The sequence below is a fragment of the Leucoraja erinacea genome, chromosome 12, assembly GCF_028641065.1.
Source record: "Leucoraja erinacea ecotype New England chromosome 12, Leri_hhj_1, whole genome shotgun sequence".
Taxonomy (NCBI): Eukaryota; Metazoa; Chordata; class Chondrichthyes; order Rajiformes; family Rajidae; genus Leucoraja; species Leucoraja erinaceus.
Window position 1 is genome coordinate 46,289,684 of NC_073388.1, and position 63,308 is coordinate 46,352,991.

At 45.8% G+C, this 63,308-nt stretch overlaps 2 protein-coding genes and 1 long non-coding RNA gene across 3 annotated transcripts in view; all 3 read left to right on the forward strand.

Moving 5' to 3' along the window:
• The first annotated feature begins 7,407 nt into the window (after window positions 1-7,407).
• On the forward strand, window positions 7,408-28,758 carry slc25a43 (solute carrier family 25 member 43). Its single transcript, XM_055644046.1, has 5 exons — window positions 7,408-8,515; window positions 17,002-17,243; window positions 21,184-21,356; window positions 22,137-22,271; window positions 27,827-28,758. Exons 1-5 carry the CDS (start codon window positions 8,244-8,246, stop codon window positions 28,043-28,045), a joined length of 1,041 nt encoding a protein of 346 aa, XP_055500021.1. The 5' UTR covers window positions 7,408-8,243; the 3' UTR covers window positions 28,046-28,758.
• Window positions 28,759-49,076: 20,318 nt separating this feature from the next.
• Window positions 49,077-52,636, forward strand: slc25a5 (solute carrier family 25 member 5). Its single transcript, XM_055644047.1, has 4 exons — window positions 49,077-49,338; window positions 50,701-51,184; window positions 51,274-51,414; window positions 52,214-52,636. The coding sequence occupies exons 1-4, from the start codon at window positions 49,225-49,227 to the stop codon at window positions 52,369-52,371; spliced, it is 897 nt and encodes a 298-aa protein (XP_055500022.1). The 5' UTR covers window positions 49,077-49,224; the 3' UTR covers window positions 52,372-52,636.
• Window positions 52,637-59,931: 7,295 nt separating this feature from the next.
• The window catches only part of LOC129702318 (uncharacterized), a 4,628-nt gene continuing 1,251 nt past the window's right edge, over window positions 59,932-63,308 (forward strand). Inside the window, exons 1-2 of the long non-coding RNA XR_008724365.1 lie at window positions 59,932-60,505; window positions 62,599-63,308. The exon at window positions 62,599-63,308 is cut by the window's right edge and continues 1,251 nt beyond it. This is a non-coding gene — a long non-coding RNA (uncharacterized LOC129702318). The remainder of the gene's footprint in view (window positions 60,506-62,598) is intronic.

Sequence of the window (63,308 nt, forward strand, 5' to 3'; positions counted from 1 at the left end):
CGTCACCACCGCCCCATTAAACTTTAAAACCTCTCCCTCAGACCTTAAATCTAGGGCCTATCTCCCTTCTCAAATGGGTGCAAGGAGGTGTTTGGACACAGGGCAGGGTGTTAGCACCTGGTGGCCATTCTATGCATCCCTCGTGCAACAGTTACCAAAACAAAAACAGGTGATCTGCTGGTTACGACATCGCTGTTTGGCGGATATTGTAGTCGCTGTTACTGTTGTTAAACTGAGTTCTTTTGCCAGTCTAATTCAAGAAAACTTGATTCAAACCATTGCTGCTGTTGAAATCGATTCTTTATTCTGATAGCGCTGGATAATTCTTTAAACCTTCCAACACAGCTGGAAGCTCTAGGGCAGGTCTAAAGAGCTAGTAATTTTGGTACAAACTTAACGCATTATATAGGTATTAGACAATTATGGTACAGAAGGTGTGGCAAACTATTAGCCAATCATTATGGTTTACCATACATTGGTTTATTTGCATTAACCAATCAACTAAATCCTTTCCAGTGATTGACAACACGTGTAGTCACATGATTTTCCCCTTTCTGGCCTCTTTATAACCCTTGCTTCCTCTGTGGTTTTCTTTACCCTCTTTGCTCAAAATCATTTAACTTTAATGAAGTAAAACCACAGAAATTTAAAATCAATTCTCAGAGACCACTTCTCAGAATATAAAATATACATCATACAGCAATCACACAATACATACACACAAATCATATATTTTCACTTTTGGAAAATAAAGTTATTTCTAAAACTTCAGATTTAAACAAAGTCTAATACTTACAATCCTAATTAAAACACAATATACTTCACAAATAATTTCCCTGCAACTACATAGTTAAAATACAGTCACAAAGATTAAATATGAGTTTTGCCCCATTCTTACAAAGTGATAAAGACTTAAGTTATTTCTAATCACACAATTCCCAACTGCAAGCACACAAAGGCCACATACTTATCGCACTTGATCAATTATAATTGCTTCTTACCAAGCTTGGGTTGAGTTTTATTCTGAATTACAACCTCCCCCTTCTATCTCTGGACGAAAGGAATGTAAGGCCTCTTTACGACCCTCGCTAATAACATTCCACACAGCAAATAGAAGATTACTATATGCAGACCCCAAGTTTGGCTTAGATCAAAACAGAGTTACTTTCTCAATTTTCTATAAACATAAGAAATCACCCTCATACAAAGGTCACTCAACCATCACCTATGCCTTATCTCTTATCTCAACATAAGTACATTTAAACAGCACAAACCATATCACAGCCTATTATCTAGCCTTGCTGCCTAATGCCCATCAGAAACAACCATAAACCCTCTTTATGACACACCCGAGCTCAAAGATGTGTCACAAAGAAAGAACAAATGGTGCCCATGTCCTGGGAAGAGACGCCATTAACACCATATACCCTAAACACCAAACTAAACCAAATACAACTTCTGACAGCGTTATAGCTGCTACAAAGCAAACAAAGCTATGCCTATTCAGATCAATATTTCCATGTTATGATAAGCCATCTGTTCTGTATGTGTGTCCTTTCTACTTTATTTCTTTGTGGGGACATGTATTTCTGAAAATTTAAGCTTTTCTTACAACTTAACATAGGGTCTTCGCACGAAAGTTGTTATCTGAACAATTCTATTATATAATATTTCCTCACTGTGACAGTGACACTAGTTCAAAGCAAAGATCTTAGAGCGGAGCAAGATGGTTCACTCCACGAAAAGGCCGTAGTAGCTGATGGGTAATCTTCAGCGACATTCCCGTAAGCGGCTTCTGTCATGGCGGCGTCATCTACAAGCGGAGTGTACTGCTCTGCTATAATCGCAGGGTTCTTCGTAAATGCAGCAGCTCCACACTTTAATTCTTTTTAAAAAATGTATAAGCGCTCTAACGATAGTAAGAAAGACTGCGGTAAATACAACAATCGGAATTGCTTTGGTAGCACCTCTGCGATTCATCTCCTGTACATTACACCACCCTGCCCTGAACATTTTATCTGGGGTTTTAGACGGAGCTAATCTTGCAGAAGGTTGACGGATTTTCCTTGCTAAAGGATTACCTGTAACCCAAACAAAATCTCAAACCCTCTGTACGCTGGATCAGACATAATTCAGGGCAGTTCTTCGATCTTCACGATTAATGTCAAGGATAGACATGAAAAGCTGGAGTAACTCAGCCGATCAGAAGAAGGCTCTCGACCCGAAACGTCACCTATTCCTTTTCTCCAGAGATGCTGTCTGACCCGCTGAGTTGCTCCAGCTTTTTGTGTTTATCTTCGGTTTAAACCAGCATCTGCAGTTCCTTCCTTCACCTTAATGCAAATACGTTTCCGAATTTATTGAGTGCAATGCTATCTATTCCCATTTTTTTGTATCAAAGCTTCTCAGCGTGTGATTACCAAATTGCAGACAATTTTGCCAAATTTCAGGCTACCATCGTGTTGTGAACTTATGACTGTACTCTATACCTGTCCGATCCATGTACCTGTCTAAATGTTTCTTAAACATTATGATAGTTACGATATGCAAAAAAGGTTGCTGACCCCTGGACTAAACCAAACCCTTGATCCTGTCCCACCAGCCTTTGTGTTAATTGATATTTTATTCACAATATTAGGATTTTGTAGAAGGAGAGAGATAGGTTGAATGAATGAATGAAATTCATGAATGAATGATTTGCCTCCGGTTTCCTCCCGCGTTCCAAAGACGTCCAGGTTTGTAAATTGTCCCTATTGTGTAGGATAGTGCTGGTGTGCAGAGTGGACCCAGTGGGGCAAAGATCCTTACTGTATCTCTAAAGTCTAACATAAAGATTGACAAATACTCTCTTGAAGTAAAGGTGTGTGGTAGAAAAAGTATTATCTGTTGCATCACGGACTGGTTCAGCAATTCCAGCACCCAGGAATGAAGATTACAAAAAGTGGTTAACATTGCCCAGTCCATCACGGGTACTCAATTCAAGTCAAGTTTTATAAAGTGCAGAGAAATGAATTTGCCAGCAGCGGAACAATAAAAGAAGAACACATATCTATATCTATCTATCTATCTATCTATATCTATCTATCTATCTATCTATCTATCTATCTATCTTATCTTTATCTATCTATATATATATAAAACTCAAATTAGTCCGCCTGCCGCCGTACGGCGGCATCCTTTGACCCTCCGCAACTCCGAAACCGGACGCAGAATCTACGAGATATTTTCCATTTCGGTAGAGATTTCGCTTTTCTTTCTAAGTATCCGCTCCTCATTTCATTTCGTCGTGTTGAAGTACATGTTTTTAATCAAATCCTTCTCCCCCCCCCCCCCCCCTATTTCAAAAATAAACAGGCTTCTCCATTTACATCAGCTTCCAACACACTTCGAAACAAAGTTGTAAGAGAGGAACACTGAACTTTTCACTGCTGCAGCAGGCAGGGGAGGGCTGCAATTGAGGGAGGCAGGGGAGTGCTGGAAACTTACATTTGGCAACGGGCTCAGTTCCAATGGAGGAGACGGGTGCAATATTGGTGGAATATTGGGTTGGGGGATCACACCATTGGGGGAGCAGACCCAACGGGTCTGCACTTGGTCTAGTATATTACTAAAACTCTGATCTTGACCGCTTTTGGCCCACTGTGCTGCAATTTCCGACAGAACGCCTCCACCTATGGCCGTCATTTTTGGCCACCTCGCTGAGAGCCCCCCTCCGCCATCCGGGTGTAAAGGATTTTTCCCATCGATGACAAATCAGAGAGATATTAATGTTTTAAAAAAATTCACCACTCTCTCTGCTGCCCCTGCTATAAAACCAGGAAGTGGTGTGCCTCACTCAATCTCTGCAAGATGGATGAAGCCAAGGGTGACGTCTCTCTGAGCTCTGAATAACACTGAACAAATATCTGCACAACTGTGAGTCCCCTTAATGTGGTTTGAAAATAAAAATATGGTTTGTTTGAAGTAAAAAGGCACAGCCTACAAATGGTTGTTTGGGTGCTTTGGCTTGAAGTTGAAAGGCACTACTTACTGCAAATAGTGGCTTGGGTGCTTTGGCTTGAAGTTGAAAGGCACTACTTGGTGGCATGAAGTATCAAAGGTATCAGAGGTATTTTATTAGTCACATTCACATACACCTAGGTGTAGTGAAGTGAAATGCTTTTTGCCATTTTGCAGCACACAAATAAAGAATACAGACATAACACCAATGAGAGTCTTAAACACATAGAACATCCCCCACAATGGCTCCCACCATAAGGGAAGGCACAAAGTCCAGTCCCCAACCCCAGTTCACCCATAGTCGGGCCTATTGAGGCCTCCACAGTTGCCTCTACGGAGGCCCGATGTTCCAGGCCGTTCTCGCCGGGTGATGTTGCTCCGTCGTCCGGAGAGTCCTCCCAGTGGCTTGGGAACCCTGGAACGGCCGCTTCCGTACTGGAGACCGCGGCTTCCGAAGCCAACAAGGCCGCGCCGGTTGGAGCTCCACCACTGGTGATCTCATCTAGAGATCCCAGGCTCCCGATGTTAAGTTCAGCGCCGCCGCCCGCAGCTGGCCGCTCCTCAGCCCGCAGCTCCGCGATGTTGTTCCCGGCGGTCTCAGCTAACTGGAGCTCCAGCACGGCGACCCAGGCAAGGCATCGCCTGTTCCGCGATAGCGCTCCAGCGCTATGCCGCCGCCGAAAGCCGTGGTTCTGGGCGGTCCCCGACAGGAAACGCCGCTCCAGGCCCGCTGGTAGGCCGCGAGGACGGGTCGAAGCTGCAGCCTGGAGAAAAGCTGCCTCTCCGACCAAGTAGGGACCCTGAAAGGTAGTTTCTCCCTTCCCCCCCCCCACACAATAAAGTCTAGACCTCCAACAAAACACTTTAACTAACTTAAAATAAAAATAAAAAGATAAAGAGACAGACAGCTGCTGGCTGGGCAGCCGTGCACAGGACAGCGCCCCCACATGTTGAAAGGCACCACTTACTGCAAATGGTGGCTTGGGTGCTTTGGCTTGAAGTTGAAAGGCACTACTTACTGCAAATGGTGGCTTGGGTGCTTTGGCTTGAAGTTGAAAAGCACTACTTACTGCAAATGGTGGCTTGGGTGCTTTGGCTTGAAGTTGAAAGGCACTACTTACTGCAAATGGTGGCTTGGGTGCTTTGGCTTGAAGTTGAAAAGCACTACTTACTGCAAATGTTGGCATGAGTTGAAAGGCACTACTTACTGCAAATGGTGGCTTGGGTGCTTTGGCTTAAAGTTGAAAGGCACTACTTATTGCAAATGGTGGCTTGGGTGCCTTGGCTTGAAGTTGAAAGGCATTACTTACTGAAAATGGTGGCTTGGGTACTTTGGCTTGAAGTTGAAAGGCACTACTTACTGCAAATGGTGGCTTGAAGTTGAAAGGCACTACATTCTGCAAATGGTGGCTTGGGTGATTTGGCTTGAAGTTGAAAGGCACTACTTACTGCAAATGGTGGCTTGAAAGGCACTACTTACTGCAAATGGTGGCTTGGGTGCCTTGGCTTGAAGTTGAAAGGCATTACTTACTGAAAATGGTGGCTTGGGTACTTTGGCTTGAAGTTGAAAGGCACTACTAACTGCAAATGGTGGCTTGGGAGCTTTGAAAGGAACTATTTACTGCAAATGGTGGCTTGCGTGCTTTGGCTTGAAGTTGAAAGGCACTACTGCAAATGCACTTACTTCCTGTTTGCACTGTATATTGATTTTCGATAAAACACTACCAATTACGGCTGTGATTTTTGGCCATCTTACTCAGTCCTGCTGAACAGGTGCAGAGAATTCTTTCCATCAATGAAAAATAAAAGTGTTATTAGTGTTTAAAAAATGGTGAGAATCTCTCTCCTGTCAATCACGCCATGAAAGCCACACCTTTTCCGGTGGGAGGGGCAGGGGTTATAAAACCCGGAAGTGTGGGTGTGGCTCAGTCTCTGCATGATGGGGGAGGGAGAGGTTACGACTCAGATAGAGTTGTGAATCAACTGAACACACTGAATGTCTACTGAATTGTGAGTTTGGTGTTTTGTTTGATTTTATGGTGGTTTCACCCTGCATGAAATGGTATGAAGCTGCATTTGAATTTGGTGGCCTTGCACCCTGCTTGAAGTGCAATGAAACTGCACTTGAATTTGGTGGCCTTGCACCCTGCTTGAAGTGCAATGAAACTGCACTTGAATTTGGTGGCCTTGCACCCTGCTTGAAGTGGTATGAAACTGCACTGAATTTGGTGGCCTTGGATCCAGCTTGAAGTGGTATGAAACTGCACTTGAATTCAGTGGCCTTACACCCTGCTTGAAGTGGTAGGAAACTGCACTTGAATTTGATGGCCTTGCACCCTGCTTGAAGTGGTAGGAACATGGATTTGAATTTGGTGGACTTGCACCCTGCTTGAAAGGGAATTTCAAGGAATAGTCATGAGTCAACTGCCAGCCCACCAGCTGTGAGTGAGCTGCCAGCAGATCAGGCTTGAGGGACTGAGCTGCCACCCCAAGAACCCATACCAGCACTCCAGAAATCCCCCCCCCCCCCCCCCCCCCCACTGGCCACCAATATTGGAATTGGTGGAGAGGTGGAGTATTGCGTCGGGGGACCAGCCCTCCCATGTGAACATGGGACCCAACGGGTCCCACTTAGTCTAGTTACACAATAAAATTTTAACACAAACATCCATTCATCACTGTGGTGGAAGGCACAAAGTTTGGTCAGTCCTCCTCCATTTTCCCCTGTGGTCGGGACCACAACCCTCTGCAGTCGCCGCTGCGGGTGTCCAGATATGCAGACAAGGTAAGTCCAGGTAAGTCCTGAATCTGTGCTTCCCCACCAGGGACCGCGGCTTCAAGATGGTGTAGACCGCAGGCCGGCGGTCAAAAATCTAAAGTCTCCGCCGCACCGCAGCCAGAAGTACCGCAGCCAGCAGGGCCAGCGGTCGGAGCTCCTCTCCAGGGGTCCCCGGCGAGGGATCCCACTACGGATGGTAAGTCCCCGCCGCGCCCACGGTTGGTAGTAGGCCGCGGGTCGGCGGTTAATTCAGATGTTTAATCGATAATGTTTTATTATTAATGTTTAATGTTTTATGTGTCATTCCTAACTGTCGCTGTATGTCATTCTGTCACTTGCGGGCAGAGCACTAAGGCAAATTCCTAGTATGTGAATATACTTGGCCAATAAATTGATTCATTCATTCAATGTGGAACTGGTGCACGGGTGATCAATAGCAGTGGGAAAGCTCCGTGGGCCAAATAGCCCGTTTCCACTGTATTTCTAAACACTAACAACTTGGACTTTTTTTTGTACTAATATTGTTTTTTTTTTAAAATAATTATTGATTTTTGTTTTAGTTTATTACATGATCTATGAGTACTTTGTTTACGGACTTGTTACGATGTTGCAATAAAGAATTCCATTGTTCGTTTCAGTACTTATGACAATAAAACAGTCTTGACTGTGGGGGTCAGTGATGGCATATTGCAGGGACAAAATGAGACAAAGTGGTGGAATAACTCAGCAGGTCAGGCAACATCTCTTGACAATGTGTAGGGTTGGGACCCTTCTTCAGGTTGTGTAGGAAGGAACTTGGTTTATACCGAAGATAGACACAAAATTCTGGAGTAACTCGGCGGGTCGGGCAGCATCTCTGGAGAAAAAGGAATAGATGAGGTTTGGGATCGGACCCCTTCTTCAAGTAACCCTTGCTTCCCCTCTCTCTCCATCCCTCCCTCATCCCACTTCTCCAACCAGTCTGACTGTCCCGTTTACATTTTGCATTGTACGCCTCGTTGTCAACTTTCCCTAGCTAACAATTATCTTTTCTACATTTTCGTTAAACCTCGTCCCCTTTGATCTGTCGTTTTCACACCTAACCCTTCCACATCTCTCGTTTCCCTCTCCCCTGACTCTCAGTCTGAAGAAGGGTGTCGAACCGAAACGTCACCTATTCCAGTCAGAGGTGCTGCCTGTCCCACTGAGTTACTCCAGCATTTTGTGTCTGTGAATCTTCAGAGTGATTGGAGTAGGGAAGAGAAAACAGGGACAGATTGTCCTGCTACGTGCGGTGATAAACTAGTCGCCGTTCTACAGCCGAGGTCAGATCGGAATCATCGCTCTGACACGCACAAATGATGTAATGTTCAGCCCTGGAGTTTAACATCTGTACAGCACGACTAGTCCGGCCCCCACTGCTCTCTCGTCAGAGCCTGCACTCCCCGGCAAGACAGTCCAAGCCAGGCCGGGCCGGGCCGGGAGGATGTCGGCGATCAAACGCGACCCCAGGATCACCTACAGTCAAAGCCTAGGGTGCGGGGCAGCGGCCGGGGTCCTGAGCCGCTCGCTAACTTGCCCGCTCGATGTGGTGAAGGTACTGAGCCAAGTGGGCACCTTCCACGCCAAGAAAGGCTTCATCAGGACTTTCCAGCTACTGTGCGAGGCCGAAGGGCCGCGGGCTCTGTGGAAGGGGAACTGTATCGCCTGCCTGCGCCTGTTCCCGTACAACGCCACTCAGCTGTCAGCTTTCCACAAGTAAGTAACGCCCGCCTGCGTGTGAATTTCACCTGGAAATATGTATCGATACAACTGTAGCAAAGGTTCCTCAACGCGGGACCCCCGCTTCATCAAAGGACCTGTTAGTATCCAATTATCACAATTGCAATTGGATACATTTGTGCCACTTTTGGCAACAATTTATATTTATATATATTTTTTAAATTAGCCTTTTTTTAAAGTAACTGGGAGGTTAAGACTACAGGATATGGTGGTTGGTTTTTTTTTAATTTGAGCGGGTTTCAGGTTGCAACTGCGGGTTACAAGCGGTCATGGATTTAATGACTCGGGCACCGGGTGATCACGCCTTCGCTTGTAGCCAATCCTCAACCGACCGCTGGTCAGCCGACACTGACAAGGTGTAATCCGAGAGCTTCCGGGTGCCACCATTTATCCAGCAAAACAACAGTGCAAAAATGGTTGCGATGTGGACTAGATTATAAAGTCAGAGCCCTACAGCACGGAAACAGGCCCTTGACCGGCCGATCAAGTTGGCATGTTTAAGAAGGAACGTTAGTTGCTGGAAAAATAGAAAGTAGACAAAAAAAATGCTGGAGAGAAGGAATAGGCGACGTTTCCGGTCGAAATCCTTCTTCAGACAAGTATATTGGGCTAGTCCCATTTGTCTGCATTGCCCCACATGCCTCTAAGCCCTTACTTTCCATATTTCTCGCTAAATATCTTTTCAAAGTGGTACTGCATTCTATAACTTCCTCTGGCAACTCATTCTAGATGCAGATTGCCCTCTTGAGTGGAAAGGTTCCCCTTAAGCTCCCGCTTTAAATCTCTGCCTCTAAGCCCTTACTTCACCTTAAGCCTGTGTCCTCTAGTTTTGGAATCCTCTATGAAAAAGATCTTGCGCATGCACTTAATCCACGCACCCCCCCATGATCTTTTACACCTCAATAAGATCACCCTTAGCCTCCAATGCTCCACAGACAAAAACGTCCCAGCCTGTCCCACCTCTCCCTATAGAGGGGGTTGCACGTAAGGTCACTGGGTCATAGGGCTTGACGCACGGAGCCGCTCAATCCATCTGGAGGACATAGCAGCTTCCGTTATATGTTGTTGATACACGAAACGTGTACTTTCCTACCTGTTAAAAAACATCAAGATGTTGAATTTTTGCGCTGTAAAAAATTGTGGAAAATTGTGGTAAGCGTGAGAGACATGTACCCAACTTCAGAATTCCAAAAGTGAAGCGAAATGAAGGTAAAGAGAAGCAAGAGCTGAAGGGACAACAACAGCTAAAGTGCTTGGCGAACATTGGCCGTGCAGATATCGAAAATTGAAAATATTGGGAATTATCGCATTTGCTCACTGCATTTCATCAACAGTAAGGCATTATTTGTGTTTTTTCTTGATTCCTTTGGTATCTAAAAAGTTTCAGGTGATAAATCTGGCTGTAAATTTTGCTTCAGAGGCATTTTCCTTTTGTATGTAAAAACCCACTTGAGAACCATGGGCGATTTTCAAATTTTACAGCCGGATTTATCACTTCTGAAGCTTTTTAGATGCCAAAGGAATCAAGAAAAAACACAAATAATGCCTTACTGTTGATGACATGCAGTGAGCAAGAGGCCAAATGCACTCTGGCTGTTGTTGTCCCTTAAGCTCTCGCTTCTATCGACCGTCATTTCTCCTCACTTTTGGAATTCTGAAGTAGGCTAAATGTCTCTCACGCTTATCCCGATTTCCATAACTATTTACAGCGCAAAAATTGACAATTTCAGCGGGTTTTAACGGGCCCGCTACGCTGGAAACAATGCTCAGTGCTTACCTGCAGTTCATCGCGTGTACTCCACTTGGCGTAGCGTAGCAACAGTACGGGTCATGGGTCGTGACCCGACTGCCGTGAAACCTCCCTATAACTCAAGCATGTAAGGCCAGTTTACATTCTCTACTGCACCCCTTACCAACCCAATAACATCCTTCCTGGAGCTGGGCCACCATAAATACACACAGTGTTCCGTGTTGTCTCATCAAAGATTTGTACAGCTACACCATGATGTCTCAATTGTTGTACTCCACACCCTTCCCAATCCCTTCTTCAACCCCCTTTCCACTGACTCACCACGTTCAAGGAACCATGCACTTGTACTTCTAGATTTCTCAGTGCACAACAGTCCTCGGGGCTTTACCATTTACGGTGCAAGTCCTGCCCTAGTTTGACACCCCACCATGCACCACCTCACACTTGTCAGACTTAAATTCCATTTGCCATTTCTTGTTCCACCTTCCCAACCGATTTAGATCTTGTAAAATTGGATATAGTTCCTTAGGCGGCACAGTGGAGCAGCAGTAGAGTTGCTGCCTTACGGCGCCAGAAACCCGGGTTCCACCATGACAACGGGTGCTGTCAGTACGGAGTTTGCACGTTCTCCCTGTGGCAACATGGGTTTTCTCTGGATGCTTTGGTTTCCTCCCACATTCCAAAGAGGTGCAGATTTGTGGGTTAATCGGCTTCGGTAAATTGTCCCTAATGTTGATAAGGTTCACTACTTTAAAAACAGACAACTCGCAAAAACGTTAGGTAAACCAACTCAAGCTTTACTGATCATCAGCTGGGGGAAGTGACAGGGATACACCAGTCAAGTAAGCAAAAGACACTTGACTTCCCCGTGCCACCACTTCAATGGACAAAGAATTGCACGGTGTTTTATACTGCGTGTCACTCAATCACATTCCAAAGATGTTGGTCATGGTCACAAGATGCAGCCAATATACATCACTACAGGACGAGTATGAGCTTGTCTCTCTTCTCAATTGGTAGACACATTTCAATGGCACTGGTCATTGTCTCAATATACATCAACCTGAGACAAACCTGGGCCTGTCTCTCTCTCCCACCAACTGGTACTCTTCCATTGGAGAAAGCCTGCTTGAGAAGGAATAAAAGCCACAGCCTAGTCAAGCATTCCACCATGTATCCTTCGTACATTTAAAAGCATTTAACCTTTTCATTGTGTTAAACACGTATCAGGTTTGTAGGTTCATTGGCTAATCGGTAAAAATGGTGAATGATCCCTAGTGTGTGTGATAGTGCTGGTGTATGGGGTAGTCGCTGGTCTGCAGGGACTCAGTGGGCCAAAGGGCCTGTTTCTGCCCTGTATCTCTAAAGTCCAAAGGAAATGTTTGGGATTCCCCAATCAAGACCTTAGAAACATAGAAAATTGGTGCAGGAGTAGGCCATTCAGCCCTTCGAGCACCACCATTCAATATGCCCTGCACCACCATTCAATATGATCATATTAAATGGTGGTGCAGGCTCGAAGGGCCGAATGGCCTACTCCTGCACCACCATTCAAGATGATCATGGCTGATCATCCAACTCAGTATCCTGTACCTACCTTCTCTCCATACCCCCGTTCCCATTAGCCACAAGGGCCACATCTAACTCACTCTTAAATATAGCCAATGAACTGGCTTGCTTGTGGTTGAAGGAGAGACTTTGAACCTTGTGCTAAGGCCAGCAGGCGGGAAGGGAGTGGACCCACGCAGCGAGATGGGATGGGGAAACGAGGAGAAGGGAGCAAGACTCGGCCTAACTGGAGGAAAACTGAGGAGTGGCATGATGGCCAAGGATCGACATAGGGAGGGGGGGGGGGGGGGGGGGGGGAAGGATGATTGGGCCACTTACCGAGCACGATTTGATGCAGTGTTGCTTGGCAAAGAGGTGGGTTTGGTCACGTGGGGTGGGGTCAGAGGATCAGGTGGGGTCACAACCTGGGTGTCAGGGTACTGGCAAGGGAATCATGGTACGGGAAGGATGAAAAGCAACTGGGGAATTACCCTTTAGTGAAGCAGCACAATTTTAAATTCTGTTAATGCTGAAATGAAACGACACTGGTGCAGTTGAATCTCCAAGTACACATGGTAATCTCACACAGGAGGCAGGTCGCATAAATTGCCATCACCAAGGGCCCCGAACAGCGGCACAGTGGTGCAATGGTAGCGTTGCAGCCTCACTGCGCCAGAGACCCGGGTTCGATCCTGACTATGGGTGCAGTCTGTACGGCATTTGTACGTTCTTCCTGTGACCGCCTGGGTTTTCTCCGGGTGCTCCAGCTTCCTCCCACATTCCAAAAGACGTGCGGGTTTGTAGGTTAATTGGCTTCTGTAAATTGTCCCATTGTATAGGGTAGAACTGGTGTCTGGGAATTGCTGGTGGACTGAAGGGCCTGTTTGGATGCTGTATCTCTAAACTAAAGTAAACTAAAGAGAGGATTTGCAGCAAATCCAGATGGCATTTAGGAAAGGAATGAATAACTGAATTGACCAAATACATCCAACCATTTGATAATCCGACATAGTTTGATTAGATTATATACAGTCAGTTTTGACTCTATTTTGTTACTAATTGGCACGAGGCATGTTTGCTACAATGTTTTCTTTGCTGAAGCAATATTTTGTGTCAGGATTGTGTCCATTTGGTATCTTTCTGATATTGGATCTGAGCATTTTTGGAATATTTTAATACGTTTGCAAGAGAAAAATACATTTGTATGGGTCTTTGTACCAGAGTAAAATCTGCTTTGTAACTAGCTGTTTTCAACATGTGCCTTTTATGCATGGTGCTGCTGTAATATAATTAATTGTTTTCCATCTTTAGTCATGAATTGTATGTTGTACTGATTTGAGTTGTGGACAAAGCAAAGTATCAGAGGAGGGGATAGACACAAACTGCTGGGGTAACTCAGCGGGTCAGGCAGCATCTCTGGAGAAAAGGAATAGGTGACGTTTTGGGACGGAACCCTTCTTCTGACTCACTATGACCTGAAGAAGGGTTCCGATCCAAAACGTCACCTAGTACTTTTCTCCAGAGATGCTGCCTGTCCCACTGGGTAACTTCAGCATTTTATGTCTATCTTTGGTGTAAACCAGCATCTGCACTTCCTTTCAGCACATTTTTGCAGAGGAGGGGTGATGTACCTGTAAATGGACTACTGCACACACACAAGTCTGCTCAGAACTGTTAAGGGCTGTAGCTGTCCGTGTCATCACTGGAGCTTGAGAGCGAGCTAGAGGTGGGGGACACTACAATTCTGGAGACTTGCGGAGTGGTGGTCAATACGGGAGGTCAAGGTTAAAGTTCAGCGATACAAAAGCATGGCAGGTAAATACAGGGCCACTTCATGCGCTACGAACACACTACAACACTATTTCACAATTCTGACCAGCCGGCCAGAGCGGGTGCGTTTCCTCCTTTGGATGGGAATTTTAAAGAGGCGGGCGATGCAATGGGGGCTGCGGGTGGAATATTATTGGCAGTTGAGGGAGTTTTGCGTGTGGCTTGACAGGCGAGGCATGGGGCGGACATTGTAAGGTATAGTGGCATGCGAGGCTATACCTGAGGGGGCTTGAGGTCTGTCCAGGGAGAAGGATCCGCGGGAGGCAGTCCTTTTCACAAGGAGTAAGGCAGAGGTTCACGGTTGCACCTCCTCCGACATCTACTGTATAGGTTGCTCATAAATGTGGACTCTTATACATTGGCGAGACCAGATGTAGACTGGGTGATCGTTTCACCTTTGCTCTGCCTGTCTGATCCTACCTGATTTCCTGGTTGCTAAACACTTTAATTCTCCTTCCCATTCCCACACAGACCTTTCAGTCCAAGGTCTCCTCCATTGTCAGACAAAGGCTAAAGCAAATTGGAGGAGCAGCATCTCATATTTTGCTTGGGCAACTTACCCAGTGATATGAATATTGATTTCATTAACCAAGTAACCCCAGCAATCCATCCCTCACTACCCCCCCCCCCCCCCCCCCCCCCCCCCCCCCCCCCCCCCCCACCCCCCAGTCGCACCAGTTTAAGTCGTTTATCGTTTTCCTAACGAACAGCTAACAATGGTCTGCTTCCTTTATCATCGTAACTTTTTTTTTTGCTCATCTTTCATTCATTGTTCTTTACCTCTCCACATTATCGTCTATATCTCTCATTTCTCATTTCCCTTTTCCCTGACCAGTCTGAAGGAGGGTCTCGACCCGAAACATCACCCATTTCTTCTCTGCAGAGATGCTGCCTGTCCCACTGAGTTACTCCAGCATTTTGTGTCTGTCAACAGCCTTATAGTCTAATGCGCATCTCTGGTCTCTGCTGCACGGGTGCAGAGTTGCAGCGGTGATTTGGGGATGAGCAAATGACACTGCATCGCATCCACGAGAGGTTGATCTATTTCCGTCCCTTTTATGAAGGAGATTTTACACCTGTTGTGTTTGCCCTTTCACGACAATTACCACCAAATATAAAACAGTACAGCACAGGAGCAGGCCCCTTTGCCCACAGTCCTTGCCCAACATGATGCCAAGTTAAAATAATCTCCTCTGCCTGCATGTGATCCATATCTCACTATTCCCCACACTGCCATATGCCTATCTAAAAGCCTCATTGTGGGGTGGGAGATTGCAACCTTCACGTGTTCCGCCCTGTTTCGACGAATGCAATCAACCTGGTGTGCACAATCAAATAAGATCAAATAGCACAAGTTGTCCTACAACTTTAGGCTGTGCACGCCATATGCAAGAAGAAGAAGCCTCATTGTATCTGCCTTAACCTCCCCTGGCAATGTATTCCAGGCCCCACCATTCTCTGTGTAAAAATAAAATGCTCCCACACATCTCCATTAAAGTTTACCCATCTCACCTTGCAGCCAAGGCATCTAGTGTTGGACAATTCCACCCAGCCTCTTTTCCACAAGTAAAACAATCAATCCCTCCCCGTAACTAAGGTCACCAAACTTTGGCGGCAGTCAAGGGCTATTGGTGTTTCAAAGGATCCAGATGTATTTGAAAATTAAGCTTTCGCCTCTTGTCCAATAGCTATGCCCTCTAGTATTGGATACTTCCACCGTGGGCAATATGTTCTGACTGTCCACCCTATCTATGCCTCATAATTGTATATACTTCTGCCAGGTCTCCGCTTAGCTTCCAATACTAGATTGGTAATGCATTATTTGTATTGAACTTTGTACAACCTCACACTTACAAGACACCGGGTGATACCCAGATGACGAGATCGGGGCAGCATTAACCATATACCCATATAACAATAACAGCACGGAAACGGGCCATCTCGGCCCTTCTAGTCCATGCCGAACACTTACTCTCACCTAGTCCCATCTACTTGCACTCAGACCATAACCCTCCATTCCTTTCCCGTCCATATACCTATCCAATTTATTTTTAAATGATAAAATCGAACCTGCCTCCACCACATCCACTGGAAGCTCATTCCACACAGCTACCACTCTCTGAGTTAAGATGTTCCCCCTCATGTTACCCCTAAACTTTTGTCCCTTAATTCTCAAATCATGTCCTCTTGTTTGAATCTTCCCTACTATCAATGGAAAAAGCTTATCCACGTCAACTCTGTCTATCCCTCTCATCATTTTAAAGACCTCTATCAAGTCCCCCCTTAACCTTCTGCGCTGCAAAGAATAAAGACCTATCTTGTTCAACCTTTCTCTGTAACTTAGGTCCTGAAACCCAGCAGATGTGAGTGAGTGACTCTGCTGATTGAGAGAGTTATGTTAAATGGAATGCCTAACTTTGGACATTAAAGCGGCAGGTTACGCGGGTCGGCATGGTGGCACAGCGGTAGAGTTTCTGCCTCACAGCACCAGATACCCGGGTTCAATCCTGACTACGGGTGCTGACTGTATGGAGTCACCCTGTGACCTGCGTGCGTTTTCTCCGGGGTCTCCAGTTTCCTCCCACACTCCAAGGACGTACAGGTTTGCAAGCTAATTGCTTGGTAGTAAATTGTCCCTAGTGTGTAGGATAGTGTTAGTGTTGGGGATCACTGTTGGCGTGGCCTCAGTGGGCTGAAGGATGTGAACTCACTGGACTAAAGGGCCTGTTTCCACGCTGCATCTCTGAACTATCTTTCCTGGTCCCAGAACACTGATGCAATTATAAAGAAAGCACATCAGCGCCTCTACTTCCTGAGAAGATTACGGAGAGTTGGTTTGTCGAGGAGGACTCTCTCTAACTTCTACAGGTGCACAGTGGAGAGCATGCTGACCGGTTGCATCGTGGCTTGGTTCGGCAACTTGAGCGCCCAGGAGCGGAAAAGACTACAAAAGATTGTAAACGCTGCCCAGTCCATCATCGGCTCTGACCTCCCTACCATCGAGGGGATCTACCGCAGTCGCTGCCTCAAAGAGGCTGGCAGCATCATCAGACTATTAAACTCAACTCAAACAAAAATCTGAACTTTAATAGCCTATGGCACTTTATATGCTTATTTATGTGTGTGTGTATATATATATATATATTCAATGGTATATGGACACACTGATCTGTTCTGTATTTATTTATGCCTACAATATTCTGTTGTGCAGAAGCAAAGCAAGAATTTAATTGTCCCATCTGGGACGCATGACAATAAACTCTCTTGAACTCTTGAACTAAAAAGGTGACTGTGATTCCAGCCTGTCTTCAGATGTTCCCTGTCTGTTTCCCAGGTTTGTGTACCTGTTCATGGATGACTTGGGCCACATCTCCCATTGTGGCGCCATTGTGGCCGGGAGCCTGGCGGGTATCGTGGCCGCTCTCCTCACCTACCCGACCGAACTGATCGAGACCAGGCTGATTGTTCAGAACAGCACGGCTCCCACCTACAGAGGCATCCTCCACGCTCTCCTCACCATCTACACCAGCGAGGGGTTCCCGGCTCTTTACCGTGGGGCTTCACTCTCAATACTGGGTAGGTTGCTGAACAATTACACTTGTTCAATGACTCCATGGCACTTTATTTGTAACATGTAACGAGGTTTAGTGAAATACATTTTTGTATGCAGATCAGAACAAGTATCTCCTTGCATTAGCACTTGGATGCATCTTAGATAAGCATTCTCAGATACAGTACAAGTTTTTTCACCGAGACAGTATACAGTCCCCAGATTTGGCACCATTTTGTTACTGGTGTAGAGTTCTTAACCTGACCATGAAGGCCCGTTGTCCTAGTGGCGTTGCAGTGTCGGCCTGGCCAAGTGTAGCTGTATCCGAGTATCCCAAGGAGAGGTAGTTTAAGAAGGAATTGCAGATGCTGGAAAATCGAAGGTACACAAAAATGCTGGAGAGACTCAGCGGGTGCAACAGCATCTATGGAGCGAAGGAAATAGGTAATGTTTCGGGCCGAAACGTTGCCTATTTCCTTCGCTCCATAGATGCTGCTGCACCTGTTGAGTTTCTCCAGCATTTTTGTGTACCTTCCAAGGATAAGTAGGTTTGCAACCGCAAGAAATGCAACACCTGTCCCTTCACCTCCCCCCTCGACTCCATTCAAGGACCCAAGCAGTCGTTCCAGGTGCGACAAAGGTTCACCTGTATCTCCTCCAATCTCATCTACTGCATCCGCTGCTCTAGATGTCAGCTGATTTACATCGGGGCGACTAAGCGGAGGTTGGGCGATCGTTTCACCGAACACCTCCGCTCAGTCCGCAATAACCTACCTGAACTCCCGGTGGCTCAGCACTTCAACTCCCCCTCCCATTCCCAATCCGACCTCTCTAGGTCTCCTCCATTGCCAGAGTGAGCAACACCGGAAATTGGAGGAACAGTACCTCATATTCCGCCTGGGTTGCTTGCGTCCGGATGGCATGAACGTTGAATTCTCCCAGTTTTGCTAGCCCTTGCTGTCTCCTCCCCTCCCTTAACCCTCGAGATTGTCTCCTCCCATCCCCCCGCCCTCGGGCTCCTCCTCCTCCCTTTTTCCTTCCTTCTCCCCCCCACCCCCCATCAATCTGAAGAAGGGTTTCGGCCCAAAACGTCGCCTATTTCCTTCGCTGCACCCGCTGAGTTTCTCCAGCTTTTTTGTGTACCTAAGTAGGTTTGGTAGCTTTGTGATGGTGATCTATTGCACTGACACTGTTCCCTCTAAACATTTGGTCTAGGTTGATCATTGTCTCGTGTACTGAGGTACAGTAAAATGCTTCATTTTGCATGGCGTACAATTAACTCAGTATTTGACATATACATACATACATACATACATACATACATACATACATACATACATACATGCATACAGCCAAGCCATAGAGTTCAATACATAGAGCAAAGATACAGAGTGCAGAATATAGCTCCCAGCATTGTAGCACATCAGTTCCAGAGACAATGTCCAATCTCCACAATGAGTTACGGGTGAATCTGACAGTACCCGAGCTTTTAGAAGGTGCTGTTCAGAAACCAAATATCAGAGGGCTGGAAGAAGCATATCCTCAGACAGACACAAAGTGCTGGAGTAACTCAGCGGGTCAGGTACAATCTCTGGTGAGAAAGGATGGGTGATATTTGGGGGCGATCTAAAGAAGGGTCCCGACCCGAAAAGTCACCCATCCTTTTTCTCCAGAGATGCTGCCTGACCCTCTGAATTACTTTATCATCTTCGGTATGAACCAGTATATCTGGTTCCTTTCCCGCAGTTCATTTCACGCAGAAACATATTCTTTATGTACAACCAGATTGAAATACAGCTTCTTCCCTGCTGTTATGAAACTCATGAGCAGGCCTTTCATATGCTACGGGTGTATTCCCAATCTTCCAATGCACCTCATTGCTGTGTGGAACTTTCTATTTTATCTGCACTTTCTCTGTAGCTGTAACACTGCAATCTGCACTCTGTTTATTTTCTCTATTGCACTATTGACCCGTGTGTGGTACCATCTCCCTGGATAGCGTGCAAAACAGCGTTTTCTTTTAAATGGAATCGAATGATACAGCTTAGAAACAGGCTCTTCAGTCCACCGAGTCCATGCCAACCACCAATCACCCATTCACACTAGTTCTATGTTAAACCACTTTCTCATCCATTCCCAACACACTCGGGGCAATTTACCAAGGCCAATTAACCTACAAACCCGCACGCCTTTGGGATATGGAAGAAAAATGGAGCATCCAAAGGAAACTCGCACAGCCACAAGGATAACGTGCAAACTCCGCACAGACAGTACCCAAGATCAGGATTGAACCTGGGTGTCTGATGTTGCAAGGAAGCAGCTCTGTCAGTTTTTCACTGTAACTCGTGACAATCATGAACCAATATCGTTAGTAATGCTCTGCATTGCTCCATTTCAGGCTGTTTCATAGTTACCCACTCCCTTCACCCACCATTGTGGGCTGTGCTTTTGGCTGCTGAGAGCCAATGGTCCATAGTTAAATGTTTTAGTAATTGTGCCTTCCTAAACCCCTGTGCCTCTCTCACCTCCTTCTGTATGTACCTTAAAACTCGCCTCTTTAACAAAAGTTAATCTGGCCTAGTATCTCCTTCTGTGGCTTGCTGTCATTGATGTCAGCGTATGCTTTTAGGTCACGATGCCCTATTATCCACATGCAAGTTGTGCAATGTGCATGGGGAAGCTTGGCACCAGGTTACTGAGTGAAATGACAAATAGTGTGCAGGGAGCTTCTGTAAAGGACGGAGATATAATTGACGAGAGGGAAGGAACATTAATCGCAACAAAGTTTTAAGCAGCTCTACCAACTGTTGCCTCACAGGGTCACAGCACCAGAGACCCAGGTTCGATCCTGACCATGGGTGCTGTCTGTACACAGTTTGCACATTCTCTCCGTAACTGGCTTTCCTCGTGGTGCTCTGGTTTCCTCCTAAGTCCCATAAACGTGTAGATTTGTAAGTTTATTGGCCCCTCTAAATTGTCTCTAAGATGCAGGGTTGTGGGTGAGAAGGTTGGAAACATATTCTCAGTTAGGGTGGGAGAGGTCCAGTGAGGCCTCATTGTACAGGGTGACTCAGTGGTGCAGCTGGTAGAGCTGCTACCTCACGGCACTAGAGACCCAGGTTTGATCCTGACTTCGGGGTTGCCTGCGTGGAGTCTGCACGTTCTCCCTGAGACCGCATGGATTTTTCTCTGGGTGCTCCAGTTTCCTCCCACATCCCAAAGACATGTGGATTTGTAGATTATTTGACCTTCTGTAAATTGTCTCTAGTGTGTAGGAAGCGGATGAGATGGTGAGATAACATAAGGCTAATGTGAACGGGTGACCAATATTTGGCATGGATTTGGAGGGCTGAACAGCCTGTTTCTATGCTGTTTCTCTGATCTAAACTGCGCAAAGTGGATCAGTGGCAGTACCTGTGGCTGCCAGCAGATGGTGCTCTGACCAAAGTTTAGCTCTGTGCATCCACCACAATGGGGAATATGGATCAGCCCAGACTCTGGTTCCCTGCACTTTGCCAAGGTGCGGATTACACAGAATCCATCTCAAGTGGCCGGTTCAATCCCCAGTCTGGAGACTTATGCCCCTGTCCCACTTAGGAAACCTGAACGGAAACCTCTGGAGACTTTGCGCCCCACCCAAGGTTCCCGTGCGGTTCCCGGAGGTTGCAGGTGGTTGCCGGAGGTTTCAGGAAGTGGAAGCAGGTAGGGAGACTGCCAAAAACCTCCGGGAACCGCACGGAAACCTTGGGTGGGGCACAAAGTCTCCAGAGGTTTCTGTTCAGGTTTCCTAAGTGGGACAGGGGGCATTCTTTTCTCCTCTTGCCGCTCAAACTTCCAGAATACAACATTTGGTGAAACATCGGCTAATTCTTTCCACTTGGATGTCGATATTGGATTTAAGGACATTGTGTATCATTCGCTAGAGAACCTGCTGTTAAGGTTTAATTCCTGTCTTTCCTTTTCCAGGTGCAGTACCTTTCTCTGCTGGCTCTTTTTTAGTCTACATTAACCTGGATAAACTCTGGAATAAGCCCAGTGTGAAGCTCACACCGCTGCAGAACTTTGCCAATGGTTGCTTGGCAGCTGGTGTTGCCCAGACTCTCTCCTTCCCCTTCGAAACTGTGAAGAGGAAGATGCAGGTGAGCCTTGCCCGTGATCCACCCGGCACTCGTGTGTGTTGCTCTGAACTCTACCAGAACCCATCCCAGTGGAATACCACTGTGATGTTCCCCTTAATGGCAGGGCCCTGGGGAGTATTGTAGAGCAGGTAGACAAAAATGCTGGAGAAACTCAGCGGGTAAGGCAGCATCTATGGAGCAAAGGAATAGGTGATGTTTCGGGTCGAAACCCTTCTTCAGACAGTAGACATGATTCAGCTTGTAGAGTGGAGTGATTTAGGAGTACAGTTACATGGTGGTCAAGGAGGCTTTTGGTACATTGGCCTTCATCAGTCAGGCTATTATGGAAGTTGAGACATTATGTTACAGTTTAATTTAGTAGAGAGATACAGCAGCGAGTCGGCGCCGACCAGCGATCCCCGCACACCAACACCATCCTACACACACTGGGGATAATTTACAATCACACCCAGTCAATTAACCTATAAAACCTGTGCGGCTTGAGAGTGTGGGAGGAAACCGGTGATTGTGGAGAAAATGCACACAGGTCATGGGGAGAACATGCAAACTCTGTACAGACAAGCACCTGTAGTCAGGATCAAACCTGGGTCCCTGGTGCTGTGAGGCAGCAACTCTACCGCTGTGCCACCATTATACAAGACATATTCCATGCATTTGGAGTATTATGTTCAGTTTAGATCACCCTGCTGTAGGAAGGATGTCATTAAGCTGGCAAAGGTGCAGAGAAGATTAATTGTTTTTTTAAATTTCAATATCTGAACCCATTCTCTTCTTCCGTAGGCACAGAGTCCTCTGCTTCCTCACTACGGAGGTGTAGATGTGCATTTCACTGGAGTCGTGGACTGCTTCAAGCAGATTGTGAAGACAAAGGGTTTTCTAAGTCTATGGAACGGACTTACTGCCAATATACTGAAGGTAAACACCGCCTGTGTAAAAGCAACAGCCTCTGGATGGGTAGATGCAGTAGCTGGAGAAATGGATCTCTTGTGTTGCAGGCTCCACATTGACCTGGGTTTGTGTGTGTGTGCTCAACCACAGACTACAGAGCAGTAACATCAAAAGGTTTTCTTCCAGAGGAACAACTGTGCAATAATTATAAAGTGATTTGCTATTATTTGAAATGGTTTGTTTTATAATGGAGGAATACAGAGGGTAGTATTGGTAGACACAAGGAACGGCTGATACGAGAATCTTGCACAACACGCAAAGTGTTGGAGTAACTCAGCGGGGCAGGCAGCATTTGTGGAGGACAGGGATAGCCGATGTTTTGGGTCAGGACCCTTCTTCAGAGGTGGGGTTGGATAAAGCCTGGCAAGTGATAGTTTACTTTTAGACTCTTCAGATACAGCGTGGAAACAGGCCCTTCGGCCCATTGAGTCCGCGCCGACCAGCGATCATCCCGAACACTACCACTATCCTACACACTAGGGACAATTTACCAACAAACCTGTATGTCTTTGGAGTGTGGGAGGAAACTAGAGCACCCAGGGAAAACCCACAATATCACGGGGAGCACGTACAAACTCCGTACAGACAGCACCTATAGTTAGGATGGAACCCGGGACTCCGGCGCTGTTAGGCAGCAACTCTACTGCTGTGCCACCGTGCTGCCTGTAGTCCATTTACTGAACGTGAGTACAAATCTCACCACAGTAGCTGAGGAAGATTAATTCCGTTAATTAACTAATCTGCAATAATACGCTTGCCTGGGTAATGGCGATTATGTTAGTTTCAGCCCGTAGTGAAATGCTAACTGGTTGCCGAGTGTCCTTCAGAGAGGAAGATCGTCATTCCTTATCCGATCTGGCCTCTGTGAGACGCCAGCAATGTGGTCGCCTTGAACTGTCCTCTAAACCAGCATCATAACCTACAAAATAGAGGTGCAAAGGGCCTTGGGAATGCTGATAGAGGATTCTCAAAAAGTTAATTTGCAAATTGAGTTGGTAGCAAGGAAGGCGAATGCAATGCCAGCATTTATTTAGAGAGAACTAGAATATAAAAACGGGGATGTAATGCTGAGGTTTTATAAGGCACTGGTCAGGCCGCATTTGGAGTTTTGTGAGCAGTTTTCGGCCCCATTCCTGAGGAAAGATGTGCTGGTGCTGGAGAGGGTCCAGAGGAGGTTTACGAGAATGATCCCAGGAATGATTGAGTTAACATATGATGAGCGTTTGATGGCACTGGGCTTGTACTCGCTAGAGTTTGGAAGGATGAGAGGGAACCTCATTGAAAGTCACCGAATAATGAAAGGCCTGGATAGAGTGGATGTGGAGAGGATGTTTCCACCAGTGGGAGAATCAAGGACCAGAGGGCACAGGTTCGGAATGAAAGGATATTCTTTGAGAAAGGAGATGAGAAGGATTTTTGTTACTCCGAGGATGTTAAATCTGAGGAATACATTGCCACCATGTTGATATATTATAACACACACAGTGATTTCAACACACAACCTGCAAGAATTGAGGAAGATGAGTCACTACCCTTTATAGATGGATAATAAATGTTGGCATTACTCCAGAACCCACGTCAGCTGGGAGAGGAATAATAAAAATACTTTGAACTGTTATCCAATATCTACCGCAACTATACAGCTTTATTCTTGGCTTTATCCACAACCATCTTAACTCCCCTTCTTATTCCCATTCTGACCTCACTGTCCTGGGCCTCCTCCACTGTCAGAGTGAGGTCACAAGCAAACTGGAGGGACAGCACCTCATATTCCGCTTGGGGAGCTTACAACACAATTGTACGGACATTGAGTTCTCCAGTTTTAGATAATACCCTCGCTTTCCCCGTCCCCCCGCTTTTCCTTGTATCCCATTCTAATGCACACCCATTTATCTGACTATCTCGGCCCCTTTCCCCACATCCTCATCCACCTATATCCCTCTCTCTGACTTCACTTTTCACCCCTCTTCTCTCCTTATCTGGCACCTTTCTGTCTCCTTTGCCTCGCCAGCCTTTGTCCACCCATCTGCCAAATAAACCCCACTCACCTGTATCCACCAATCGCTCGCCTGGTTTTGTCCCACCCCCCACAATTTTTCCATCTTTCTCCCCTCTACCACAAGAGTTGAACAGGTACTTCAGATCTGTCTTCACTAAGGAAGACACAAACAATCTCCCAGAAGTACTGGAGGACAGAGGATCTAAGGGGGTCGAGGAACTGAAAGAAATTTTCATTAGGCGAGAAATAGTATTGGGTAGGCTAATGGGACTGAAGGATGATAAATCACCGGGGCCTGATGGTCTGCATCCCAGGGTCCACAGGGAGGTGGCTCTAGAAATAGTGGACGCATTGGCGATCATTTTCCAATGTTCAATAGATTCAGATCAGTTCCTATGGATTGGAGGATAGCTAACGTTATCCCACTTTTCAAGAAAGAAGCGAGAGAGAAAACGGGGAATTACAGACCAGTTAGCCTGACCGGTGGTAGGAAAAATGCTGGAGTCAATTATTAAAGAGGTAATAATGGGGCATTTGGATAACAGTAAAAGGATTAGTCCGAGTCAGCATGGATTTATGAAGGGGAAATCATGCTTGACTAATCTTCTGGAATTTTTTGAGGGTGAAGAGGTACCAGTGGATGTAGTGTATCTAGACTTTCAGAGAGCCTTTGATAAGGTCCCGCACGGGAGACTGGTGACTAAAATTAGAGCACATGGTATTGGTTGGTAGGGTGTTAACGTGGATAGAAAATTGGTTGGCAGGCAGGAAGCAAAGAGTAGGAGTGAACGGGTCCTATTCAGAATGGCAGGCAGTGGCGAGTGGAGTGCCGCAAGGCTCGATGTTGGGGCTGCAACTGTTTACCATATATATTAATGATTTGGAAGAGGGAATTAGGAGCAACACTAGCAAGTTTGCAGATGACACAAAGCTGGGTGGCAGTGTGAACTGTGAACAGGATGTTAGGAAGTTGCAGGGTGACCTGGACAGGTTGAGTGAGTGGGTAGATGCGTGGCATATGCAGTATAATATAGATAAATGTGAGGTTATCCACTTTGGTGGCAAAAACAAGGGGGCAGATTATTATCTCAATGGGGTTAGGTTAGGTAAGGGGGAGGTACAGCGAGACCTGGGTGTCCTTGTACACCAGTCACTGAAAGTTGGCGTGCAGGTACAGCAGGCAGTGAAGAAAGCCAATGGAATGTCGGCCTTCATAACAAGAGGATTTCAGTATAGGAGTAGAGAGGTTCTTCTGCAGTTGTATAGGGCTCTGGTAAGACCATATCCAGAGTATTGCGTACAGTTTTGGTCTCCTAATTTGAGGAAGGACATCCTTGTGATTGAGGCAGTGCAGCGTAGGTTCACGAGATTGATCCCTGGGAATGCGGGACTGTCATATGAGGACAGATTGAAAAGACTAGGCTTGTATTCACTGGAGTTTAGAAGGATGAGGGGGATCTTATAGAAACATATAAAATTATAAAAGGACTGGACAAGATAGATGCAGGAAAAATGATCCCAATGTTGGGCGAGTCCAGAACCAGGGGCCACAGTCTTAGAATAAAGGGGAGGTCCATTTAAGACTGGGGTGAGAAAAACATTTTCACCCAGAGAGTTGTGATTTTGTGGAATTCCCTGCCACAGGGCAGGGGAGGCCAAATCACTGGATGGATTTAAGAGAGAGTTAGATTGAACTCTAGGGGCTAGTGGAGTCAAGGGATATGGGGAGAAGGCAGGCACGGGTTTGTTGATTGGGGACGATCAGCCATGATTGCAATGAATGGCGGTGCTGGCTCGAAGGGCCGAATGGCCTCCTCCTGCACCTATTTTCTATGTTTCTATGTTTCTAATCAGTCTGAAGAAGGGTTCCCAAAACGTCACCAATCCATGATCTCCAGAGATGCTGCCACACCCACTGAGTTACTCCAGTAGTTACTCCATCAGTCTGATGGAGGGTCTCGACCTGAAACGTTACCTATTCCTTCTCTCAGTAGATGCTGCCTCACCCGCTGAGCTTTTCCTGCATTTTTTTTGTCTGCCTTCGATTTTTCCTGCATCTGCAGTTCTTTCTTAAACAAATACTCCAGCACTTTTGTGTCTTTGCACAACCTTATCGGGGCCTACTGGGAATCCACAGGGCCAGATCAGTCGGGTCACTGCCAGAGACGAGCTGGCATGTATTAGGATGGCATATTTGATGATAATATTCACTAAATGACACCAAGTGCTGGCAAAAGCGTTCAGGCGACAGCTGCTACAAACAGCCACAGATCAAAAGCTTTACCTGTATTATCTGCACATGAAACCTCTTTCTAATCCCAGCTCGAAGACCAGCAGCTCTCCTTTCTACACTCACGCAGTTAGGATTGACTTACTTTATAATCTTTATATCAGTTTGAAGAAGGGTCCCGACCCAAAACGTCATCTGCCCATGATCTCCAGAGATGCTGCCCGACCTGCTGAATTACTCCAGCACTTTGTGTCTTTTTTTTTTGTTTGTAATGTCGCATCTGCAGTTCCTTGCCCCTCCATTTTATTGCTTTATATTCTATCTGTTAGAGCTCCCTCTCTATTGGACAGGGTGGGTAAAATGCTTGAGTGTCAAGTACATTTATTGGACAAACATATCATCTTTAGCGTTACGTTTATTGTTGTCACATGTAACGAGGTACAGTGAACAGATTTGTTTGGCATTCTAAACAATCACATTAGATTATATTATACTAGACCAAGTGCAAACTGCTCCCCCAACGCAGCCGTTCCCTACCCGTAGCCCCCACGGGAGACGTGGTCCTCCAACTCAAGTGGATCAGGAATCAGCAGTGCGGCTGTTTTTAAATGGCGTCTTTGAGGCGAGATGCGGGCGCCAGCAGCCGTTATGGTCGCTGGCCAGCAGGAGGCGACAAAATTAGTGAGTGGGGAGGGGGGGGGGGGGGGGGGGAGAAGGATTTTATTAAAAATGTGTACATAAAGACGACGAAATTTAATGAGGAGTGGACACTTGGAATGAAAAGTGAAATCTCTACCGAAATGGAAAAAAATCAGGGTGTTTGTGGATCGGGTATTGTTGTGGCAACGAATCAAAGGCTGGCAGCCACAAGTCAGAAACCCACACAGCCAGACACACACACAGTTTTATATATATATAGATAGATATAAAAACAATCAAGTCAAAGTTGAGTACAGTAGCTGATCGCTGGTCGGTGTGGACGTTGTGGGCTGAAGGACCTGTTTCCACACTGTTTCTAAACTAAATTAAACTGTGCCACATTCTTGGTTCTTGTTACTGTGTGGGATTCCACCGGAAACTCCCGTTTCCTTCCACAATAAGTTTAGGTTTATTATTGTCACATGTAACGAGGTACAGTGAAGAGGTTAAACAATCTGATCAAATAATATCTATTAGAAACAATCAAGTCAAACTCGAGTGCAATAGGTGGAGCAGAGAGGGAGATGTGCAGTGCAGTAAATCCTTTGTCGTTTTGTCTGCCTCTTGTAACCAATGCTCTGATTTAATTTTCAGATTGTTCCCTACTATGGTTTGATGTTCAGCACCTTTGAGTTCTGTAAGCGGGCCTGCCTGTACAGGAACGGCTACATCGTGTCGCCACTGAGCTACCGGCTCAGCCCAGGAGTCGACCAGAGCCTGAGGGCCGATGAGCTGCAGGAACTGAAGGGGTTGATCGGGGGAAAGAGCTTCGAGACGGGCCGACCCTCGATCGGCAACAAGTGGTGGGGCTGAGAGAGACCCGACTGTGAGGACCTGTGACAGGCCCCTAGCAACCTCAATCACAGACTGCCCCCGGGAGGGCAAAAAGATCCCGTCTCTCTCAATAGCTCAAGCTGCATTTTACACAAAACGTTGATCAGTTAATAGCAAAGGGGAGGCTCCCCTTCTCGAGGTGATTTACGCCTGTTATTTAACAAACAGGACAGCCCAGCATTACCATCAAATACCCTGCAGTCTCAAACATTGATAGCTTCTCCTAGAATTAATTTGATTTCCGAAATGCAAAATTGGTTTCCACGTTTTAAGGCGTGCGGGGGAATGATTTAAAAGCGACCTGAGGGGTAGGTTTTTCCCACAGACGGTGGCTGGCGTATGGAATGAGCTGCCAGAGGAAGAGGGGGCATTTGCACAGTCTAAAGAGGGAGATGGGGCCCAAATGCAGGCAAGTGGGACGAGCTCAGCTCGGCAACTTGGTCAGCATGTGGAGTTGGGCAAACCCATTACTGTGGTGACTAATGCCAGGATCTGTACCTTTGTTTAATGATTGGTGGAGTGCGATCTGTGGCTGCTGACTGCACCCACCCATAGACCTGGGTAAAGTAACCAATGGCAATGTAGAACCATAATAGTCTGAATGTGCAAGACAGGGACATTATCTGTAAGGCTCTGGTTCAAAAGCTTTCATTTTATATTGTGCCTTTGCCCTAATAAAATACGCCAAAGATCTTCCAAAGAGAAAATGAATGCCTGAACCAAAGAAAGAAAGTGAGGAGGTGAGGCCATGGGCAAACACAACCCTGAGTGTGGAACGTTACCTACTTACAATCCTGGGAGAACATCTAAAAGTATGCTTTACCAGTTGGGCTAAGGGATAAAGGATAGCGGTGCAGTGACACAGTAACACCGAGACTGATACGAACTGGGGCGGCACGGTGGCGCAGCAGTAGAGTTGCTGCCTTACAGCACCAGAGACCCGGGTTCGATCCTGACCATGGATGCTGTCTGTATGGAGTTTGTACGTTCTCCCCGTGACCGTGTGGGTTTTCCCTGGATGCTCCGGTTTCCTCCCACATTCCAAAGACGTACAGGTAATAATAATAATAATAATAATAATATCTTTTATTGTCATTGCACATCAGTGCAACGAGATTTAGTATGCAGCTTCCAACCGATGTCAAAAAATTAAAATAAATAAATAAGCTGTGTGACGTGCCCATCTGAGGGAGACAGTCCAGGGGGGATGGGGGACACTCAGCCGGGCCGGTTCAGAGCCGCTATAGCTCTGGGAATAAAGCTGTTTCTGAGTCTGGAGGTTCGGGCGTAGAAGGCCTTGTAACGTCTGCCGGAAGGAAGTAGTTCGAACAGTCCGTTACAGGGGTGTGAGGAGTCTTTATGGATGCTGACGGCCTTCCTGAGGCACCGTGTGTGGTAGATGCCCTCCAAGGCTGGTAGCTGTGTCCCAATGATCCTCTGCGCTCTGTGGACGACGCGCTGAAGAGCTCTCCTCTCCGCCTCCGTGCAGCTGAGATACCACACAGAGATGCCATACGTTAATATGCTCTCTGTGGTGCAGCGGTAGAAGGTTGTCAGCAGCTGTTGGGGCAGACCAGTCTTTTTGAATGTCCTCAGGAAGAACAGCCGTTGCTGTGCCTTCTTGACCAGCGCAGCGATGTTGGTGGACCATGTGAGGTCCTCTGAAATGTGAGTGCCCAGAAACTTAAAGCTGGACACTCTCTCCACACTTTCCCCGTAGATGGAGATTGGGGCGTATTCTCCATTATGGGACCTCCTGAAGTCAGTAATCAGCTCCTTGGTCTTGGAGGTGTTTAGTGACAAGTTGTTGCGTGTGCACCAGTCCGCCAGGTTCTGCACCTCCGCCCTGTATTGTTGTTTGTAGGTCAATTGTAGGTCAATTGGCTTTGCTAAAGATTGTAAATTGTCCCTAGTGTGCAGGATAGCGCTAATGTACAGTGTATAGTTATACCAGTGTATAGGCTGGTTGGCACAGACTTGGAGGGCTGGAGGGTCTGTTTCCATGTTTTATCTCTAAACTAAACTAAAACCTGAAGGTGATTATTTTTTCTATAGTATTCTGGATATTAGAATGCACTTTATGACCCGACATTAAAAAAAAAACTTAATTTCTAACCTATTTATTATCCGTCACAGCAACAACATATTTATTAGCAGTCTTTTTTATTGTAAATAAAGTTGGCCAAGACACTTCATTTGAACTTTAAACTGGTTGCCAAGACCCACCAGACAACATTAAGATTAAGCCTGAAAGAGGGGGTTTTAAGAAAGGTTGAATGAGAGAGAGATTTCAGAAGGCTTGGGGGCGTGCATGCTGAGTTTAGTTTGGTTTATTGTCATGTGTACCGAGGTACAGTGTAAAGCTTTTAAGCTTAAAAACTAACCAGTCAGCAGAAAGACAATACATGATTATAATTGAGACATCCTCAGTGTACAGAAAACAGGAATAACGTTTAGTGCTAGATAAAGTCCAATCAAAGATAGTCCGAGGGTCTCCAATGAGATAGATAGTAGCTCAGGACTGCTTCTAGTTGTTGGTAGGATGGTTCAGTTGCCTGATAACAGCTGGGAAGAAACTGTCCCTGAATCTGGATGTGTGTGTTTTCGCACTTCTATACCTTGTTGCCATATGGGAAATACCATGTTGACCAATATTCAGTCAAGGTGAAGGGATGAGAGCTTTAGCGTATGGAGAGAAAGCTGAGAGTTGTCAACCAACACGGAGATTGCTGTGATTTGAGATGTAGTGGGTGAGGGGTAATGTGTGGGGGATAATAAGTAGAAGGATTACATTTTGAACCAATCCCTGTGGCACGGGAGCGCAGAGTTTCCAGACTTACAGCGCCAGGGACCCGGGTTCGATCCTGACTACAAGTGCTGTCTGTACGGAGTTTGTACGTTCTCACCGTGACCTGCGTTGAGTTTCTCCGACGTCTCCGGTTTCCTGCTACACTCCAAAGACATGCAGGTTTGTAAGCTAATTGTCTTGGTATAATTGTAAAATTGTCCCTAGAGTGTGCAGGATAGCGTTAGTATACGGGGAATCGCTGGTGAGCAAGGGCCGGAGGGCCTGTTTCCACGCTGTATCTCTAAACTAAACTAAACTTTCAAGCAAATATCCAAACCAGTCAGTATCCTGGGGTAACTCTTGTCAAGTCACGGCCTAATTGCTTTATTGCCCACATTGGAAAGGTTAACTTTGGTCTTCCTGCCTCTGTAACACGGATTAGTGAAACAGAATCTAGAACAAATTTAACAAGACACTCTGTTTTACCGATCAGAGTTTTTGCCATTTCTAAGTACCTGTACTAATATTATAAGATGCTGAAATGGATGAGAAATGTGTTCAATATTACACTTACATTCCATACCATTTGATGCCACATGGTGGCCAAAGATAGACATTTTTCTGATTATCTCACATTTTTAATGATGGTTTAAGTTATCTGTTTATTACATGTTAAATAAAGATTCAAAGATAACTGAAATGTTAGTTGGGAAACTGTTGTTCCATGCAGGAGACTCAGTATATCAGAAGGAGTGCTTCTTCAATCATTCATCCATAAGTAGATGATTGATCAAGGTATGACATCCCAGAATAGCTGTGGGTATATTTAGAGCAAGTTTTATTAAGTAGAGGTCTTCCTTCCTCTACTTGTCTGACCTTCTGAACAGCATCATGGTTACAGGAGTCTTGGTTTCTTGGTCCTCCAAAATATTCCAAATGGAATTTAAACTGGAGGTGGTGAAGGGAGGGCTTAGGCCAGAAAGGGTTATTGGGAAGAAAGAGCTACTTTAAATTTAGTTGCATCTGGTTGGGTAACTATAGTTGGGTGGAGATTATTCCATGCTTTAATTGTGCGGGGGAAGAACGAATGGCTGTACACATCTGTCTTTGCAGCTGGGATCCCAAATTGGATCGAATGCCCTTGTCTGCTCCTAATTGGTTTGGGTTTGGTGTAGGTCTTGTAGTCTATGTCGAGCTGACCATTTAACATTTTGTAAAAACAGGTCAAACGGTGAGCTTCACGTCTGTCTTGGAGAGGGTCCCACCCCAGAGAATTCAGAAGTTTGGTGACACTCGCTTCTCTCTCATAGGTGTTGGTAACAAATCGAGCTGCCTGTCTTTGGACACGTTCAATGGAGGAAATGTTTTTATTTGTGTATGGGTCCCATGCTGCAACTGCGTAGTCCAAATGAGGTCTAACGAGGGTGAAGTATAGCTTCTCCTTGACAGAAGTTGAACAATGATGAAAGTTGTGCCTCAGAAAGTTTAGGACACCTGTTGCTTTCACCGTTGCATGACGAGTCTGACCATTCCAATGCAGATCATTCTGCAAATTGATGCCAAGATACTTGGTTTGTTTGGATTCTTCAAGGGTGGCACCAAGTATATTGTAAGATGTTTTGCCTGGAGTCAGTCTTCTCCTTGCCTATGGCGTGCACAGCCTAAAGTTGTAGGTCAACTTGTTCTATTTGATCTATTTGTTTGTGCACACCAGGTTGATTGCATTAGTCGAAACGGGGTGGACCACGTGAAGGTTGCAATCTCCCACCCCACAGGTGTCGCTGTTAGGGTAGCACTTTGACTGTGATGGAGATGGAGCCACAGTGACACTCACTGTGGTGGCTGGTTCATGATGACATGTGAAATGTTGGCTTCCTTTTGCTCACTCTCGTGGTTGTACCTCAAGCAGATCCCGACTGCCCGTGGTTCCAAGTTTCAGCTTCTTTTCCTATCACATTCCATCGTCTGTGGCTATTTGCTGCCTCCGCCCATCGCCTGCCAGCTCCGTCACTGTTTCCATGTTCCCCTCCCCCAGCCAACTCCATCAGCCAATCTACCTCTCCACAGGGGCGGCAGCGTGGCACAGTGGTAGAGTTACTGCCTTATGGCGCCAAAGATCCGGGTACAAACATCTGACCATTCTGGATGAATGTACCTTTGGATTTAATGATGATCCTGTAAAATTTATGGCCACTCATTTTAGACTTCCTATAAGTTGAATCAACTTCTTGACCTCGTCTGACGGAATCCTTTCACAAAGACTTTCATCGATCCACAGGGAGGTTGGCGCTGTAATTAAGACAGTGACGGTATACGGGAAGGGTCACGTAAGTCCTTTAAAAGAGGGGAGAGAAGGAGTGGAGACAGCTTTTAAGAAGCCAGAGATATACGGCTGTGAAGCTCGGCGGACATTAATATTACTGGTCGGTTATCCTTGGTTCTGAAAACTACTGATTACGTTTTTCTCCCCAATGAGCTAATGAAATTCACCGGCCAGCACCAGTGAAAACCTACGAGAACCTTCGACCTCCTGGCGACCCACGAGGACCTCCTGGCGACCCACCTACGGCACGAGAATTCTCGCTACTCTCCATGGTGGCTTCATTCTAGTCGCTGCTAATTTTTCAACGTGTTGAAAAATTTGCGGCGACCATAATGAGGCCGCGACTAGTTCCCAGAATGTAGGATCTCCTCGCGACCGTGAAGGCAACTCCCCGGCAACCACCCGCGAACATGTGGCCACCGCATAGTCTCCAGCAGTCGTCTAAAAAGTCGCCTATGTGGGACGGGCTCATTTCTCTCTTTTCTAGAGAAAAGAGGCCCCATTTTATTTTAATACTTCCTGACGATTTTTGGATTTAGTAAAGATGTCACTGTGAAATATGACATGTGGTCAGGATCTTTTGCCTGGAGATTCAATCTAAAATAGGGCTCCATGTTCTCAGGAAAAGGATGACACACTTGAGAATGAGATTAATAGGAATCGCCTTCCTAAGAATTATCTTTAGACTTTAGAGATGCAGCGTGAAATTAGGCCCTTCGGCCCACCGAGTCTGCACCGACCTGAGATCCCCCCCACATTAACATTACCCTAAGCACACTAGGGTCAAATTACATTTATACCAAGCCAATGAACCTACAAACCTGTACGTCTTTAGAATATGGGAGGAAACCAATGTTCTCGGAGAAAACCCACGCACTCCGTACAGACAGCACCCGTAGTCAGGATCGAACCCGGGTCTCTGGCGCTGTAAGGCAGCAACTCTACCGCTGTGCCTCCATGCTGCCTGTCCCAGATACCTGTGGATGTTTATTCAAAGATTATTGGGCCATTGGGAATCAAGAGTTGTAGAGACTGGACAGGCAAGTTGAGAGGAAAGATTGGATATCATGTGTTCCATCTCATGGTGAATCCCACCATCTCACATTGATTATTTGGCACAATGGTTCTTTATTATCACATGTACTAAGGTGAGGTGAAATCCTTCTTTTGCATACAGTTCAGTATAATTATTGCCATACATAAATACAATCCCAGATTCAGTACAGAGTTTACAGAAAAATCCCACCGTTTGCTGGAGCCCCCAGCTTTTGGCACCATTTTCAAAATCCCAGCCTCCGCTGGCCACATAGTCCCAATGCAGCCGTCATCTCATTCCGGATCGTCCAGCGAACCATTGCCTTGCCTTTCCTTCAGCCTTCCTTGGCCCAGGGGTGCCTCCTGCAGCCGACCTTGAGGGTGCAGAATTTAAGACCCCACTTTTTCTTACCGCATTCTAGTGATCTCCGTCATCGCCACCTCCCTCCACCCTCCTCTCTGGTCCTCGGGTTCGGCGGCTCCCTCTACAGGCGGGTGGCCAGTTCTGCAATGGGTGAGCCAGGCCGGAGTAGGGCTGTGGTCCGTTGGGTCCTTTCCACCATATGGCCCAAGCATGGGCGGAAATCCTGGGGGGGGGGAATCTGTCCCCCCCATGCTTTGAAAGATGGGGGAAACAATCCCCCCCCTCCCCCCCCCCCCATTTTTTGTGAAACATGTTGCAGCAAAACCGACTTGGAATTTTACATTTTTAAAAAGCTCTCGAGTTTAATGAGTTCTGTAGAACAATTGGAGTCATTTGTCACTTGATTCCTCTGAGACGAAAATTATTTGTTAACTGCCACTGTTAGCGCTTGTTAACTGCCAGTAGTTAACATCGTTATACAATGTGTCACAAATACATTGATATGCATTCCTCCGTAAATATAATTGTGCTTTGACTTTCAAGTATTTCTGACGCGGCGTTCCTTTGAATAAAATTCACGGGTGAATTTCTTAAAACTGTCTGATGTGGGTATAATTACCGTTTGAAATTTGGATGTATTGGTGGATGTCATGGGAAAGATTTAAACGGGTATCGGACGGTTCATTAAGGGCTCCGGACCACGAGCACGGGCTTCCTGGTGTGCAGGTACAGTCCCTCATTCACCCACGTTATTTAGTAATTTTTACCCTTCATTTCCCTTGATAGTTGTCCCCCCCCCCACCCTCCCCCATGTTTTAAAAGCAATTTCCGCCCATGGCCCCAATGGGTCACAACGGATATATGACATCCAGGAACCTTCCTTCCATTGACTCCATCTACGCTGCCTCAGCAAGGCCACCAGCATAATCAAGGACCAGTCTCAGCCCGGTCACTCCCTCTTCTCCCCTCTCCCATCAGGCAAGAGGTACAGAAGTGTGAAAATGCACACCTCCAGATTCAGGGACAGTTTCTTCCTAGCTGTTAGGAATCATCTAGTCCTGAGCCACTATCTACCACACTGGAGACCCCATGACTATCTTTGATCGGACTTTATCTTGTACTAAATATCATCCATGTTATTTCCTTTATCATGTATCTGTACACTGTGGATGGCTCGGTTGTAATCATGTATTGTCTTTCTGCTGACTGGTTAGCACGCAACAAAAGCTTTTCACTGTACCTCGGTACACGTGACAATAAATTAAACTCAAGCTCAACTCAACCCAAACCACCACACTTGGAAATTAAAGTGGCTTTATCAATTCTATTGCTTTAGCACTGATCTGACCTTAATTCGTACAGCTATCATCACCTCAGTCACTGAAAGGTGAAGTTTCAAAGTTCTGGGCTGTCCCATATTTTATTGATCATGTCCTTTGTACCTTAAGTAATTTGATAAAGATAAAATGTCAAAGGATATTGTGAACAGAAAGAACTGTGGGACGACTTCATCAAGAGTAAAAAGGTCAGATAAACTTGATTGGGCAAAAAATCTGTACCTCTCCCATAAAATTCCCTAAATCTGATTAATATTTCTATGAACATACTTTATTTGAGCCACACCTTGGCTAAACTAAGGGTGGATATTAATGTCCCTATCTCCTGGCATTGTCACTCATTGCTGTTGAATACAAATTCTGATCTGGCCTAAGCTTCTCAAAGATTTGTAAAAAGTGACAAAAACTTTGCAGTAGAGTTAAGACGGACACAGGTGGTGCCCATACATTGCATTGTGACCCTCTCCTTGGTTGTCTCTGACCCATACTCACCCACATCACTCGCTCATTGACTTCAGAAGGTCCCACAATGGAGAATACGCCCCAATCTCCATCTACGGGGAAAGTGTGGAGAGAGTGTCCAGCTTTAAGTTTCTGGGCATTCACATTTCAGAGGACCTCACATGGTCCACCAACACCGCTGCGCTGGTCAAGAAGGCACAGCAACTTCCTGAGGACATTAAAAAAGACTGGTCTGCCCCAACAGCTGCTGACAACCTTCTACCGCTGCACCACAGAGAGCATATTAACGTTATGGCATCTCTGTGTGGTATCTCAGCTGCACGGAGGCGGAGAGGAGAGCTCTTCAGCGCGTCGTCCACAGAGCGCAGAGGATTATTGGGACACAGCTACCAGCCTTGGAGGGCATCTACCACACACGGTGCCTCAGGAAGGCCATCAGCATCCATAAAGACTCCTCACACCCTTGTAATGGACTGTTTGAACTACTTCCCTCCGGCAGACGTTACAAGGCCTTCTACGCCCGAACCTCCAGACTCAGGAACAGCTTTATTCCCAGAGCTATAGCGGCTCTGAACCGGCCCTGCTGAGTGCCCCCCATCCCCCCTGGACTGTCTCCCTCGGATGGTCACGTCACACAGACACATTGAACTTTAGTCTGTTGAACTGTTTTGACTGTTTTACTGTCCTTTTTACAATCCATGTTCTCGGGATATCTAAATCCAAATTTTATTAGTTATTTATGTTATGACATCGGTTGGAAGCTGCATACCAAATCTCGTTGCACTTATGTGCAATGACAATAAAAGATATTATTATTATTATTATTATTAAGAAGGGTCTCCAGGCGAAACTCTCCCTATTCCTTTTCTGCAGAGATGCTGCCTGACCCGTTGAGTTAGTCCAGCATTTTGTGTCTTAGCATTTGTGTAGGAAGGAACAGCAGATGCTGCTTTAAACCGAAGATAGACACAAAAAGCTGGAGTAATTCAGTGGGACAGGCAGCATCTCTGGAGAGAAGGAATGGGTGACGTTTCGGGTTGAGACCCTCCTTCAGACTGGTTAGGAAAAAGGTGAAATGAGAGATAAAGACGATGATGTCGAGAGATAAGAACAATGAATGAAAGATATGCAAAAAAAGTAACTATGCTAAAGGAAACAGGCCATTGGTAGCTGTTTGTTAGATGAAAACGAGAAGCTGGTGTGACTTGGGTGGAGGACGTATAGAGAGAGAAGGAATGCTGGGGTTACTTGAAGTTAGAGAAATCAATATTCATACTACTGCAAAATATGAGATGCTGTTCCTCCAATTTGTGTTTAGCCTCACTCTGACAATGGGAGAGACCTAGGACAGAAAGGTCAGTGTGGGAATGGGAAGGAGACTTAACGGGTTTAGCAACCGGGAGATAGGTTTAGGCGGACTGAGCGAAGATGTTCAGCGAAACGATCGCCTGGTCTACGTTTGGTCTCGCCGATGTACAAGAGTCCACATCGTGAACAACAGATACAGTAGATGAGGTTTTAGGAGGTGCAAGTGAACCTCTGCCTTACCTGAAAGAAATGTCGGGGTCCCTGAACAGTCGAGGGAGGAGGTATGGCGACAGGTGTTACATCTTCTGCGGTTGCTGGGGAAGGTACCTGGGGAGGGGGTGGTTTGGGTGGGAAGGGATAAGTTAACCAGGGAGTTGCAGAGGGAACGGTCTCTGCAGAAAGGGGTGGAGATGGGAAGATGTGACTAGTGTTGGGATCCCGTTGGAGGTGGCGAAAATATTGGAGGATTATGTGTTGCATGCGATAGCTGATGGGGTGGAAGGTAAGGACTAGGGGGACTCTGTCTCTGTTGAGACTAGGGGGAGCAAGGGCGGAGCTGTGGGGTACCGAGGAGACACGAATGAGGGCCTCATCTATGATGGGAGAGGGGAATCCCCGTTCCCTAAAGAATGAGGACATCTCAGATGTCCTGGTACGGAACACCTCATCTTGGACGCAGATGCGGCATAGACGGAGGTATTGGGAGTAGGGGATAGAGTCTTTGCAGGAAGCAGGGTGGGAAGAAGTGTAGTCGAAATAGTTGTGGGAGTCAGTGGGTTTGCAATTTTCATCAGTCGATAGTCTATTTCCTGTGATGGAGACTGTGAGATCAAGAAAGGCGAGGGAGGTGTTGGAGAAGGTCCAAGTAATTTGAATGCAGGATGGAAATTGGTGGTGAAGTTGATGAAATCCATGAGTGCTGCATGGGTGCAGGAGGTAGTACCAATGCAGTCGTCAATGTAGCGGAGATAGAGAAGTTGATGAAGTCCATGATGTTTGTGACTGTCCACCAGGGGGCATATGACATTAAGATCATTTAAAATGTAGATTTTTAAATAACGGAGGATTTTTCATCCAATTACTCCCAAGCATTTTCCTGTCATTTTCCTCGTACAATCCAGTTGATCAGTGGCATAATATCACACCCCTGATATTATGTGCAGGTAGAATATATTTGGTCTTGGCATCATCTTGGGCACAGACATTGTGTGCCGAAGGGCCTGTTCTTGTGCTGTGCTGTAAATCTTCTATCTACCTAGCTATCTAAATATTACCGGAGTTGTTTTTAATAATATCCTGAGACAGAGAATTCTAAATGTTGACCATCCTCTGAGTGAAGACATTTATCCTAAACTAATTTTAAGCATACACTTTTCTTTCAGGAAGTCAACAGCGCAGATGCCCTTTAAAAATAATTCAATTTCCCTCCCTTTTGTTTGTAGAAACAAGAGAGTTTAGACAGGGAGTTCCAGGATTCAGGCCAATGATGAAGAAAAGATAGTGATTATATTTCCAAAGCAGGATATGTGATATGTGGCTTGGGGGGTACCAGCAGGTGGTGGCAGTTTGTGGGTTTTGGATACACTGTTTAGTTTAAGTTACAGATAAGGCATGGAAACAAGTCCTTCGGCCCACTTATTCCAAGCCGACCATCAATCATCTGTTCACATTAGTTCCATGTTATCCCACTTCCTCTTCCACTCCCTACACACTATGGGAAACTTATAGAGGCCAATTGATCTACGAACCAGGAACGTCTTTGGGATGTGGGAGGAAACCAGAGCGCCCAGAGGAAACCCATGCCGTCACAGAGAACATGCAAACCCCACACAGTCTGCTCTGGGAACCACGCCACAGGATCCATGGAGTCATTTCCCTGCAGGATGTTCCTTGCTGACCACTGCCTGATGGACCTGTGGTCAAAGGTGTTGGTCCGGAACAACCTTTCCAAAAAGGACTGGTGGTGCGGCAATGTCCAGCTGACTGGCACATTGTGCGGCATCTGTGCCAGGCCCATCATTTGCAACACCAGGGACAGATAGAACCTCAGCAGGTAGTGACCAGTGGCGGACTGGGTCTAAAAATATTGGTTGCCAGGAGACAAAGGGGGCCCACCCACAACTACAATGCATTCATTTAACAGGGGCCCACGTGCCATCTCTTGCTATCACTTCATCAGGGGCCCACTTGCCATCGGGCAAGCCGACACTCTGGCCAATCCGCCACTGGTAGTGACACTTGGCTTTGACACCTGCTTTGGCTCTACGCACAGCTTGAAGCAGCCACACACAGTATTGAATGGCCGAGTTGGCTCGAAGAGCAGTGTGGCCCACTCCTGCTATTTATCTTGTTTCTATATTTCAAAGCAACCATATTTCATTGATTTAAACATAAGCCAATGGACAGATTTATAATGTTTTAAAATTAACTGTGTTTTCATTTAAAATATGTAACCTGCTGCACTGAAATGTATGGTTTCCTAGTTTAAACAGTGTTGTATTTAAGGGTCGTCCCACTTGGGCGATTTTTTTCGGCGACTGTCACAGTCGTAGCAGGTCGCTGAAAAAGTGGCGACTAGAACACCTCGCGACCATGTTAAAACAGCCTAGTCGCCTGTAGTCACTGAAAAAATCGCCTAAGTGGGACAGGCCCAATATTGTGATCATTAATGTAGAACGAATGATCAGTAAATTCAATAAATATAAAAGTGACAAGTTGCATTGACAGTATGACTCTTAATTAGGATGGAATTTATCCCGTCACTGAAAATACATTCTCCATTGAAATCATATTAAGTTTGTTCATGTTATGATCCTGGTATTTTTTGCTGCAGATTTAACACATGATTTACTTATGGTAGGCTGCACATTTCATGTTCGGTAAAGATTTGTTTTCTCTCTGTGGTCTTTCTTTCTACAAACTGCTGCTACATAACAGGGAACCAGCCTGTCAGTATGGATTACAAAGACTCTTTGATACCTGAACCACATCCAAACGTAACACGCGGTATCAAACTGCAGCAGAGCAGGAAAGAAGCAAAATGGTAATAACAATATCAGTGCAGATAATACAAAATACGGATTAAAGTCCACAAGATGGTACAAAGCAAAATTCTTCAACAGATCGGGTGCACAGTGGTAGAGCTGCTGCCTCATAGCGCTAGAGACCCGGGTTTGATCCTGACCACGAGTGCTGACAGTGTGGAGTTTGCATACAGTAGGGAGGATGCCACAATGGCACAGCTGGTAGAGCCGCTGCCTCAAAACTCCAGATACCCGAGTTTAATTCTGACCTTGGGTGCTGTCTGTGTGGGGTTTGCATGTTCTCTGTGACGGCATTGGTTTCCTCTGGGCGCTCTGGTTTCCTCCCACATCCCAAAGGCATGCGGGTTCGTAGATCAATTGGCCTCCATAAATTTCCCATAGTGTGTCGGGAGTGGAAGAGGAAGTGGGATAACATGGAACTAATGTGAACAGATGATTGATGGTCGGCTAGGAATAAGTGGTCCGAAGGACTTGTTTCCAGTCCTTATCTCAAAATTAAATTAAACAGTGTATCCAAAACCCACAAACTCTGCCACAACCTGCTGGTTCCCCCCAAGTGATGGTCAGCATGAACTCTGTGGACCAAGGCACTGTTTCCATGCTGCATCTGTTAATCAATCTGAACTGGTCCATCAAACCCTCCTGCAATGAAGGCTAACATACCATTTCCTTTCTAACTTACATTTATAGCCAGTTTCAAGCTATTGGCAGAGTTAGAAATATTATATTCAGTTCCCACATCAAATATGTATTGTGAATAGAGAGGTCACAAGTCAAGAGCCAGGTTGAGAATGTTTAATTGTCATATGTACCGACATATGTACCGACAACATAACAATTCCATTCTTACTTGCAGCAGCATAACACGCCCGTGAGGACAATACGTGTAGTTAATGTATAATAAATTACAAATCAGTAAATGAATAACCATACTACTAGTACACAAAAAAACCCAACTTCCTTAGTGCAAATAAAGACAGTCCACAGAAGATTGTAGTTGAAGTTAGTGTTGTGTAGTGTTAGTCAGCCTGATAGTTGTGGGGCAGATGCTTTTATTGACCTGGTGGTCACTATTTTCAGACACAAGCACTGATTCCTGTGGTATCCCTGTAGCTAGTGTCTACAATGCAAAAAGACCCTCACACCCCTATTCTCTGTTTTGTGTCTATTAACCAGTTCAACCCATTCCAGTTTACCCCCAATTCGATAGGCTATAATTTTTCACATTAACCTCTATTCTGGGTCTTTATTAAAGGCCTTCTGAAAGTCCACATACACTGTAAGCTAGCCGGCAAAGGGATATCCACAGAGTGCAAGGCTTTTAAACGTGCGATAACGAGAGATCGAGGCAGGTGGGAATAAGTAATCCTAGATAATGAGAGAAATTTATGCTGTGGTCAGGAAAAAGAAAACATGGGTCCCTGGAGGAGTAATGGGGATCAAGGAGGATGCTTAAGAAGGGAGTTAGGAAGGCAAAAAGGGGGTGTGAGATTGCTCTGACAAATAAGATTAAGGAGAATCCAAAGAGATGTTATGAGTATATTAAGGGGGGTGGGAGATTGCAACCTTCACGTGGTCCACCCTGTTTCGATGAATGCAATCAACCTGGCGTGCACAAACAGAAGATCAAACAGAACAAGTTGTCTTACAACTTTAGACTGTAGAAGAAGTATATTAAGGGGAAATAGTAACTGGAAAGAGAATAGGGCCCCTCAGAAACCAAGTGGTCCTCTATATGGAGCCACAGGAGATGGGCAAAGTCCTCAATGAATATTTCTCCACTATTTTAACCATGGAGAAGGACATGAAGGCTGGGGAACTTCGGAATGTTAATAACAATGTCTTGAGATTAGTCTGTATTGCAGTTGAGGATGTTCTGGATTTATTAAAACATATGAAGATAGATAACTCCACTGGATCAGATTTATCCTAGGATCAGATTTATCCTAGGAAACTGTGGGAACCATGAGAAAAAATTGCAGGAGTTCTGGCTGAGATATGTGAAAAGGGATAAGATATACATGCATTTAGGAAGAGAGGGGTTCTGATGGAGATTAGATGATGTTCGGCAGACATTGTGGGCCAAAGGGCCTGTTCCTGTACTGTACTGTTCTATGGGCAGACTGGTATTAAGCAAAGATGCATCATTGCCCACAATACTTCTTTCAGTTTACCTCATATATATAGCATTTAGACTTATATTGAATAAACTTTATTCAGAATACAAATCAAATACATAACAAAAACTTCACAAAAACTCTTCATACATTCTCAGTGTCTATACATTCAATAGTGTCATACTAGAGCACCACCCTGCCTGAGGTCATCTGTTGCCGATAAGAAAGGTCCCTGATCTGATTGTGCTGGTCTTTTCTCACCTCCAACTCTTTCTCCTCCCCACCCCCTACTTTTAATCAGAATAAGGGTCCCGAACCGAAATGCCACCCATCCATGTGCTCCAGAGATGCTGCCTGACCCGTTGAGTTAGTCCAGCACTTTGGGTCTATATCTGTGTCATAGTGGTGTTCGTGCCTATCTTTATAGAGAACACCCTTGTCACTCATATAGCCCCTTGTGGGGATATTCCTTCCCTTGTTTGTGGAGTGTGTTCACAGGACTTTGCCCCTCAATATCCGGCATGCATTACAACAATCCTTAGACTGCATTACAAACCCTAGACTGCATTTTTTTTTTTTTTTTTTTTTTTTTTTTTTAATTTCAAAATAGACTTTATTCATTGATAAATATATGCAATTCCTGAACCATTCAAACAAAACAAAATTCATCCGACATTTTCGGAGACTATACAAGTTTTTTCAGTACAATTTTTTAACATTTTTCAAATTTCACCCAACAGTCTCCCACCCGTGCCACTCTGTGGCCCCTGTCCAAGTAATAAATATATACAGTGTTTACAGTGCGAAAATCCCATTTGACATTTTCACTTCCACAAATAATGTCCCCCACCCGTGCCACTCATGTGGCCCCCTGGCGTGGGATACCTTCCCTTAATTTAATTTGAGGGGCGTCTCCACCATACCGTGCCCCCCATGTCCAGCAGCGGAAGGACCCTAGACTGTGGCCCTCCCCCACCGAGCCTTGGCGTTGGCTGCACCAAGCTTCAGCGAGTCCCTTAGCACGTACTCCTGCAGTCTGCAGTGGGCCAGTCGGCAACATTCCCTGACGGACATCTCGCTCTGCTGGGTGGTGAGCAACGCTCGGGCAGACCAAAGAGCGTCTTTGACCGAGTTGATGACCCTCCAGCAGCACTCGATGTCAGTCTCTGAATGTGTCCCTGGGAACAGTCCGTAGATCACAGAGTCCTCTGTGACGGAGCTGTTCGGGATAAATCGTTCCAGGGACCCTTGCATACCTCTCCAGACTCTTTTTGCAAACCCACACTCTGCAAAGAGGTGGGCAACCCTGGCTCCCGTGGCCGACTCAAACTGGTCGCAGATGCTGATCAATCTGCGGACCGACCTTGGATCCGAGCAGAAGACGGCGACATCGTCCATGTACAGGGAGGTCTTTACTTGAATGCCCCCACTGCCTGGCAATGTCACTCCTCTTATGCTCGCATCCTTCCTGATGGACTCGGCAAAAGGTTCAATACAGCAGACAAACAAGACAGGAGAGAGAGGGCAACCCTGCCTGACTCCAGACCTTACAGGGAAACTGTCTGATTCCCACCCATTGATTTGGACTGCACTACTGATATTGGTGTAGAGCAGTTTGATCCAATTTCGGATTCCCTCCCCAAACCCCATTTTAGAGAGCACGTCCCTCATGTACGTGTGCGATATCCTGTCGAAGGCCTTCTCCTGGTCCAAGCTGACTAGGCAGGCATCCACCCGTCTGTCCTGCACGTAGGCAATGGTATCTCTCAGCAGCGCTAGGCTGTCTGAGATTTTCCTGCCAGGTACAGCACAGGTTTGGTCCGGGTGGATTACCCGTCCCAGAGCAGACTTGACCCGGTTGGCGATGGCCTTAGACAGGATCTTGTAGTCTACATTCAACAATGTTATGGGTCTCCAATTCTTTATATCCTTCCTCTCCCCCTTCTGCTTGTAGATTAGGGTAATGCTGCCTTTCCTCATGGAGTCTGACATGCTGCCTGCTAGAAGCATGTCGTTGTACACTACCAGCAGGTCCGGGCCCACCCAGTCCCACAGAGCCGAGTACAACTCAGCCGGTACAAACCCTAGACTGCATTACAATAACATCACTCACCTGCTGCAAGCTACCAGCTGGAGTTGAGCTAATCCACAAAGCAAATGGGATCAACCTTCATGCCTTACAACCCCAGAATCAAGGTTACTCTACTTCAATCACACCTTCTCTGCTCCTCAAATTGTTCCTTTTTATTATTTTTCAGTTTGGTAAATAATGCCTTAATTTTGCATCACATCTGATAGACTGTGCTTGGCAATGTAGATATCACAGAGCACTGTATGAAAATGAGTTCTGGGCACATGCAATCAAATCTCCAGCCTTCAATTTAAACTCGTAATCTTCTTATGCTCGCCGCCTACTATTTGTCTTTAAAGGGGAACTCGTCTGAAGAACAGGACCTAAATGCCATCTTCTGCACCCCAATAAAAACTAATAGAGTATATTCTAAACATGACCTAAATCTGGATCATGTAAGTTTGTGGCTCAAAAGCAAACCTGAATAATAAAATACTGCAAAAAAACAATCAGTGGAATAAAAGACTTGCATATTCCTCTTGTTTAAGAAGGAACAGCAGATGCTGGAAAATCAAAGGTAGACAAAAATGCTGGAGAAACTCAGCGGGTGAGGCAGCATCTATGGAGCGACAGAAATAGGCGACGTTTCAGGTCTGAGACCCGAAACGTCGCCTATTTCCTTCGCTCCATAGATGCTGCCTCACCCGCTCAGTTTCTCCAGCATTTCTGTCTACCTGCATATTCCTCTTAATTAGAAGACTAAAATACAGGGGACAAGAAACAATAACAAGGATCAGAAACAGGAAAAGAATGAAGGAGACTTTTCACTGACCAGAACTTGACCCAAAACAATAAATCCCCTACAACACATTTTGTAAAAGTCAGCAACATATTGCAAAGACTCAAAACAAAAAAACCTCTAATTTCCTTTTTGCATGACCCTTGATTTGATTACTATTACTAAAAAAGTTGACACTAACTTTGAAAGCCGCAGTCTGACTCATTGAGTATCATGTGAATGGGTATAAGAAAAATGCAAGACAATAGACAATAGGTGCAGGAGTGGGCCATTTGGCCCTTCGAGCCAGCACCACCATGCAATGTGATCATGGCTGATCATTCCCAATCAGTACCCCGTTCCTGCCTTCTCCCCATATCCACTGACTCCGCTTTTTTTAAGAGCCCTATCTAGCTCTCTCTTGAAAGTATCCAGAGAACCGACCTCCACCGCCCTCTGAGGCAGAGAATTCCACAGACTCACAACTCTCTGTGAGAAAAAGTCCTTCCTCGTCTCTGTTCTAAATGGCTTACCCCTTATTCTTAAACTGTGGCCCCTGGTTCTGGACTCCCCCAACATGGGGAACATGTTTCCTGCCTCTAGTGTCTCCAAACCCTTAATAATCTTACATGTTTCAATAAGATCACCTCTCATCCTTCTAAACTCCAGAGTACACAAGCCCAGCCGCTCCATTCTCTCAGCATATGACGCCATCCCAGGTATTAACCTTGTAAACCTACACTACACTCCCTCAATAGCAAGAATGTCCTTCCTCAAATTAGGGGACCAAAAACTGCAGACAATACTCCAGGTGTGGTCTCACTGGGGCCCTATACAACTGCAGAAGTACCTCTTTCCTCCTATACTCAACTCCTCCTGTTATAAAGGCCAACATGCCATTCGCTTTCTTCACTGCCTGCTATACCTGCATGTTTACTTTCATTGACTGATGAACAAGGACACCCAGATTCCGTTGTACTTCCCCTTTTCCCAGTTTGAATAATCTGCCTTCCTGTTTTTGCTAACAAAGTGGATAACCTCACATTTATCCACATTAAACCACATCTGACATGCATCTGCCCACTCACCCAACCTGTCCAAGTCACCCTGCATTCTCAAAGCATCCTCCTCACAGTTCACACTGCCATTCAGCTTTGTGTCCCAGCACCGAGCCTTGCGGTACCCCACTAGTCACTGCCTGCCATTCTGAAAGGGACCCGTTAATCCCTACTCTTTGTTTCCAGTCTGCCAACCAATTTTCTATCCATGTCAGCACTCTACCCCCAATACCGTGTGCCCTAATTTTTCCCACTAATCTCCTATGTGGGACGTTATCAAATGCTTTCTGAAAGTCCAGGTACACTAGCTCTCCATCCACTGACTCTCCCGTGTCCATTTTCCTAGTTACGTCCTCAAAAAATTCCAGATTAGTCAAACATGATTTCCCCTTCGTAAATCCATGCTGACTCGGTCCGATCCTGTTACTGCTATCCAAATGTGCCGTTATTTCATCTTTTATAATTGACTCCAGTATCTTCCTAACCACCGATGTCAGGCTAACTGGTCTATAATTTCCTGTTTTCTCTCTCCCGCCTTTCTTAAAAGGTGGGATAACATTAGCTATCCTCCAATCCACAGGAACTGATCCTGAAGCTATAGAACATTGGACAATTATCACCAATGCAGATTTGTAGAGCCACTTTGTTAAGTACCCTGGGATGGAGACCATCAGGAGACACAAGGAACTGCAGATGCTGAAATCTCGAGTAAAACACAAAGTGCTGGAGTAACTCAGTGGATCAAGCAGCATCTCCGATGGAATTCTCTGCCACATAAGGCAATGCCAATTTACTGGATGTTTTCAAGAGAGAATTAGATATAGCTCCTACGGCTACTAGCTCAAGGGATATGGGGGAAAGCAGGAACAGGGTACAGTACTAATTTTGGATGATCAGCCATGATCATATTGAATGGTGGTGCTGGCTCGAAGGGCCGAATGGCTTACTCCTGCACCTATGTTCTATGGTTCTATTCTATGGCATGGATATGTGAGGTTTCGATCAGGTGCCTTTCATATTATCCAGAGATGCTGCCTGATCCACTGCGTTACTCTAGCACTTTGTGTCTTTTTGTAAACCAGCACCTGCAGTTCCTAGTTTCTACATCCCTGGAGGACATGGCTAGGTGACACTTCTTCAGACGCCAGCACTTTGTGTTTTAGTCAAGATTCTTGCATCTGCATCTCATTTAAAAGGCATTTGGACAGGTTCATGGAGAGAAAAGATTTAGAAGGTTATGGGCCAAACACAAACAGGCAGGTGGGATTAGTGCAGATGGGACATCTTGGTGGTCATGGGCAAGTTGGTCCAAAGGGCATGTTTTGGTACTGTATGACTGCAGTTCTTTTGTGGTGTCTGAAGAACGCAAAACGTCACCTATCCATTTCCTCTAGAAATACTGCCTGACTCACTGTGTTACTGCAGCATATCATGTGTGCTTTAAATCAAATGCAAGCTAGTGACAAAAGAAAGACACACAGTGCTGGAGTAACTCAGACGGTCCTTCGGGGATATGGATTATGTTGCTGGTTCCCCCTCCATCTAATAGTGACCATTGGGATCAAAGATACTAGAGGAGCGCCTGCTAGATGCAGGAAGATTGTTCCCGTTGTTGAGGAAGTCCAGAACAAGGGGTCACAGTTTAAGGATAAGGGGGAAATCTTTTAGGACCGAGATGAGGAAAACATTTTTCACACAGAGAGTGGAGAATCTGTGGAATTCTCTGCCACAGAAGGTAGTTGAGATCAGTTCATTGGCTATATTTAAGAGGGAGTTAGGTGGCCCTTGTGGCTAAGGGGATCAGGGGGTATGGAGAGAAGGCAGGGATGGGATACTGAGTTGGATGATCAGCCATGATCATATTGATTGGCGGTGCAGGCTCGAAGGGCCGAATGGCCTACTCCTGCACCTATTTTCTATGTTTCTAGGATTTTTGATTGGGATTAGTATGGGAATCCCTTGGCGGGAACTGTACCAATGCTACGGGGAATTGCACTGTGCGGCTGTATTACTATTGCAGAGCCCGGGCCTGGGCTCCTGTGCAGGTGCGCGCTCCCGCGGGCCGCTCTCCCTGGACAATGCCCAGTGCGCGCGCCCTCCACCGGTGTCAATCAAAGATCCTATAGAATCTTTGGTGTCAATGCTCCCGACGCGCGCCCGCGCGGACCGCCCTCCGCGTGCACGAGCCTCCCGCGGGGGCCCCGCCGGTGCAGCCAATGAGGCCGCGAGGCGCGCCGCCGCCCGCCAATGGCCAGCGCGGGTCTGGGGTCGGGGGCGCGCGCGCGCTCGCTCCCGCGGGCCTCCCCGCCGCCTTAAAGCCGCGCTTCCGCTGCAACATCGGCCATTTCATCGACGCCGGCACCGGGCTCAAGTGGCGTTCAGTCGGTCAAACTCCCCCCTCCATCTCCTCACTGAAATATTATTATTATTATTATTATAACCCCGCGTTTCAAACAAGCAAACAGACACGAACATGGCGTCCGACAGGCTTGTGAGCTTCGGCAAGGATTTCCTAGCCGGCGGCGTGGCCGCTGCAATCTCCAAGACAGCAGTGGCTCCCATCGAGAGAGTGAAGCTGTTGCTGCAGGTAAGTGATCCACACCTCCCTGTCCTTGCTGCTTTGCCGCAATGCTCCGCTCCAGGCCCGTGTTGTGTGTGAGTGACCGGTAATAGGCGTGAAAAACGGGGCTGCCACATCCAAGAGGAAGTGTTCCGTTTCCAGACCGTTGGAGGGAGTGAGTGAGTGAGGGAGGGCATTAGATGTAAAATGGAGCTCATCCTTCCTGCTGAGCCCATCCCATCCCTTCCCTTCCCTGACCGGCTCAGTGCGGATAATGTGCTGATACTCTACACTAATTGGAGATTGGGCTCGTTGTGGCCGTGCCCGTGTCCACACTGCGCCAAGTTGGGTTGTTGGCGTTTTTTTGTACTGGGATATCTTTAGAGAAATTGTGCCCTGCAGGGCAACCAAGGTCGTAGCAAGGAGAAGGAGCGCGGCCTACACGACAGGGCCGGGTGGCGTTGATGGAGGAGGAGGCGCCTCTCGGCAACTGCAGCTTCGCCACATCCTCCCTGGGGGAGACACACACACACAGATGCGGGAACAACGGGACTAATAATCGGGCTGGCCTTTTGTAAAACCGTTCCCTTTTCGAGTTGAGTAGCCGGTTTGCGGAGGCGGGAAGATCTAGAGGAGGAAGCGACGTCAGACTTTTTCTTTCCTTCCCCTTCGGACGAAGTGAGGGGGGGGGGGACTATCAGCGCTAGAGGGGCCGAATGCGCTCGGGTCACCTCGCCTGCAGACTGCAATGTGCGCCCTTTGCGTCTCCTCTCCACCCAGAAGTTGTCTCTTTCTCTTTGTGCACGTACTGTGGTCTTTAGCCGGCTTGCTGCGGTCATATTGACCGGCTGCCGAAAGTACAGGGAGAGGGGTTGGATCTGGAAGAGGCCGAGGATGCCTCGCCTTTACACACCGTGTGTGTAAATCTGTCCGTGTCTACCTCTCACTCGGTGCTTTAAACGTCCAGTATCCAACTCATCTCCGGTGCTGCCGGAAGGACAATGTCTGCTAGAAAACTGTGCAGGGGGAAGGTCAAATAGTGTCTGGTCACCTGTAAATCGAGTCAGGGCCACCTGGAAGACGAGTCAGGGTCACCTTAGCGCTTGTGGGCGGGCTTACTGCTTGCTTCCAGTCTTCCTGACCAGCCACTCACATCTACACCGTGTTTATATATAGTTTTGGGGCGGTCACATCTGACCTTGGTGTTTGATTTAATGGGCATTTTGATAGCCAGGTTAATTTGTGGGGGGTTTTCGTAAAGGTCACAGTGCTGGAGTAACTCAGTGGGTCAGGCTACATCTCTGGAGAACATCTGGGTTACTCCAGCACTTTAGTGTAAACTAACACCTACAGTTCCTTGCTTCTACATCTTGACCTTGTCTGTTACAGGTGCAACATGCAAGCAGACAGATCGCAGTAGAACAGCAATACAAAGGCATAATTGACTGTGTTGTACGCATCCCCAAAGAGCAAGGTTTCCTCTCCTTCTGGCGTGGGAATTTGGCCAATGTGATAAGATACTTTCCCACCCAGGCCCTCAACTTTGCTTTCAAAGATGTGTACAAACAGTTCTTCCTTGGCGGCATTGACAAGACACAATTCTGGCGTTACTTTGCGGGTAACCTGGCTTCCGGTGGTGCTGCTGGTGCCACGTCCCTCTGCTTCGTCTACCCGCTCGACTTTGCCCGAACGCGTCTGGCAGCTGACGTCGGCAAAACCGGGGCAGAGCGAGAGTTCTCTGGTTTAGCTAATTGCCTTACCAAGATCTTCAGGTCGGATGGTTTGAAGGGCCTGTACCAGGGCTTCAACGTGTCCGTACAAGGCATCATCATTTACCGGGCTGCTTACTTTGGAATCTACGACACTGCCAAAGGTGAGCCTGGAAACTCCTTGTCCGTTCATCCGTGCTATCGAGGTTCACTCTATCATTTTAAAATGTGTTGCCCCTCTCTCTTTCCCCAGGAATGCTCCCAGATCCCCACAACACCCATATTATGATCAGTTGGATGATAGCTCAGACTGTCACAGCTGTGGCTGGTGTGACTTCCTACCCATTCGACACAGTGAGACGTCGTATGATGATGCAGTCTGGGCGGAAAGGAGGTGGGTTTGCTACTGTTAAATGGCCGCGAACACGTAGAATATTGTTCATGCTGCCCGTTGGACTTGTGGCACATTGAGTACTGCATATTTCAACCTCTGATGCATATACCTGGTAGTAGGACATGCTGCTGCTTTGCAGAACAGGACTCAAAGTACTGGAGTAACTCATCAGGCCAGGCAACATCTCTGGAGAACATGGATAGGTGATGCTTCGAATAGAGGACCTATTGACATATGTACTGAGGTACAGCAAAAAGCTTCTTCGTTGTCTCCAGAGATGCTGCCTGAACTACTTCAGCACTTTATGTCCTTTTGTTAACCAGCCAACTTCTGTGATTCTTTGTTTCTAACTTTTGCTGCTTTGCTGTCTGGTTTTGGTGCAGAGGTGCTAATACTGGCCTTCAGAGGCTGGGAGAAGGTGATGTACAACAGCAAGATCGTACTTTCAACTGCTGTTCTTGGCAGTGTGGTTTAGATTGTCACTCTGAGATTTTGATAAGCAGCTGCTTTGATTTTCCATAGATAGACACAAAATACTGGAGTAACTCAGCGGGACAGGCAGCATCTCTGGAGCGAAGGAATGGGTGACGTTTTGGGTGAAACGTCACCCCTTCCTTCTCTCCAGAGATGCTGCCTGTCCCGCTGAGTTACTCCAGCATTTTGTGTCCATCTTTGATTTTTCCATGCATGCATTGTATAGATTTTTAGAACCCTCTACATTGGGCAAGGGAGGGCAACATTGGATGGACGGAAACTTGTTTGGAGCTTTGAGGGAGTAAACTTTTTTTTCTGCTTCCAGCTGACATCATGTACACAGGAACAATCAACTGCTGGAAGAAGATCCTTAAAGATGAGGGTGGTAAAGCTTTCTTCAAAGGTGCCTGGTCCAATGTGCTGAGAGGCATGGGTGGTGCTTTTGTGTTGGTCTTGTATGATGAATTCAAGAAATTTGTTTAAATGGTCACAGACGTCAATGTTGCGTGAACCAGTGTTGTACTTGTAACATATCTTGTACATTCATGGACTTTATCAAATTACACCTATTTATAGGGACCCATCTGGTAAATATCTGCTGGTTTGGGTTATGAAGCGACCTTGTTAAGTGACCGCAATCATTCTCTGTACACTTAGTATCATTCCATATGATGGGACTAAATCACTTCATCCAGCCGGTCTGCTCTTTTTAAATTACTGTAACTAAAAATAAAATTGACCGTGTAAATGGTTGCAGTCTTTATTCGTGTGACTTCTGAGTACATCTTTTCACAGGGCCTGGTCACCCAGCATATTGGACTAGCCTGTTTGGCAATTAGTATTCCTCTTTCACATTCCAGGGATGAGTCATGCTTTATCTGAAGGAGTTCTCTGAAATACTGCACACCCTTCGGCTCCCTGTTCAAATAGCTATTCTCTGTGAGTCATCAACTCTACCACTGTGCAGCATTACGTATATTACGATTTGATAGCAAGGAAACAAAATGTTTCGCCAAAGCTAGACACAAAATTCTGGAGTAACTGGGTGAGGTAGAATCTCTGGCGTAGGTGACGTTACGGGGCGAGTCCCTTCTTTCAGACTAAGTCAGGGGAGCGGGAGAATGAGAGACAGAAGGAACATAGAACAAATGAATGAAAGTTATGCAAGAAGCAACCTTGATCAAGGAAAGGTGGAGCCCACAATGGTCTGAACTTTGACATTCAATCCTAATGAGTTGTGATTACAATGTCAGGTGCATGAGCTGACACCTGAATCACAAGTTATGGTTTTGTACTGCCAAGAACATTTTTTCCTCCATATATAGGTGTTTTAAAAGGGGGGGGGGGGGGGAGAATGTTAACTGCCTTCTATTTTATATAAACACTTATTCTTTATAACTCTATACAGTGACTGATCTTGTAATACAAATGAAGACTTTCCCAGGTCTCTTTGTGCAGCAAATGTTGTGCATTAGATCTGAACATACTTTAATGTGTAGTATTAGTGTCCATTTCCAGGATTACTTTATGGCAGATTGAGGTTTAGCTGCCGGGGGAACACGCTGACAGCTGATCTTTGGATTGACTTGTAACCGATTGGAATGGTGTGAAATTCTAGATGTGCAGCCACCCTATTGCTGTGTAATAAATATCTTTCCAAGTAGCCATTTGATCTTTCCAGACATTGCCTGGCCCAATAGATAATTTAATTTATTTTTGAGGTCCAGTATAAAAGTAAATCTTAAGTTTCATCAAAACCCTGGTTTAAATTGGATTTGATTGAGTTTGAAGCTTGCAGTGTCTTTAGCTGACTTTTGCAACATCCTTAATTATCATTTGATATTGACTTTACTGAATGAGTGTTTGACAAGAAAGGATTGTTGAATACATTATAAACCATGTGTGTAACTGCCTAACAAAAATAACCTGACATTAAAACATTTTGAGTGGGTTATTTGAACTAAATTATTGATCTCGAGTAATGAAGAATGTGGCTTCATTTTATTTCCATCAGCTTGCTTAGAAATTTCTTACCTGGATCACAAAGGGATGTTTGGTGAATAAACGTTAATGGGTGTCAGCAGTAGTTATGGTGATGCTCTGGTCAGCTCCAGCATTCTTGAGTTGGGACAGTTATTGAATAGTGAACAGGCTTGCACCTCGTGGGAAAGACCTGAAGGCCACAACTGATTGGTATGTGAATAACATTGGATTTGCAGCAATGATGTCACAGAAGTAATGTACAAGATAGTCAGTTTAGATTATTGTCAAGTGTACCGAGGAACAGTGAAAAGCTTTTGTTACGTTCTAACCAGTCAGCAGAAAGGCATGATTACAATTGAGCCGTATACGATGGCTCTGGGAGCTCAGATGCTCTCTGGCCTGGGAATTTCTAGCTTGCCCTGTTTATAGTGGATTTTTGTTGGATTGGCTAAGATGTTTAAATATTAAATCATAATTCAAAGAGAATTTAACTGATGATTCTTGGCAGACACTAAAGGGCCTGTCCCACTGTACGAGGTAATTCAAGAGTTCTCCCGAGTTTCCCCTGAATCGAACTCGGAGAATTATGGTAATAGCCGGTCGTAGGTACTTGGGGCTCTTGTGGACATTTTTCAGAAAAATCTTCACGAGCTTACTCGGGAGAGCTCTTACCTCGTACAGTGGGACAGGCCCTTAAGGGCCACTGGGCTCTGCTATTATGTTTCACCTTCAAGTTAATGGGCCATAGGCAAGTAATTTTTTATTTAACTTGTACACAACCTACCTGCATGAAAGATGGTTACATTGAAAGAAAGGATGCTTGTGAGAATAAGGAACCCCACAAAATAAGTAACAATGTTAGTGTTTGCATGTTGTTTGGCTTGTTTGAGGAAAATATGAAAGCATTGAGATAGTAATTTTCTTTCGACATTTCCTTTTGCTTTCCAGTGTCGATATGTTTTGGGTTGCTAATCTAGAGCCCATACAAAAGTGTCTTTAATTCATTTTGTAACATTTTATCCTGTGCTTTTAGTGGGTTGACTAATTTAGTTTGCACAGCTGGTATGGAACTATTCCATAATAATCTGTTTCCCTAACTTTTGGTAACTTAGGAATTTCTGCAAATTCCTTGTAATAAAAGAACAAAATGGCGGCTAGTTTCAAAAGTAAAATACTAAAAGTAAAATCTTGTGTTGGGACCGTGCAGGGAATATGCAGATCTGGCATTGATCAGTTTAGTTTATGCTTGCGTCTTGTTTCATTTTCTGAATCTGATTCTAGCATCTTTTCGGACATTATTCCAAATTGTGTTTTTAATCATCCCTAGTTCTTTGCCAAGCTATTTAAATCTCTGCCTGAGGCTCTCCATCCATTAGAATCATTTATTGGCTTTCTTTGGGTGGGCTGGGCACTTCCTCTGTTCCATCATTTTGACCAACTGGAAACTGTAAAATTCTAAAACCTGTATCAGAACTCGGGTGAAATACTGATATTTTCAAATTTAGTGGAACTGAAGCTCCATTTTTTTTAAATATAAAAAGATTGAGGACCCAACATTTAAGTCTGTTGTTTATTCCTTTATACACCAAAGCAGCTCGACCAGTATTTTGTGCTTGTGACTTGGGTCCGATAACGCATTTCTAGGAGAGAACTCTCGTAAATTTAGAACGATCGTCTATCTTTGAACTCTGTGATACCAATACTATGCACAGTGAACTGACGAGTGTCACTGGTGTTGGGTTTTGTCCAGCTTGGCTGATTTGATATTTCTGATCAATAATCTATATACGGGGTTACAAACCAAAAGGCTTGTCTTAAAGAATTGATGGGCAGGATTCCATTGAGTGCTGGCAGGCAGATTTGTACAATGGTACTAGTTTTTAGCACATTCCTTCTGTATCGGCAAAATGGAGTGTGCAGATACGGAATATACAAGAGGCAGACAAATCTTGTTTCTTGCTGCGCCCTGAATGGCTTAACTGAGCCCAGGCTGGTTCTTTGTGGTGAGGGATGTGAGGCCAAGTACACTTTATCTGCCCCCTCAGCATTGTGCCAACTGTGGCTGCAGCATAAGACATGGTCCCATTCATAGAACAGGCCCTTCAGCCCACAATGTCTGCTGAAACTGATGCCGAGATAAAGTAATCTCGGCCTGCATATGATCCACAAACCTGCATATCCACGTTCCTGTCTAAATACCTCTTAAACGCCACTATCTGCCTCCACCATCACTGAGCAGCACATTCTAGCCACCCACCATCTTAACTGCAAAACTCAAGAGTTGACCAGTTTATTTAATGCTGATGTCTTGTTTCTTTTTCTGAATCTGCGAAAATCTTGCCCTGCATTTCATTTAAACGTACTCATTTCATTTTAAAGCTATGCCCTCTTGTCTAACATTTCCACACTGGGAAGGTTCTGGCTGCCTGACTTATCTATGTATGAGAACTCTGTTCACTTGACAATGGCAAAAGTTAAGATTTAAGTGAGAGGTTTGTTTAAATTTTTTTAAACAATTTAGGATTTGGTGGTTTGCTGAAGCTCGGTTTGACAGCACACCTTGCCAGAGTGTTGGCTGTTTGGGATGCAGAACCTCCATCTATGCTGCCTGAGGCCTGGCAGCTGATTACAGAGCAGACATGACAATGAAGTATTGACACAAATCACATGTCTCTATTGCACAGGAGCCAGGTGGCCAATGCAGGCTGGGCTAAGTGCGATCTGGCCCTTTGCAAGTATGTGGTATATTTCTGCATTTATATTAATAACTATGTGGTAGTGTAAAGAGCAAACGGACATTTCAGTATGATATTATTGCAGCTTTGTAACCGAGTTTATGAAAATTATGGCATGGAAAAACAGGCCCTTTGGCCTAACTTGCCCACACCGACCAACGTGTCCCATATGAATTAGTCCTTCCTGCCTGCATTTGACCCATATACCTTTAAACCTGTCCTGTCCAAATGATTCTTAAATGTCGCAATAGTACCTGTGAATATATTTCTGTAGTCAGTTTTATTGGTGGGGTTGAAAATAAAATTGGGATAATGTTGAGGATTCTAAAATGGGGTTATTTTTAATTCTGCATAAATTAACAAAGAATTGGTGTGATTTGTGCAATGGTTTAGTGGCTGTTAGGAGGTTTATTCTTTCCCACTGGGCTATCTTAAGCCCATGCCATGTATCTTGGCTGAAACTTGGTGTTATTGCTTGCAAGCATGCATCAGGAATGGACATGAGTGGAAGCTGTCAAGACTCAACAGTCTGAGTTACAATATTTGGCAGCCACCCAGTGAGCCATAAGCGTGTCAAAAATGTTTGGGATTCTTGGTGCCTGAATCGGAGCTCCTCTAATCTAGCTCTCTGTAGCGTGTAGTTAGAGTTGGTCGCTGTTGCAGCTTTGGGAGTATAGAGTGAGGGTAACAAAGGAAACATTTGTTAAGAGATGAGAAAGCTCTCTTATCTTTGCATTTGAGCCAGCAGCCACTGTGCACATTTGCATGCCCATCCCATACAAAATAAAAACCATTAACGTGGCTTACTGCAACTCCAATAATGCTCTGAGATTTAGCAGCAGAATTAGGCCATTCAGCCCATCGAGTCTACTCTCCCCATAACCTTTGACGCCCTTACTAATCACAAACTGATCAATCACTGCCATAAAATGCACTGACTTGGCCTCCACAGCCACCTATGGCAATGAATTTCACAGATTACTGGAAAGAGTACAAGAAGATTGAGAATCTTGTAACGTGATTTCAAGACTACAACCTCCCTTAACACCAGCAAGACAAAGGAGATTGATTGCCTTCAGGAAACGAAACACTACACATACATTGATGGCACCAAAGTAGAGATGGTGAAAAGCATCAAGTTCGTAGGAATAACTATCACCAGTAATTTGTCCTGGACCAGCCACATCAAAGCTATGGCCAGGATAGCACACCAATCTTCTACTTCATAGAAGGCTTAGGAAGTACAGCATGTCCGCAACAACACTCACCTACAGATTTCAAATCAATCTCCCTTCCATTGACTATCTACATTTCACCCTGCATCGGCATGGCCACTGGATGAATTAAGCGCCACTTCCTCTTCTATCAGGCAAGAGGTACAGAAATTTGAGAATGCATACATCCAGATTCATGAAGTTTCTTCCCAGCTGTTATCAGGCAACTGAACCATCCTCTCACCAACGAGTGCGGTTTTGAACTCCCAACTACCCCTGGAGACTGTTGAACTATCTTTAATCAGACTTCATTGAAATTTATCTTGCAATAAATGTTGTATTCTTTATCTGTACACTATCGACAGTTTTAAGTAATCACGTATAGTCTTTGACTGGATAGTTCTCAACAAAAGCTTTTCACTGGACCATCTCCCATTTCTCAAGATCCCCATTTCCTCACTGACAATAATATTTAACCCTTTCGGAAGAAGGGTTCCGACCCGAAACATCACATATCCATCTCCTCCAGAGATGCTGCATGACACGGTGAGTTACTCGTGCACTTTTTTAAAATTGTAAACCAGCATCTGGCATTGTGCCTTCAACACAGCCTTTGGGCACATGCACGGATAGGGTAGGGATATGGGCCAAATGCAGACGTGGACTGGTGTAGATGGGGCATCTTGGCTGGTGTGGGCAACTTGTGCCAAAGAGCCTTTTTTAATGCTGTATGACTTAATTGAGAAAAGGATGCTGAAACTCAAATCCACAAAGAGCATGGTCCAGGTAACTGATCCTAACCTTTTATGCTTCTGACGGACATCATTAGCGGTAGAAGGATGTATCTTCTCACAGACCATCGCTCGCCCCCTCTGGAAGGGGCTGTGTTCCCACATTAACCTCAAAAACCACGAAACCAGAGTGGAAGTTAGTCATATTTCATCCAGAGGGAATGCCTGGTGTAATCGCATTGCTTCAATGTATGTTGCAATGTGGATGTGTGGAAATGCACTCTGTTAGCACTGAGATTTTATCAGGATGGGATTGAGAGTATTGCGGTGGTTTCTGTTCAAGAGGCAACCCCTCTGACACGCGGTGACCATATTGATTTGAAGTTAGTGTGGAGTCACAGCATCACCGTGCCAACTGCCGAACTCCCTCTCACACTAAAGACATAGACAACGTGCTGGAGAAACTCAGAGATCAGTGAAGCCCAGGTCAAATTCTCTAATTTTCTCCACCACTCCCCACTTGCCCCCCTCTCTCCACCCTAAACGTTTAACCAGCTCCACTATTCACAAGAATATTTCCCTCTTGGGATCACACCGTCCCTAGCCAACGATGGGCCTTCCAGGGCACCACCCTGCCCGAGGTCATCTGTTGCCAGTCCTGATTTACCCTGGTCTTTTCTCGCCTCTAGTTTTCTCCTTCACCCCCTTCCCCTCCACGTCCTTCTTTCAGTCTGAAGCAGAGTCCCGGGTATAAACTCGCCAGAGATGCTGCATGACCCACTGAAGTACTCCAGCACTGTGTCTATCTTTGGTATGAACCAGCATCTGCAGTTCGACCCTATTAAACATCTGCAGTTCGACCCTATTACCCTTTCATACTAGTTCCATGTTATCCCACTGTTATATCCACTCGCGACGCTTTGGAGCGACGCTTACAGGGGCAAATGAACCTCAAACCTGATCGTCTTTAGGATGTGGGAGGAAACTCGCACAGTGAGAACGTGATCGGGTCAGGCAGCACCCCTGGAGAACATGGATAGGTGGCGTTTAGGGTCGGGACCAAAGATCTTTCTCCGCTCTAAGATCATCGAAGGTCGGGACCATTCTTCCTGCCAAGATTAGACAATAGACAATAGGTGCAGGAGTAGGCCATTCGGCCCTTCGAGCCAGCACCGCCATTCAATGTGATCATGGTTGATCATCCCCAATCAGTACCCCGTTCCTGCCTTCTCCCCATATCCCCCGACTCCGCTATTTTTAAGAGCCCTATCTAGCTCTCTCTTGAAAGCTTCCTTTACAGGGCGACCGTGCGAATACCACACGTGCAAACTTCACCCGTGTCTCTGGCGCTGTCCCAGCCAAACTGGGCTCCTATCCTAGTGGTGCATGAAACAGGCTGGTGGGCTCGCTTTGTGAGCTGCCCTGGTCGGTTTCACGGTGATTTCATTGCCAACCAAACTAACGTGCTGCCCCCACCGCTTTCCCCTCAATCACAGGCTGTGCAGCGAGACCTGGCTCGGACTGGTGCGAGTGTTAATGTCCGCGGGGGACTCGGCGCCACTCGAGTGTGGATGCCCGGCAGCAACATCTTTGGGCAGGAGCAAAGATCTTATAGCTCTGCTATAGGATCTTTGGGCAGGAGAGCCGCTGCGGAACAGCGAGAGGAAGTTGGGCAATATCACTGCAGAATGAGTCATTCCGCAGACTGCGGTTTCCTCCTGCACACGCCCCGTGATGATGCATTCCTCCCTCAACCACCCGCCCACTGAGTTTCACCCGGACCCAAGGAGCTGGAGGCCAGTTAGGCCGGGCGGTGATGACTAATCTACACATTTTTCTCCGATTAGTTGAACGTGAGGGAACCTTCCCTTTGCCACAATTCCTTCCAGATATGTTTTTACCCCGCTCGAAGGATTGATTCACCTAATGAAAGACTAGAGGTCACAGCTTTTAGGTGAGAGGGGCAAAGTTTAAGATGTTTAAGATTTAAAATTTAAGAGGGCGGTGGGTGCCTGGAACGCATTGAATAGAATAGAATAGTTTCTTTATTGTCATTGTAACATGAACCATGTACAACGAAATTTAAAGCCCGGGGGTTGTTGGTGGAGGGAGATACGACATTGCCCTTTAAGAGATTTTTAGGAAAGCAAATGGATGCTGCCAGCCTCAAAAAGGCTGGTAGCATCATCAAGGACCCACACCACCCTGGCCACACGCTCATCTCCCCAATACCTTCAGGTAGAAGGTACAGGAAACTGAAGACTGCAACGACCAGGTTCAGGAATAGCTACTTCCCCACAGCCATCAGGCTATTAAACTCAACTCAAACAAACTCTGAACATTAATAGCCCATTATCTGTTTATTTACACGTTATCTGTTTATTTATTAATGTTTGTATATATTGATATAATGGTATATAATGACAACCCAAATACCACCGACCCTGGTTGTGTGGCAAATAAATTCTATCTATCTATCTATCTATATGGTCACACTGATCTGTTCTGTATTCATGCCAACTACATTCTGTTGTGCTGTAGCAAAGCAAGAATTTCATTGTCCTATCTGGGACACATGACAATAAACTCTCTTGAATCTTAAATCTTGAATATGGAAGCATATTGATCATGTACAGGCAGATGAGATTAGTTTGGGAAAGGAACAAAATGTTTGGAGTTTGGGAGCACCCGGAGAAAACCCACACGGTCACAGGGAGAGCGTACAAACTCCATACAGACAGCACCCATAGTCAGGATCGAACCCACGACTCTGATGTTGTAAGGCAGCAGCTCCACCATTACACCACTCTGGCTCGATGTTCTATGACTTTACTAAGTTAAAAGAACAGCCCCAACTCAATTCCTTATTCAAACTAACATAGAAACATAGTAAATAGGTGCAGGAGTAGGCCATTCGGCCCTTCGAGCCTGCACCTAAACATAAAATCAACATAAAATCAGAAAATGCTGGAAAATATTAAGCAAATCAGGCCGCCTCTGCGGAAAGAGAAACAGACAACATTTCAGGACGAAGACGCTTGGTCATAACAGGTTCAAACTCTGTGGCTGCTGAGAATAAGTTATTTGTTTCCCGCGACCCACACAGACAGACCTTGAAACAACAACCTTCATCGTGCCCTTATTCCCAGCAAATACTTTACTTCGGAGCACTGTGGTTCAATGCACTTTCTGCCGAGGGGAATAGATCCTCTCTGGGCCTCATGGAATTTTACATACTGTCAATTCCAAAATAAACAACAGCTAAGCTAAACTTTCCCTGGCAAAGATCCTCTTAGTCTCCATGTACCCTCTCCAATGACTTTACACCCTTCCTGGAATGTGGCAACCAAAATCAAGCAGCCTTGCTGTGGCTAACCGATGTCTAGTGTGACCTCTTTTCTGTACCCTGTGCCACAGGCAATAGGGATCCTATATGTCTTCTTAACCACTTCTTCTATTAATTCTCCCTTCAGAGACATCTGGTGCTGAAGTCCCAAGTCTATAGTTCACTCGTTATTCACTCAACAATTCAATGATACTTTATTGTCACCTGTATCTAGGTACAGTGAAATGCTTTGTTTTGCTTCTTTAGGCTTTAGAAAGACAGCATGGAAACGGGCCCTTCAGCCCACCAAGTCCATGCCGACCAGCGATTGTCTCGCACACTGGTACTATCCCACATAATAGAGACAATTTACGGAAGCCAATTGACCTATAAACTTGTACATCATTGGAATGTGGGAATCTGGAGAAAACCCACACGGTCGCAGGGAGAATGTACAAACGTCAAACAGACGGCACCCGAAGTCAGGATCGAACCTGGGTCTCGAGCACTGTAAGGTAGCAGCTCTAATGCTGCATCACTGGGACACCCAATCTAGGAGGGATTTTTAACACTTGGACTTTCTTGATATACCAACCGCCCTCCCAGTCGCTATGCACTGATGATTCACCACTGTGCTGTCTTCTTATTCCCCTCAGCTTCATTTGAAGACCCCATAACTTGTAATGCTGAATTGTCATTCCTGCCCTTTAATCTTCATTTAGTGACTGCATCATGGTTCCATGATCTTCTTCTTATCGAGTCCACACACAGGATTAGATGTTTATTCAGCCAGAGCTGAACAAACTTCTCAGCATCTGCACACAATGGTGTCCGTCTTGCGCTTGTTGTGCGCGGTGGTGAAAAACAGGGCCGCGACGTGAACGCTCTTTCCTTGACCCCATAGTTCCATGATGATGTCCATGCCTTCAATTCATCTGCTTTACACCCTAGACTTCTGGACAGCTTTCTGTGAATGGCTTGAAATGTATCCATGTATAGTCTTTGACAGAATAGCACGCAAACAGCTTTGGTGCACATGACAATAATAAACTAAACTAAACTTCTAGTGTTGAAGTATATTATAACCTGCCGTCGATCTTCCTTCCCACCTATTTTCCGGCCTTTGGTTCCTTCCAAATTCATTTTCTGGTCACTTGCTCTCCATTTGTAAGTTTTCTTGTGTCCCAGCTGATTCCATGCTTGATCGCTGATGTCAGGGTTACTTCCAGCTAATGGTTCTAAAATCCATCCAAGATTAGCCCCCGCCAGGCGACTCTCTGCGTGCCGGTCAATGAAGTGGATCAGGCCTTACTCTCTTTAAAACCTCGACACCAACGGCAGTATTTCTTACTTGAACTCTGCTTTTCCTCACTCAACATTATTCACATTAATCCCTTTATCATGTATCTATACACTGTGAATGCCTCAATTG

What these genes read in the sequence shown, in the direction of transcription:
- slc25a43 (XM_055644046.1), top strand. Translation starts at nt 8,244, where the DNA reads ATGTCGGCGATCAAACGCGACCCCAGGATCACCTACAGTCAAAGCCTA. An exon ending in CAGCTGTCAGCTTTCCACAA is followed by an intron (nt 8,516 to 17,001) that starts GTAAGTAACGCC and finishes TCTGTTTCCCAG; the next exon opens with GTTTGTGTACCTGTTCATGG. An exon ending in CTGTGAAGAGGAAGATGCAG is followed by an intron (nt 21,357 to 22,136) that starts GTGAGCCTTGCC and finishes CTTCTTCCGTAG; the next exon opens with GCACAGAGTCCTCTGCTTCC.
- slc25a5 (XM_055644047.1), top strand. Translation starts at nt 49,225, where the DNA reads ATGGCGTCCGACAGGCTTGTGAGCTTCGGCAAGGATTTCCTAGCCGGC. An exon ending in AATCTACGACACTGCCAAAG is followed by an intron (nt 51,185 to 51,273) that starts GTGAGCCTGGAA and finishes CTCTTTCCCCAG; the next exon opens with GAATGCTCCCAGATCCCCAC. An exon ending in GCAGTCTGGGCGGAAAGGAG is followed by an intron (nt 51,415 to 52,213) that starts GTGGGTTTGCTA and finishes TTCTGCTTCCAG; the next exon opens with CTGACATCATGTACACAGGA.